The sequence below is a fragment of the Crassostrea angulata genome, chromosome 1 (assembly GCF_025612915.1).
Source record: "Crassostrea angulata isolate pt1a10 chromosome 1, ASM2561291v2, whole genome shotgun sequence".
Lineage (NCBI taxonomy): Eukaryota > Metazoa > Mollusca > Bivalvia > Ostreida > Ostreidae > Magallana > Magallana angulata.
Window position 1 is genome coordinate 17170757 of NC_069111.1, and position 63086 is coordinate 17233842.

At 33.2% G+C, this 63086-nt stretch overlaps 4 protein-coding genes, 2 long non-coding RNA genes and 1 pseudogene across 6 annotated transcripts; 2 read left to right on the forward strand and 5 right to left on the reverse strand.

Annotated features, from left to right (window-relative positions):
• The first annotated feature begins 770 nt into the window (after positions 1 to 770).
• LOC128189643 (uncharacterized) lies at positions 771 to 3436 on the forward strand. Its single transcript, XM_052861328.1, has 4 exons — positions 771 to 1033; positions 1599 to 1663; positions 1769 to 1915; positions 3150 to 3436. Exons 1-4 carry the CDS (start codon positions 771 to 773, stop codon positions 3434 to 3436), a joined length of 762 nt encoding a protein of 253 aa, XP_052717288.1.
• On the reverse strand, positions 3115 to 5648 carry LOC128177874 (putative nuclease HARBI1). The gene is made up of 4 exons (XM_052844776.1): positions 4865 to 5648; positions 3825 to 3983; positions 3488 to 3703; positions 3115 to 3266 (listed from the first exon to the last, which is right to left on the reverse strand). Exons 1-3 carry the CDS (start codon positions 5445 to 5447, stop codon positions 3495 to 3497), a joined length of 951 nt encoding a protein of 316 aa, XP_052700736.1. The 5' UTR covers positions 5448 to 5648; the 3' UTR covers positions 3115 to 3266; positions 3488 to 3494.
• A 15114-nt stretch (positions 5649 to 20762) lies between these two features.
• LOC128189636 (uncharacterized) lies at positions 20763 to 28714 on the forward strand. Its single transcript, XM_052861316.1, has 10 exons — positions 20763 to 20843; positions 23060 to 23113; positions 23229 to 23350; positions 23587 to 23711; positions 23958 to 24409; positions 24800 to 24853; positions 25200 to 25338; positions 25762 to 25877; positions 27170 to 27242; positions 27359 to 28714. Exons 2-10 carry the CDS (start codon positions 23066 to 23068, stop codon positions 27529 to 27531), a joined length of 1302 nt encoding a protein of 433 aa, XP_052717276.1. The 5' UTR covers positions 20763 to 20843; positions 23060 to 23065; the 3' UTR covers positions 27532 to 28714.
• A 674-nt stretch (positions 28715 to 29388) lies between these two features.
• On the reverse strand, positions 29389 to 30459 carry LOC128189651 (uncharacterized). Its single transcript, XR_008244261.1, has 3 exons — positions 29945 to 30459; positions 29600 to 29849; positions 29389 to 29506 (listed from the first exon to the last, which is right to left on the reverse strand). It is a non-coding gene; the product is annotated as an uncharacterized LOC128189651 (long non-coding RNA).
• A 3816-nt stretch (positions 30460 to 34275) lies between these two features.
• On the reverse strand, positions 34276 to 38830 carry LOC128189628 (uncharacterized; annotated as a pseudogene).
• A 762-nt stretch (positions 38831 to 39592) lies between these two features.
• LOC128189655 (uncharacterized) lies at positions 39593 to 40499 on the reverse strand. The gene is made up of 3 exons (XR_008244262.1): positions 40271 to 40499; positions 39883 to 40027; positions 39593 to 39782 (listed from the first exon to the last, which is right to left on the reverse strand). It is a non-coding gene; the product is annotated as an uncharacterized LOC128189655 (long non-coding RNA).
• Positions 40500 to 44539: 4040 nt separating this feature from the next.
• On the reverse strand, positions 44540 to 49885 carry LOC128193223 (epithelial membrane protein 3-like). Its single transcript, XM_052866562.1, has 4 exons — positions 49730 to 49885; positions 49309 to 49515; positions 48721 to 48864; positions 44540 to 45357 (listed from the first exon to the last, which is right to left on the reverse strand). Exons 2-4 carry the CDS (start codon positions 49502 to 49504, stop codon positions 45194 to 45196), a joined length of 504 nt encoding a protein of 167 aa, XP_052722522.1. The 5' UTR covers positions 49505 to 49515; positions 49730 to 49885; the 3' UTR covers positions 44540 to 45193.
• Between the last annotated feature and the right edge of the window lie 13201 nt (positions 49886 to 63086).

Consider the following 63086-nt stretch of genomic DNA (forward strand, 5'->3'; position numbering starts at 1 on the left):
GTTGACAAAGCTATACAAGTTCAAGTTTAGGCAAAGTATTGAAATGCTGTGAGTGTTGTTAATATATATTATGATATTGAAGGATTTTAATTGCACAAAAATTGCCCCATCTTGTTACTGTTATTCACTATATCACATATTAAAGTTTGATGGAGACTTGTATCTAGTCTATAAACTGCTATTTTCTGTCTCGATATATTTAAGCAGCACATTTGGACGATTTTTAAAATATACAAACCTGTGATAGATGAAGGAAAAATTTTCCAAGATAATCTCATTCACAGATTATCATATTTTACTCGATAAAATCCACAAAAACGAGAACTGATTTCTTACACAGATTAAATTTATAATGGGGTTTGTTGAAATTATATAGAATGATATATCGCTAAAATGACAGATGTCCTACAGACCCGGTTTGACCTGAGCGTAGCCTGGCCCCGGGGCCACGAACGTTGTATTTTACTCTACTCAAATCTGAGTAGAGTAAAATGTATTTTACTCTACTGAGTTTCGACTCAAAAAAGTGTGCCACGAACACGAAAGTAACTCAACTCAACTGAGTGACAAAACTCTGTATAGAACTCAGATAATTATTAATGACATAAGCGGTCATGCATGAAAAAAATATGTAACTGAATAATAAAATCATTCTATATCTTATTTGCTTTCATTTTTTGTTTCACTGTATGAAATATATCGATTGTGACGTCATTTTATGTTTTGATGACGTTTAAAAATCGTCTGTATGGGACGCCCGTATTGTCAAAATGGACGAAGTCGACATACTGTACGATATGCTTATGCCGAATGTTAGCACCGCAGATACAGAAGAAACTGTTTGTACGATATCGCCGCCGCTCGTCTCTAGTACCCCGAAAAGGAAACCAACATGGACAGATCTCGAACAGAGTGTTCTCTTGGAAGAAGTAACCAAAAAGGAGAAGTCTCTATTTGGAAAGTTTAAGAGGTGTGGTAGAGGGAAAAAAGAACGGGAGACAGCATGGGAAGATGTGGCAAAAGCGGTTTCCCAGTACGTATAATAATTTTTTCAGCATTTAATTATAAGAATCAATACATTGAATAACTTTCTATTTTGAAAAGGGGTAACCCTGTTTTACAAGCAAAATAAAATGACATGGAATTTTTAAACATAAAACGTGTTAACACGTTAACAATTAATTCAACACTTTAATGATGGTTAAAAAAAACCTAATATCAGAACAATAAAATGTTCTTTTTGGTGTTTAATGCGGGTGTAAAGGTACATGGAGATAACATGTACATGGCCCGCTAACGTTAACTTGTTTGAAATGCGTAGATTTCTGTTCGTCATTTTCAAATGCATTAAAAAACAATTTTCTTTTATAAGCAATTAAGGAATAAATAACTAGTGAATATTATACCATTATATATACTGTCGTAGAATAATATGCTACACGTATGTTTCTGTAGATCTCAAAGTATGCCATCCCGTTAAACGTTTTCTGAAGTCTATCATATCTTTTTTTTTTTCGTTATGCGTGATTTTTATTACAGTAAAAAAAAGCCAATGGTCAATCTTAAGTTTTAAATAAATATAAAAACTATAATTTCAGAGTTGGTGTTTATGCCCGAACAGGAAAAGAAGCTGGAAAACAGTATGCAAACTTGAAATGCAGAGGTAATTATATAGAATCATTTTATTACGTGTTAAGTTTGATTTATGTCATAAAAAATGAAAGAAAGTTTGGAGCGATAACCTAATTGATACTTTTTTAATGTACAGCTAAGGATAAAATTTCACAGATGAAGAGGCCTAAAACCGGTGGAGGACCGAAACCCCAGTCCCCCACCCCCATAGAACGAGCCGTCATCGACTCAATGGACGGTCGGCCCTCACTTCAGGGTCTCGACTCCGGCATTGATACTGGAGGTATACATAGGCGCAATATTAAAGCTGAAATAAATGTATAAATACTCATTATATCCGTTTTATCTTCACTACCGCCATAATAATAGTTTTCTACATGTATTTCTATAGTTACGCGTATGTATGTTTACTTTTATTTTACCACAAAAAACCAACTCTAAGTGAAACTGTCATGTCGTACGAAGCAAGTACATGTAGTTTCTTTTTTAATTTACACCATCGTCGGAACCCACGGGTTTTCTATCCGTTACACTGCTTTGAAAGCAGTGTAACGGATAGAAAACCCGTTGGTTCCGACGACGAATTTACACATAAACTCGGAGATCAGGTAACACCTGCAGCTGGCTAACCTGTCAATCAAACTCTGTGTATTTTTTTCATTGGATGGTCACAAATCTTTTTTGGTCAACAGCCAATAAAAATTTAATGATTTTAAAGCAGTCAGATTCATTGTTTGATAAGGACACGACCCAGCTTAACAAAATTAAAGAAGAATAAAGCGCAAAATTTACTGTTCACAATATATATGTCTACTTCAATTATGTATGATACTATAATTTTAAACAGTTTGTGGTAAATACGCCCTGTAGTAAATAAGCTGCGTATATTGATTTATTTTGTTCTTTTCACGCGTACAATCTTTTTAATTATATTTAGAAACAAAAAGAAAACGTTATACAATACTGGTTTAATGTACTTAACATATTTTTTATGCGGTTGATACGATAGAAATATTTGTTTAATTGCATTGCATGTTTTAAATTCTGTGAATAATTCACTTTAAGTTGTTGATAATCATTAAGATCATTTTAGCGATGAATAACGCAACATCTATCTACTGTTGTAATGATACGGAAATTAAATTTTAATGCTGATTAATAATTTACGCCATTACATATTTCAACCTTTACAGGTATTAATTTTGCGCGACAATTTCAATTTGCCTACGACAAAGATACGAATAACGAATATATTTGAGCGATAAATACTTGTACGTGAATGTTCAGCACAAACCCCTTCTGTATCATTTAAAAAAAATATAATTGTGAGTTATTTCTAAATAAAGGTTAATATTGCTACAGTTCTCTAGTACGTGGCAGCTGAGGAGCGATAGGAACTAATATGGCGATTTACCAAGTGCTTTAAGAATTCATGTCAACTGTAAAAAAAAAACCAACAACACAAAAAGTGACATTAAACGCTAGTGTTCTATTGCATAAGATTGCTTTTTATTCAGATGTAATGGACTTCGAGTCGAGCGTGGAGTGCCACCAGTCAACGTCATCATCTCTGAGCACCACCAGTTCAACCGTTCCGGCTCCCAAAACCCCGACTGTGAGTCATTGTGGTCAATCTACATCCAACAAAAAGCAAAGTTTGATGGATCTACAAAAACAGCTACTGATGAAGGAAATGGAAAAGATGGAGATGGAAATGGAAGTCATGGAATTAAAGAAGGAGAAACTGAAAGAGGAAATTCATCTTTTGAAGTTAAAGACGGAGAAATTAATCAGTGAACAATAAATTATCTAATTTCTGAATTTCTAGGTGTGTGTTTTCTATTAAGATAATTACCAGTTTATCAATTTGCAAAAAAGGTCTGTGCAATATGGTCCCGCACTGCCTTTCCTTCATTCCGAACTCCGTTCACAGCTGGCAATGCGACCTCGTCCACTATCTGTCTGTTGACCGGTGGGATGTCAACGATGTCCTGTCGCTCAATGCCCAGATTGTGCAGCACAACACAGGCCACCACAATAGAACAAGCTTGTTCTGGCTGAACTCGTAATCCTTTACATACAAATAAAACAAAGTCAAAAAGTAAGAGACTTGTACTTGAAAAAGTATTATGAGTACATATACATGTTCATGTAAATTACATTCTAATATTCTAAGCATTTGAGCATATTACCTATTTGAAGGCAAGGAAATCGCCTCTTGAGGATACCGAACGCTTGCTCAATCGTTACACCTGTACGACACAATGCATTATTGAAGTTTTCTTCGGCTCTGTTTGATGGAGTCAGGTAGGGTAACATCAAATATCTTTTCAAGGCATAACCAGAATCACCTACATGTAAGATCAAACCTGTACGTGCATCTAAGTATGAAAAATATATATGCATGTATATTTTATTTGTCATCCTTTTAAATTCTTGTTTTATTGAAAGAAATTGATTTTTGAATTTATATACTTACTAGTCTCAAATATCCTGGCTAGTGAGGATTCCTTAAATACACGGGAATCGTGTACACTTCCGGGCCATTTTGCAACGCAATTTACAGAACGATATGTAGCATCGCAAGCCAACTACAATTTATACTCATTTAATGAGGATAGTTATAAAATAGTTAAGATGGCTTCAGGATTGGATATTAGAATAATTATAAATTCATTTTCATAACGATATGTCAAATCTGTAAGAGAGAGAGAGAGAGAGAGAGAGAGAGAGAGATTCAGATATGTGTTGGAAATTATTGCATGTATGACCTGGACATTTAGAGCATAATATCCTTTCCTGCAAACAAACTCTGCCTCGTTTTGCACAGGACATCGAATACGAATTAAAGTCCCATCGACACAGCATACCACATTTGGAAACCCTTTAATAATATGAATTTATAACTTTAAATTTACATTCACACATTCGGATTTTCTTTTTTACAAATATGAAAACATTCCCAGTAAAATTGAAAATACGCAGACTTGGTTTCTTCTGTGCTCAAGTTTTCTAAAACGTTTATATTCGATAAAACCACACTTTATTCATTATTTTCTCTTAAGAATTATCTGATATTTATTTTGACAAAATATGCTAATAAGGCTAAAGGTGAAAGACTATAATATAATACCAATGGGTAGATGTTTTCCCGCAGCCCTCTCTGCATATATAAGGTCGTTTAAAATATAGTGTTGTATAATATTTATCAAATTCATAGCCTAAAAAAATTTAATCATTGTCCTATGGCCTTTCCATACTTTACGTATTTTATTTAGAGTGACCTCCCTTGGAAAAAAAACAAAACAAGACGCTCGCTCTAGGAACGGCCCTAAACGATGGTAAGATATGATTTTCTGTATTGATGGAATGAGTTTAATTCTATTAATGTAATTAATCTTACCAGTCAATTGATAGAATTTGGTTCTTATAGATGAAATGTCGTTTTGTGAAGGGAACTTTATAAATCTTGCAGATAAAGCAGATAAAAGGGAGGTAACTGCTCGAACTGCACGTCCAACAGCTGATTTGGATACACAGAGGGAATCTCCGATCAGCTGGTAGAAAGACCCAGTAGCATAAAACCGCAGAGCTGCCAACACTTGTAGAAGGGCTGGTATGGGACAGCTTCGTTGCGTCTGGTGGCTGATGGTGTCCGAAATCAAGCTACACATGAAGAAGATCGTGGCGGATCTAAAGCGATATCTCATGAAAATTTCATCCTCGGACAAAAGCTCTAAGGGATTGCTACGGTCTCGCACTGTTCGCCTCGGAACTCGCATCATATTCCACAGAAGGATACGTCTGGCAGCCATTTTGAATGCTGAGTGAAACGCTTGAGACAGGTGCTAAGCAATCTCAGATATTTTGCGAAAAACTCAAGACTTTTCTCAGCTTGAGCGAGACTCTATTTTCGTGGCACACTTTCTTGAGTGAAACTCAAGAGATTTGAGAAAATTCTCAGATTTGAGTAAAAAAAGACCGTTGAGTTCGACTCAAGACGTTCGTGGCCCCGGGGCCAGGTCACGGTAAGATTATTCTTTCTATGTTGAAATCATTCGGAATTCACTAGGAATGCCTCGTGCAATTTTTCATCGTTATCATCGGAGTCTGTTGCAAAAGACATCACATTTCTGTACGTGTATATTTCACTGTTCATCTATAAACCACCATGCAGATGTTAAGTTTAGACTCCTAAAAGCATTAATTTTGACTTTTGAACTTTTGACTTAAGCAAACAAATGATTGTAAAAGTGAGTAATTGCACACCTTTTCAATGTGATTCGCATTTAAATTTTAAAATCATAATCAAATCACTTTTATCAATTATAACTATTCAGTCTTCCCATAAACTAGAGTTATCGTTACTGAAAGAGTTATCTGCCCCTTACAGCAGGTATGCTTTACTTCCGGGTATTCAAAGATGAGTAAACAGTGCGGGAGTTAACAAATACATGTACGACTTTTCTTCCGACCAAAAAGTTTGATAATGTTTGAAAACAGAAAACACCAACAGTTAATTAAAATAAAAAAATTTAAAATCAGCATATCATAAGAATACGTTTGATTACAATCAATAACATTTATAATGTGATGTACATATTTTTGATCAATCGGAAAACATTGCGAATGAAAGCCAATTTGATTTTTAGTTATCGAACAATTACTTATTTTCTCGGTTTTAGAGCTAACAGCTAATAGAGCTAACGGATGGATGGAGGTAATAGTGATATCTCTGTAAAACAACTTCACCTGATACGCAGAAATGAAAGATGTTATGAATATTAGAAAGGGCTGGAATTGAAAATCGAGTTTTTTCTAGAAATCAAATATAGAAATATAAATTCCTAATAAACTGTCCTTATTTTTTTCTCTGAGGACAACGCTGATATATAGGGAAATTACGCATAGATGTAATTCTGATTAAATTCAGATAAACATGTACGAGACCCCAACTTAAGTAAAAACGGGCTTGGATTTTGGGAATTTGTGAACTGATTGATTTTTATTTTTTAAATGTTTTTCGTCATGATTTTAGGTCGGTCTGCTCCCCCTCTCACGCACACACTTTTTCAATATACAAAGTTTGCGCAAGCCTGTTGAGATGTATTTGTTCAAAATGCCATACATTCATGAAACATATATAGATGCAGTAAGTATTGGTATCTAACCAGGCACCGACGGTCATCAATTCAGGCAGCTGTATCTGCCACGTACGATGTTTAATCAATGACAACCATATGAATTTCTGAACAAAACAAATTCATTGTATTAAATAGATATTACAGGGTTAAGAGGAATGACAGTGTTGAAATTATAGCGCAATGCTATATTATTGTATAGATTTCATCGACATGAGAATTTGTTTTCGGTTAAAAATAAGACGTACTTGTTTCCTTCAAGCCTTTGATGAAACTGCTTAAACACACCTTTTGAAGTTTGTTTGCTTGTTTGTTTGTTTGTTTTACATTTAGTACCTTTATTACTTTGATCATTTACCACAGTGCCCTTTATATATAGTATTGAGTTGTACTTTATATATGTGCCATCTGTAGCAAACAAATGATGGTAAAGTGCGAGAAAATATTAAAGCTGATTTTAAAAAGAAATGCACAAGAGCAAAATTAATATTAATTAGCCATACATATGAAAACCATGTTTTGGAATGAACTATTAATATGAATATAAACGTGAATGTTGTCGATCAAAATCGTAACGCAACTTTAAATGAAAACATGATCGCAATTTACATGTATATGCGAAAAATTACGCAAAAGCTAGGTTGCGAATGTTTTAATCCATTATCTCGTAAATTCACATGATGAAATATAAATTAGTCAATAATTAATCTACATGAAATCGATCAAGTGGAAGTATATAGTAACGACCGCTAATGATCAGTGCAGATATGTGGGTATAATGCCTATCTTTGTACTTCGACCTACTGATAGAATAAAAAAATTCTCTTTTTAAAGGTGGACAGACGTGTCTTTATGATTGTTTTACATGTCCACTTCACTGGAAAATATAATGCACAAGTATCAGCTGAAACCACATGTACGCACTTCATTGCAAGCAAATAGCATTAATTATTGGTTGGTTGTCGGTGCGTAGCATAAAGGGGGGGGGGGGGGGAGGGAGCCTCCATCCACCACTTCTTCTTGCAGCAGATAGTTTTCATAAGTTAACATATTAAAAAATGAATAAACATAAAGTCCCCCAACCACTTTTTGGGGAGCACCATCCATGTAAAAAAAAAAATTGAAATGAATCAGTGAAAAGAAGGAAATGAATAGTGAAATCGAAGTTATGATTAAAGGTACGCAGTACAGTTCGCTATCCCCCCTCCCCCAACACACAAGGATCAGAATTTTCATGGTTTGTCAAGATTTTTTGGATGACCCCCCCCCCCCCGCACTTTCAAAAACGATGCTACAATTAAACGCGTTATTCAAATCTCCGAACTGTTTTGCATTATTATATCATCCTTTAATTGCACAATTGTCTTTTTACATTGACAATTTACACCAATAACCGATTAAACAAGACAAAAAACGTTTATTATAACCATTTGTTTATACTGGTAAAATAGCGCATACCTGCTCTAATGGAGAGATAACTCGTGTTACGAACGATAACTCCAGGTTATGAAAATCCCGAATACTTGTACGCAGTATCATTGCAAGTTTTGTACCGCCCGATGGAAGAATTTATAATGTAAGCTATATTTCATTTCTTCGATCCTTCTTTTTACATATTGTTTTATGAATCAGACTTTTTTCTAAGTTATAATATTCATGGAGTCTTGAAATAACGGGGAGGGGGCCAGGTTTTTTTTAAGTTCTTGAGAAATTAAAACAGTAAGTACATCTAAAAGAAATAAAGAGCTCTACTCTCTATCTCTCTATTATCTCCTCTTTGAAAAAATTAAAGTTTGTACCTTTTCTTAAAATCAAAATATAGTTGTAAAGGAAAAAAGGCGGTGTCAGGTTATCCTTTCCCCCGGGGATCTCAACCTGCGAAAACCGCATATAAATATAAACAAACTATAAAACGATTTGCACTACTTTGTTAACTATGCAGTGACAGCTTTGTGAAAATTAAAAATTTTACATTTTGATGCATTTGTCTTGAGATTTAAACTTTTATAGTGACATAATTATTCAATCATACTTAAATGCTTAAAAAAATTTAATCGGGAAGTTCTCTAGCCTTGCCTACTATAAATGTAAAGTTACATGTGTATTCGGAAAACAACAAAACATTGCAAATTATGCTATTTGATGCATGTTGTAGTTTCGGCATAACATTAACTTATTTCATAATACTGATAGTTCATATCACATGCCAATTATTTCTTTAAAAGGATTACTTTGTTTCTGTACTGTTTACCGACCACTTTACAATTACAGCGCCTTTGAACTTATGTGTGCATATGGCACGGAATCCCGATCCCGATTCGGATAAACGTGTGCTAGCCTGGTTCCCTGGGCTACCCATTACGCACAGGAACCAGGCTAGCTCATGCGCAGGCTGAATTTTCCCCATAGCATCCGGTTTAACCTCGCTTATATTTTTTCTGCGTTGACCTCAGACTTCACGCAACAAAGCTGTTGTACGACATTACAGTTTTTGAGAATGATGACCATTACAAAAACACTCTCAAGCAAGCAGATAATGACCGTATCACAATTTATATACAGAAAATCGTAATCTTAGTACAAAATCATGTTCAAAACTTAAATGTATTAATCTTATTGAAAATCGACTCTTCATGTTCATAAAGGTTTTATTTGCTTCTTTGGGAGTAATTATTATAAAAAAGAATCCTTTTAAGTACGATCGAGTCACTTTTGTTTTGTACTTTCACTTTTAACCTACCACGTTATTGAAAAAAAAAACCCAGAGATTAGGCCAAAAAAAAATCTGTGTTTCCTATTTCATGAAATTTTAAAATAGGTTAGGTAGGTCGATTGTTTTTATCCCCTCGCTCTACTTGTTGCGAAGGGGATATAGCATCACTACCGTGCGTGTGTCTGTTCATATGTGTGTGTGTATGTTTGTATCACTATGTGTGTGTGCACTCCATTTCAATTTTCTAGTAAATTAAACAAAAACCTTCCAATAGAATTTCCTCAACCTTTGCACAAATATGTCTCATTGTAAAATATTAAAACAAATGCAATGTCATATTAATTGGTCAATTTTTTATGCAAAAACTTAGATAAAATTACACCATTGTAAAAAAGGGGGGCATATATTATGACAAAATTCATTCAAAACTAAAAAAAATTATCATAGATTGCACACTTCTCTAAATTAACAAATAACTAATGAATGTGCCTTTCTCAAACTAAATTGTACTATTACAAATTATTATTTCACGAAATCAATGCCATAATCAACTTTGTATACGAGTTATCAATCGAAATTTCTGAGTAAGAGTTATCAATCACCCAGAGCAAAAGTAGCGTGACAGAACAACGTTACCGTGAGTTGATAGCGTAATGTGTGTTTGAATGTTTGTTATTATCCCCTCGCGCAACTTGTTGCGAAGGGGATAATAACATCCACCAGGACTAAAACGAATGATATGAACAGGACATTTCAACTGAAGATCTTGAAGTTACTTTCAAAAGGCTTATCCAAATGTTTGTAATCGTCAAAAACCACTGGTGCCATAATTCCAGCAATGGTTACAGCTTCATTTGTTTCCACATACTTCTCTTTAATCTGAGCTGTCAACTTACCATATCGGTGTTCAACAGGTGCCGCTTTGTCTATGGTCTGCACAAGGTACAACTTACTCTGATTTTCCTGGGCAGTTTTATTCTGAACAACTAGATATTCTTTGTAAGCAGTTAAACATTCTGCTAACTGCTTAATATCTTCTGCACCTTGTTTCCAAGAGACTGAACTATTGACCACAGGCTTCATCAGTAAAGAATATACAATGTAGAGCCTGGGCATGGCTATCAAGAAGTGATGCAGACAATGGACAGGACTTGAGTTTTTTCCTTTTTACTTCATTATATCCATCATAGTCATTAAAGATTTTTGGAACTGGCAGTACAGTTTGTTTCCTAAGTGAGGCATCATTTATTGTTTGATGATGATTAGTGACGTATCACAATGCATTGCAGAGAACCTGAAATAAGTAGAACACATGAATAATTTTATATACTAGGGCCTTAAATATAAATTTTTATTGAGTCTGATACTGGTATATCAAACAGGGTACAAATCTTATTATAAACAAATCACAGAATCTTATCGGTGCTGCTTGATATAAATATTAAAGTTTGTGCAAGGTATAAATTAAGGCAACTCTAATGTTTTTACAAAATGATGTACTATATTCTATACTAGAGGAGAACATTAAGTATAAATTGAATTGAAAGTGGATATCACCTGAACGCCATGTTAAATAAAAGGTGTGTAAGCTGGTTACAGTATCAAGACAAGACCACAGAACTCAAGTGTTATAAATTATGCTAGTTTGTAGGTTAATATTAAGCAAGCATCTATTATTTGTACATGTTATAGTTTTGACGTGCTGCAGTGCATAGCATACTAGTGTAAGTAAGAGCTATATATCATGTATACCTTTTTTCCTGCTCTAATATTAAAAGTAAAAGTAAAATATAACTTATATGGTATGGGAAAAACATTTAAAAAACTTTTTGGCATTGGAATACTGAGTAACACATTTATTTTATACAGAAAGACAATTAAAAACACAGTGAATTTGTCATGTTAAAACTTGCCACATTAAAATCGGTTTTGTTTTCTAAAATTTGATAGTTAATAACATATTAAGCATAAAGACCTGTACAAAGTATGATCCATCTTGTTCACATGAAGCTCTTGGAAAATCTAGGTTTCTTGAATTGCAAAAGTTTTCAACCACCTAATTATAAATTTCATCCTTTCTACTGATGCCATCTTTAATGCCGCAACTGAAAAAATCTGATACATAAACATTCTTTAAGCCTTGTAAATCTTGAGTACATACCATTGAGACATTGATTATTGTTATTAATGATATTAAAGCATTACAGAGACAGTTTAAAACCAGCTAAAAAAAAGGACGGACAGACTGACATATATCTGTCAGGCCTTAGACACACACACTTTATTCAAACTTCGATTTCTAAATAAAACACCATTTGTTCAGTATAAATAATAAAAATGTTTAAAATCAACTGTACCATTCATATTCAATTACTTAATTTGGAAGTGTAAATTTTCAAAATTTAGATGCAAGATATGAAAACTAAAGACTATAGAATGAAAATAATAAAGGCATATGCTTTCTAAAATTGTAAATATTCTAGTAGATTAACAAAATTATATGTCCAATGACCTTATGTTAGTCAGTGTACATTGACAATCATAATTTAACACTTCCCTGCCTGAATAAAGGAGCTGGTCAAATTCATTTATACATGCCATGAATTATACAACTAGCTCTCTATTAATACAAACCTTGATGTCTTTAATGAAACATTCTTTCTGCCTCCCGCCATGAGGACTTGAAATGCATTGACTGTTTTACTGGTGGCCGCCTCAGCTGCATTATTTATGATTTCACCCAATGCTACTGTTTGCTCTTCCGTTGAACAGGAATATTCAATTCTTTTAATGGCAAAAGTCCCAACAATATCGCCTACCAGCATACTGGGGTATACATCGAACGATGTTCCTTTCGATGGATCTGTCGAGTTGTTACAAACGAATGAAAGTCTCGAGTCTTTTGGCAAATCACCGTGTAAATCAATAAAAATATCAAGAAGAGTTCTACGGTTTTCCAGGCACAAAATTGCATTCTTCTCTGAAATGCGCTTGCATTTTTTAACTCTTATCGCTAACAGACTCGTTGCAGCTACAGTCGCCGCCATTTTGATCTTGAAAATGTTGAAACCGGAGACGCAGAAGACAAATTTTTCCGGTAAATCCGAAAAAAAAGTTTAGGGTTGGTAATTTGGCCGGGGAAAAAGGGGTCGGTCGGGAAACCGGAAACAGACAAAATTTTTTTTTGGCCTTACGGTCATCCTAATATTTTTGATACGGACATCATTCTAAAAATGATGATGTACAACATTATTTTCTTTCATTCAAATAATACACAATAGCTTATGAAAAGTTTTCATCAGCGTACATTTAATTATTAGTGGAATTTGTATAAATATGCTAACAAATAATAGAAATATTGAATGAAAAACTCCAACCGATCAGCTCGATCGACATGTTTTAATGACCGAAATATATCCTACAGTGCTTCTTGGTCTTCCAGGGCATCGGTGGATTTCTAAATCTTTATATTTCTTCAACGATGTCGTCGTCAGTAAGTTCGGAAACGGTTTCAAGATCATAATCAATTGTTGTGAACTTTTCAGGGATGTCTGGATTCAGTCCAATATTCTCTACGTCTAGCCAGGGGGATGCTGTTTTCGATTTCAAAGTCGTCGTCTTCCTGTGGGGCTGGGGTGCAGGGTTGGACTGCGTGAATCCAGCAGGTCTGTAGCAGTTGAAGACTATAGACGATGTCACGCAGTTCCAGGCTTAGTTGAATTTAAAGTTTTATATAATCCCTGATCCATGGGTTGTGTTTTTGATGTAGTTTTTTTGTGGCAGGATTACAAGTTCTACTGCTTTGACGCCCGCCATCTTCGGATGGTTGTCGACGATCAGCGCAGTCTTACTTTTCTTCTTCAGCTTCCTCTTCTCTGGTTAACAAAATAATTTCAACAGCATATAGGGTTTAAAAAAGATTTTGAAAAACAAATTAAATATTAACTTATTTTCAAACATTTTATGTAAACTAGATAGTTAACGTTAAATACATGTATCAGATATATTTAACAAAGGGCCTTAACGGTCACCCGAGAAGCATATAACCCATACACAAACTTGTACAGGAATCTCATATATTCATTTCAATTGGGTTTCATTCTGGAGTAAAAAAATAATCTCCCTGCCTGAAATCTTTCAAAAAAAAACTATGAAACCTATTATTTTTGCCAAAAACCTGAATATCTGGTCTACAAATTCATGAATTCAGTTTTCCTTTCCTATGTGTGGGAGTAAAGAAGATAATTTTTAACCGGGTTTTCCAACGGAAAAAAAATAGGTAAAGTTAGCTACTAGTAACTGGCTACGAGAAGTAAGAAAACCTAGCTACTAGTAACTGGCTACGAGATAAAATCAAAGTTGGCTACTCGTAACTGGCTACTAGTAACTGGCTTCGAGAAGTAAGAGAAGCTAGCTACTAGTAACTGGCTACGAGATGAAAGAAACTTGGCTTCTAGTTACTTCTTACTGTCCATGTGAGAACACATACCTAGGATTTTTATTTGTGTTCTTAAGATGTACATTGCACTATATCACTGTCAATTGTCAATATATCTCAAGTAGCTGTATATATAAATTGAAGATATATGCCAGACTTGCTAATATCAACATTATGTCGAGTCATCCAAATAATATTACGACACAATTACTCGGATATCCCTCTGTATGTAGTCAGCTACTTCTGAATTTCGTTACAAATATCTTTATTTTTTGTCTGTTTTTTAGCGGTTTTGTCAATATATCTCAAGTAGCTGTATATTTAAATTGAAGATATATGCCAGACATGCTAATATCAACATTCTATCAAGTCATTCACATAATATTACGACACAATTACTCAGACATCTCTATTTATGTAGTCAGCTACTTGTGCATTTTGTTACAAATATCCGTATATTTTGGCGGTTTTGTCAATATATCTTAAGTAGCTGTATATTTAAATTGAAAAAAATTGCCAGATATGCTATAATCAACATTCCTTCAAGCCATCTACATAATATTACGACATAATTACTCAGATATCTCTCTTTATGTAGTCAGCTATTTGTGCATTTTGTTACAAATATCTTTATTTTGTGGCGGGGTTGTCAATATATCTCAAGTAGCTGTATATTTAAATTAAAGAAATATGCCAGACATGCTATTATCAACATTTATTCAAGTCATCCACTTAATATTACGACACAATTACTCAGATATCTCTCTTTATGTAGACAGCTACTTGTGCATTTTGTTACAAATATCTTTATTTTTTGGCGGGGTTGTCAATATATTGCAAGTAGCTGTATATTTAAACTGAAGATATATGCCAGACATGCTAATATCAACATTCCTTCAAGTCATCTACATAATATAACGACACAATTACTCAGATATCTCTCTTTATGTAGTCAGCTACTTGTGCATTTTGTTACAAATATCATTATTTTTTTACGGTTTTGTCAATATATTGCAAGTAGCTGTATATTTAGATTGAAGATATGTGCCAGATATGCTATTATCAACATTCCTTCAAGTCATCCACATAATATTACGACATAATTACTCAGATATCGCTCTTTATGTGGTCAGCTACTTGCGCATTTTGTGACAAATATCCTCATATTTTGGCGGTTTTGTCAATATATCTCAAGTAGCTGTATATTTAAACTGAAGATATATGCCAGACATGCTATTATCAACATTCCTTCAAGTCATCTACATAATATTACGACACAATTAGTCAGATATTTCCCTTTATGTAGACAGCTACTTGTGCATTTTGTTACAAATATCTTTATTTTTTGGCGGTTTTGTCAATATATCTCAAGTAGCTGTATATAGAATGCTGATATATACAAGTCATGTTCATTTTAATATTATATTAGGACATTCACATGATATTACGACATAATTACTTATATATCTTTCTCAATCTCATCAGCTACAAGTGCATTTTGTTATAAAAACTTCCATTTTCAACAGTTTAGTTGATAAACCTCAAGTAGCTGTGTAAAAAAAAATGAAGATATCTACTAGTGTGGTTGATTTAAACATTCTATAAGGTCACCAACATGATATTATGACACAATTACTTAGATATCCCTTTAAATCTCATCAGCTTCTAAAACATTTTGTTAAAAATATTTCTTTTTTTTATGTCAACATTTTTTAAGTAGCTTTATGTATAGACTGCTCATATTAACCAGTCTTGCTTATTTCAACATTCTATTAGGTCATCCACGTGATATTACGGCACAACTACTCAGATATCACTCATAATCTCGTCAGCTACTACTGCATTTCTTTACAAATATCTTCATTTTTAACACTTTCCATGTTACTCAAGTTTCTGTACATAAAGATTAAAGATATCAGATATCTAGTTTTTAATTTGAATATTGAAGAACAAACAAAAAAAATTAAAATCATAAAGATTGTAAAAATCTTATCTGTAAGGGGATGGGGGAAGGGGGGGGGGGGAAATTTACTTATAATTTAAATTTCACTGGTTATTTTCTTTCATTCACTTCATCTTTTTACGTGCACACGAAAAACGTATCGGGAGAAATAAAGATATTTGTAACAAAATGCACAAGTAGCTGACTACATAAAAAGAGATATCTGAGTACCTGTGTCGTAATATTATGTGGATGACTTGAAGGAATGTAAATTTAGCAATTATGGCATATATCTTCAATTTAAATATACAACTACTTGAGATATATTGACAAAACCGCCAAAAAATGAGGATATACGGACTACATCAAGAGAGATATCTGAGATATTATGTCGTAATATTATGTGGATGACTTGAAGAAATGTTGATAATAGCACGTCTGGCATATATCGTCCATTTAAATATACAGCTACTTGAGATATTTTGACAAAACCGCCAAAAAATAAAGATATTTGTAACAAAATGCACAAGTAGCTGACTACATAAAGAGAGATATCTGAGTAACTGTGTCGTGATATTATGTGGATGACTTGAAGGAATGATGATATTAGCATTCCGGCATATATCTTCAATCTATATGTACAGCTACTTGAGATATATAGACAAAACAGACAAAAAATCAAGATATTTATAACGAAATGCACAAGTAGCTGACTACATAAAGAGAGATATCTGAGTAATTGTGCCGTAATATTATGAGAATGACTTGACAGAATGTTGATATTAGAATGTCTGGCATATATCTTCAATCTATATATTCAGCTACTAAAGGTATATTCATAAAACCGCCAAAAAATAATGATATTTATAACAAAATGCACAAGTAGCTTACTATATAAAGAGAGATATCTGAGTAATTGTATCGTAATATTATGTGGATGACTTGACAGAATGTTGGTATTAGCATGTCTGGCATATACCTTCAATATATATGTACAGCTACTTGAGATATATAGACAAAACAGCAAAAAGATAAAGATATTTGTAACAAAATGCACAAGTAGCTGACTACATAAAGAGAGATATCTGAGTAATTGTGTTGTAATATTATGTGGATGACTTGACAGAATGTTGATATTAGCATTCCGGCATGTATCTTCAATCTATATATTCAGCTACTAAAGATATATTCATAAAACAGACAAAAAATAAAAATATTTGTAACAAAATGCACAAGTAGCTTACTATATAAAGAGAGATATCTGAGTAATTGTATCGTAATATTATGTGGATGACTTGACAGAATGTTGGTATTAGCATGTCTGGCATATACCTTCAATATATATGTACAGCTACTTGAGATATATAGACAAAACAGCAAAAAGATAAAGATATTTGTAACAAAATGCACAAGTAGCTGACTACATAAAGAGAGATATCTGAGTAATTGTGTTGTAATATTATGTGGATGACTTGACAGAATGTTGATATTAGCATTCCGGCATGTATCTTCAATCTATATATTCAGCTACTTGAGATATATAGACAAAACAGACAAAAAATAAAAATATTTGTAACAAAATGCACAAGTAGCTTACTATATAAAGAGAGATATCTGAGTAATTGTATCGTAATATTTTGTGGATGACTTGACAGAATGCTGGTATTAGCATGTCTGGCATATGTCTTCAATATATATGTACAGCTACTTGAGATATATAGACAAAACAGCAAAAAGATAAAGATATTTGTAACAAAATGCACAAGTAGCTGACTACATAAAGAGAGATATCTGAGTAATTGTGTTGTAATTTTATGTGGATGACTTGACAGAATGTTGATATTAGCATTCCGGCATATATCTTCAATCTATATATTCAGCTACTTGAGATATATAGACAAACAGACAAAAAATAAAGATATTTGTAACGAAATGCACAAGTAGCTGACTATATAAAGAGAGATATCTGAGTAATTGTGTTGTAATATTATGTGGATGACTTGAAGAAATGTTGATATTAGCATGTCTGGCATATATCTTCAGTCTATATATACAGCTACTTGGGATATATTTACAAAACAGACAAAAAATAAAGATATTTGTAACGAAATGCACAAGTAGCTGACTACATAAAGAGAGATATCTGAGTAATTGTATCGTAGTGTAATGTGGATGACTTGACAGAATGTTGATATTAGCATGTCTGACATATATCTTCAATCTATATATACATTGTACAATCTATATTATTGACAATTGGCAGTGATATAGTGCAATGTACATCTTAAGAACACAAACAGAAATCCTTGGTATGTGTTCTTACATGGACAGTAAGAAGTAACTAGAAGCCAAGTTTCTTTCATCTCGTAGCCAGTTACTAGTAGCTAGCTTTACTTACTTCTCTTAGCCAGTTACTAGTAGCCAGTTACTAGTAGCCAACTTTTATTTAATCTCGTAGCCAGTAACTAGTAACTAGCTTTTCTTAGTTCTCGTAGCCAGTTACTAGTAGCCAGTTACTAGTAGCTAACTTTACCTATCTACGGAAAAATCCGGTTATTAAAATGGTGAAATGGCGGGCGGGCGGGCGGCTGCCTATAGGGTACACTCATTGTACGGATAACTCCTCCTACAGTTCTTAAGATAGGAAGTTGTTCTTTTGCAGATCAATTGTACATATATCAGAGGTGTGCATATTGCTAGGATTTTGATTTCCGATAATTTATGAAAAAAAAAACAGCTTTCGTAATTAGTCATTTAATTGGCAAAAATATTGAATATAGGGTACTCCATTTCACTGGATACGGGTTGACATGGATTATGGATACACTTTACATAAATGAAAACCCGGTTTGCTGTCACATTGACAGCTTTTCACTTGTTATACATTAAATGCATTAAAATCTATACATTCATTCTGGCCTAGAGTCAAAATCCATACTCCAGGGGACATGAAATTTACAAGTTTAGTAGAGGAGTTCCTGGTAAACATAAATATGAAGTCAGTTTTTCATACAGATGCGTGAGAATAGAGACGAAGATTTTAAAACATTATATGCATTAGCACTATATCCCCCCCATGTCCTGAACCCCTGACCCAGGGGCCATGAATTTCACTAGTTAGGTAGAGGAGTTAATGGACATCATAACCATGTATTCAGTTTTTTTGCCCACATGTTTGGAAATAAAGAAGGAGATTTTTTAAGATTTAATACATTTTTACTATATGGCCATATTGGCCCCACCCTAGAGCCAGAACCCCTGACCCAGGGGCCATGAATTTCACAATTTTTGTAAAGGGCTTCATGGGCATCATAATCATGCATCCAGTTTTTTCCTCACATGTGTGGGAGTAGAGAAGAAGATTTATGAAAAGGACTATGTGCGGTATGGTCAAATATCTGCACCCGATTTCAACCAATTTTTAAATAGTATCGTATAAAAATCAAATCTTCACTAATCATTGTATAGAGGATGCCTATAACTTAAATCTTGATTTTAGTCATCATTGCTCAGTCATTCGCTGTTCATCTATGACGTCAGCTAAATGACCTAATTCCCGCATATTTGCAAACAAATGAAAATTTTTGCTTTATATTTTGCAATCGGAAATAAAGAGCGCAGGTCTGCTCAAGTACAATTTTATATATGTTTTTCTTCAGATAGTTAAACACATTATACTAAAAAATGGTACTTGAGCAAGCCTGCGCTCGATGTTTCCCAGTCGAAAAACCGACGGAAAACAAACATATTTTGCTACTAAACATCAATTTATCAAAATAATGCAATCTTCATGACGTCATTTCTACATAATGACGTCACTGTGATGATAACCTTATACACCTTTATTTCCAATATGATTTTAACTCTCTTTCACCTTATTTTTAAAGCTCTTTCTAAAACTTTGATTTTGGGGGCAAAAAATGCATAATACCGCTCATAGTCCTTTGGCTTTCTTGCATATTTGGCCCCACTTGTGGTGCGCTGGGGATGGTAGAGCCACGAGTTTCACAATTTAGATTCCTCTGACCATAGAGATGCCTCACACCATAACTAGTAACAGTTAGCCTTGTAGTTTTAAGAAGTTAAAAATGTAAAATTGTTAACGCACGACGACGGACGAAAACGGATAGCAATAGGTCACCTGAGTTTTCTGAGGTGACCTAAAAAGGTATATCATCATGTAGGTCACCGGAGTTTTCTGAGGTGACCTAAAAAGGTATATCATCATGATAATATGCAAATTGTTTTTGCCAAAATGTGACAACGACGGGTAAATGATCATTTCAAAAATAAAATAAAACATCATAAACCTATTTTAAAGGAACATACGGCATCGATATTACAGGAGTGTAATGGGAGAGACTAGTGATGAAGCATTGGAAACCAAAATTGTGCTTTGAAATCAATATAAATGTTTATTAAATCCATGCAGATTGATTTTCATCAATTCTGAGTTGTACATAGTCGTCTTAATCAGAGTTTCATTCCCTGTACTCTGTAGCAATTACTTCATACTTCGAGCCGTCTTCTTAAGCTTCTGTCCTAAATCAATACCAAAATCTACTAAACGTTTGAATGCATTCGTTTTGTAGAGGAATTGTTTTGTGTGTCAAAGACAAAAGTTTTTATGTTACGTTACAATCTTTTGTATTTTTGAAGTTAAACATATGCACACGAAACACAGCTTTATTATAATCCGAGAAAATGCATTGCAATGATTAATATACTTTAGGAAAATAACGATTGCTAGTAAAATTTCATGATTCATTTAAGAGAGAGAGCAAAATAGAAATAAACGAACGCATTTTGTCTTCATGGGTGAAACACCATTATATAGCCGGGTTTATTTCTCCTTATTTTGTCAAAATTTCTGTCTTTTCCATTACTTTGTTTGCTTGAGTGAATTTATAGCTTTCATCGCACATCAGTTGTTGGAGGCTTGCTTGAATACTCGTGTCTCCTTAAGACATCACAGAGGTAAGAAATAATTTCATTTAGAAAATTTTCTGTTGATAAAGAAGTTTGCTGTGGAGCGAATGATGTCTAAATGTGTGCATTGTTTTAACATATATAGCTTATGCTATAAAAGTTTTATTTAGTCAACTTATATATGTGCAATTTTGAAGAAAAAAATTGGTCCCAAAATAAACACGATCTCTTTTAATATTTTTTTTCTGTAACAATTCTCAGAATATACATAAACAAAAATCACAGAAAACTGAACCTTTTCAAAAACATTGTTTTAAAACCATTATCTGAAAAATTGAAAATAACTTGCCTTTTTTTCCCACAGGCCATCATATTGAAAAATGTTTGAAAGGAAAGAATTTATATAATTTTTTTTTTTCTAATCGAGTAATTAAACAAGCGTATTTAATATGTCAGCCAATTAAAAAGTTCTCCAAAGATATATATGATATGTAACAAAATCCTGGTATCATGTGTAAAATAGCTCTTCGATGATTTTTCCTATCATTATATTTGAATCGTCACACCTTTAATAAAAAAAACCCCTGAATCATTGAATGCAGCAAGATGATACAACATGTAATAATTAAAATAATATTTGTATTTAAATATATGTAATATTACGACAGGTTTTCGTGATTACAACATTTATTGTTCCATAAAGCGACTAGAGATATGTATCGCGCAATGAAACACCAAAAGGTATATCAACAGGTTTTCTGTGCTTTACATTAATGGATATACCGGTATATTTTTGTTATCTTGATGTGTGAATATTGCTTGAACTGTGGGTAAACCTGATCATGAGCTTGTTTTTTTTATTAATTTAAAATGGCGACAAGAGAACGCAATAATCTACTGTAACATTTATTTTAACCAATTTCTTTTTTAACATTTAGTATCATTTGCTTTCAAATGCACTAAAATGTTAATCAAAGTACTGACGGGAGTTGATTTTATCGATTATCATTAATTTTAAAATCAGCGATATGTGATTTTGCATGGTAAGTAGTATCAGTAATCGAAATATTTCTGAGAAATTGTATGGATCCAGGCAAGATTGAACTCTAGTTTTGTTCAACCAAACGCTCGACTGTCTCCGTTTATCTCCGACAAGCAAGAGACTCTCTGTTTTGTCGGATATTAACAGAGACATCCGAGCGTCTGGTTGAACGAGACTAGTACATTGAAGTCTAGCGTTTGAATACATACGACTTCAAAAAATATCTAAACTGTTTGTACCATTTAAAATCTAACTATTTTCATGGTATTAATAAATAGGTTTTCTTGAAAAACAATGCTTCACAATACATTGCATCTGAATTTATCGATTATTTTCAGGAACTAAGTATCGTCAGCGGTATTGATTTGTGCTTAGGTCCAAACACTGTTTCACTTTCGGTTTGCGCGAGTAAGTGCATAGGAGAGTTGATTAAAATCAACTCCCAAAAATGCAATGTATAAGCACCATGAGAGTATTGCATCACCAAAACACGTTGTTTTCTACTGGCACCCCCCCTCCCCCGGAATTTACAATTCGGGTATATAAACGCACCGGCATAACTCGAAGCTTATCAGAAATAACTTAAAAAGTGGATATAAAGTATCGCAAATCAAACTATTAATAATTGCTGTTTTGGATGGAATGGAAGTCCCGTCTTCTCATAGTTGGAGCACTTATCTAACCATATCGTAAATAAGATTCAAATTTCAAAAAGCTACATATACTTATTTGTAGGGCATTATAAAACCGCAAAAAGACTAAAACCCTCACCCCCCCCCCCCCCCTCTTCACCGTTACATGTAGGGGACTAATAATTTGATTTATAAATGTAAAATTTAATTACTTTAATCCAAGCCCTGTCACGCCTCTCCGTTTCCCTAATTATAACAAAAACATTTCTTTTCCTCTTTCCTTAGGCAACATTATATATGTTAACCTTTCAAAACAACATTCCATGTTCGATTAGAATATTTCACTAAAAGGTGTTTGTTTTTATTCGCTATAAAATGGTCAGCTTTCAAAGATCGCCAGTTATACATTGCCCCAGGCTTGATGTTTCAAGTTAGTCGACACATAATGAGCCGTTCAAAAATTTACTGATGTTATTCAAGGGACAGGCTTTGGTCTATGTGTATTTGTTTATGAAAATCCCGGTGTAGAGAAAAATGTATAATTATAAATGTATTAATAATTATTCAGTGAATTTAAAATTATTTTGTAGATCACAATGGGACTTCTAGGAGAAAGAAAGAAAAAAACCGCAAAAGGGCTGCATGTAAATATTGTTTTTTTCCACTTACACGGGTTGTGTACTGTGATTCTAATTTAAGTTTGTTTTGTCCCTGTCGTTTATGGATACATGTACATATATAATATATTGCCCGTTTAAGGCTCTCGCGGAAGGATCCCTTTCCCTGGCTAGGGCACACGCAGTCCTTGATGAAACTGAAAAGAGTCTCGAGCACGAGATAGAACGAGAGAGCAGAAAACCTCCAAAATCCGAAATCGGAAAGTATGTTTTATGAGAAAATTTATAAAAAATTATTAACAATAACTTAAATGTTGCTGTATGATTTAAGTAAATCGGAAGTTTATGATTTGTTTTATTTTGATTGACCTACAGCAAATAATTCTTCATTCAAACTTCGCTGAGAGTATTTTTTTTTTTAGATAAAGGGTTTAATTGTTTCCAGTTAATCTTGAACTGTTCAAGGTTTTTGAAAATATATACATGTAATGTTGTTTTAGACTTCGATACAAAGGAGAAAAATTCATGCACACAAAATGGGTTCTCCTGGCGATTGTTCTGCTTAATATTGTGGACTGCGTCCTTGTGATGGGGGAGCTTATCCTGGATATCTATTACCTCAAAGGTTCATTTAAACACTTTTATATTAAATGTATTTTCAGCAACTTAATAATAATTTTTCTTGTTTCATAGAAATTTGCATTGGATTGATTTTTTTTTGGTGGGCTTGGATTTCAAATACCGATGGTAAATATAATGAGTTTCAAATGTACATAATTTCGTTTAACGTATGAATTTACTATTGTGACTGCTACTCAATGGTAAAAGGGTTTTCGTTGGCTTTGTATCATTATTTTATGCCTGTTACCAGGGGTTGTCGATCATGACGAAGCAGAAGCCCTCAGTTTCGTCACCCAGATGAAAAACCAATACCCAGAAGCCCTGTCCGATTTCTACTACGATTATGCAGAACTAGACAATCTCCATAAAATGATTTTGTCTGCGCATGTTGATTTCAGTACCGCCTATCATTCTCAAATTGGAACCCAATCCAGCACAGCAGCGTCAACCACCCCCTTATCAGTCCTTACAACATTGCTTACAACAGATTTATCCTCAATGCAAACATCAGAATCTTCGAATACGACGAGCTCTGGCCGAATCAAAAGGTCGGCAACTTCTCCTTCAAATGATGTCACTAACACCGGAAGTATAGGTGATGGCCTGCAGCATTCTGCAGAGCATGATCATCCGATTGAAGTGGATTTGGCGCATTATTTTCATTACTGTAGCATCACCATTTTAGCGATACTTGTAGTTGAGGTAAACTTAGGTATTTTGTGAGATATATAGTCTTTTAATTTACGATAAATTGGACTAATGGAGATCATTGTCATTTATATCATTGTATTTTCTATCATTTTTTCTATCGATTGCGAGTAAAATGCAAATTATTCTCTTTTACTAAATTGATATTGATTTTCTTTGGAATGAATGAATGTTTATTTCTCTCAAACCATATCAATGGTACATGCGGTACAAATTAAAAAACAAAAAATATTTACAAATGTACAAATGCAGAGTCAAGTAAGGAAGAGTACAGAAATTAAATAAATCGAGCTAATATTTTTTTTTTTATCAAATATGTACAATTTTTTAATGAATCAATTTTTCAATCTGAGAGATTTTTGAAATTCATCTGTGTTTTTGCAGAATATGTTGAAGCTTTTTAGCAGTGGTAAAGAGTACTTTGAGAACAAACTTGAGGTAAGCCAGCATGCCGAGAATAGAACAATGTTCTCTCGAATCACACACAGTGCTATCGCCCAATTATTTGAATTTCATTGCTCTTATCTACGTGATAAACTCCATTAACTCCTTTAACTCCGCAGTTTGCTTTGCTCCAATAGATTTTATGACACACTATCTACCGGCTTTAAATAGATGAAATTGCTCGTTTTAAATAACATACCCATAATTTCTTCTTTTTTTTAACAGAAAGAAAAGTTAGAATTTTTCAAGGTTCTTCTAGTTTTACAAGGTTTTAAAGTCAGCTTATGTATATGGAGATTTTAAACAACGACATTAAAATGCTGTGATAAAATTTTACCAGGTATTTGATGGTTTCGTGGTAGTGGCCTCTTTTATTGTTGACCTGGTCTTCATCAAAGGCCTGAGTGCCTACAAAGTTCAGAAGTTTGTAGTCATTTTAGCGTTCTTAGTGCCATGGCGTGTGGTCCGAGTGGTGAACAGTAAGTGATTTATTCTGCTCAGATCATTAACTGTGAGCAACACATGTAATTAGATGATAATCGCAAGATTTAATCAAAATGCTTGTCAGAATATATAAATTAATTAAATGATTTACTCCTTATGTATTAAATTTTAAATTCATAGAGATATATGTTAAACACAAATTTCTTTCAGTTGGATATTGATTAATTTTAAGTAATTATTCAGAATCGATTTAACAAATACAGGCTCCCTCTCTTACCTATGAAAATGGAAAGGGAAAACGATTTTGATAGTAATAATATTGAAGGACAATTTACTCCATGTGGCATGCCAGTATACAAAGTTAAATTTAAACCTGAAAAAGCTCGCATACGACAGGTATGTTAAAGAATTCCGGAGAAAAATTTCACCCGATTTGTTTTCTCTTCTCTTCATTTTAGGTCTTGTGGTTGCTGTTATCGACCATGAACACTTTAGGATGAAACTGATGTACAAACAAAAGAAACAGATCTCTGCCGATCTCAAAACAGCCAAAAACAACTTCAAAGACCTACAGGTAAACATAAAAAAAGCCCATTTATCACAAAAAAAATCATATTATACTATGAAAGGGTTTTTATCCCCCAAAAGTTTTTATTTTGTAAAGAAAGTGAGCGCACAAGATTGTAAGTTTGCAGGAATCCTCGACACGAATCAATTGGGATTTAAATGTCTATAACCTCGAAAGGCTATGTACAGGTTTCAGCAAAAATATATTATGTTGAGAGTCGAAGTACATGGCTATTCCGGTTATTAAAAAACTCACAAAGCTTTCAAAAATTGGCAATGAGAGGTAAACCGATAACTAGTTGGAAATGTTAATGCAGACATTTTTTAATGAAGTTATATTGTGTATATCCTAAAAAACTAGTAATAAGAAAAGAATTTTTTATAGTGTTCATACAGCAGAACTAGAAATCAATAACAACAAATTAATATATACCGGTATATTATAATTCAACATCATGTTATAATAACAAACATTTAAAACAAAGAAGTTTAATTATAAAAAAAACACCACCAGTTGGATTTGAACCCAAAACACTGAATGTATGTATTCACTAATCCAGGACGAAACCACTGAGCCATGCGAGACTTGTCAATATATGCTCTATAAAGTACCGTTTGAAACAACACTGTCATATCAATGGACTTTGTTTTTTATCCTTCAAAAATAATTTGAAAAAGTACATAATTAGTCATTTCTGGGTCATCTCTCCATCTTTTTTTAAAAAGCGACATTTTTAATGTTGAAATATGTTATCTTTACACGTTTCAAATTTGTGGAGAGAAGACCCAGAGACAACAAAATCATTTAAAAACAGTTGTAAATAAGTAGGATTTTGCATGAATTGCATCGTGTTGCTATATTTAGACCCATATTCTAATAAAACCTTTTGCATTTCAAATATTTTTCCACTCATTCCACATCCAACAGAAACTAAATAACGGTTATGATTCAAAAAATATTCAAAATTAATTGATGAAATTTTCACTCTCCTTGTGCGCCCAGATTCCTGCCGAATCTACATCTTATGCGCCCACATTCTTTATTATGATGGAAATACTTTTCCAAGAAAAATCATAACTTAAAGGTGATAAAATTTGTAAAAGTGGAATTTCAATAATAAAGTAGCGCTCTGATAATTCATTTTCATTGGAAGACCAATGTCATCCGTACTTGTGTACTAGTATATAAATATGATAGAACTGCTATTTTAGAGGAAGATGACTGCATTCAGAGTAATTCGCTCGGCTATTTAAAGAGCGCTTAAAAAAAGATACTGAAATTTGTCATTTCATTTGTAGATTTGTTTTGAGGCTATGCGAAAAATCGCTGTTTCCAGTGGAGTGTCCGCAAAGGAAATCGAAGCTATTAATGGTAGGATAGTTCATTATGCAAATGTGATTTAAAATATTAGCTTTAATGCAATACATGCGTTTTTATCAGCATTTCCTTTAAAATGAAATACAAGCTTCACAATATTCCATTGTTAGCTCTACATCCTGATGCCAAGTCAAAGAAGAAAGGATTGGCCGGGTTCGCATCCTCCTTTGCCAAGCAGAGCATCCAGAGACAGATATCTAGCACGGACTTCGGAAGCTCTTTGTCATCGATATCTAACAACACTATGGATTCCGTCAAGACAAGCTCAGAATATCTGTCATAGCGTGAAGGCATGCCATACAGTGTTTATCTGAATACATGTACATTTGGCTTGTGTTAAAAAAAAAAGAAGGTAGAAATATGTAGACAGAAGTATAATTGCCTGTTTTTACGAAATCATAATATGAATTTTCACCTTTTCTTTTTTTTGTAAAAATATATACTTGTAGATAGAAATGTAACGTTAACTCATACCCGTAACCTTAACGTTGTAGAACGTTCGTTTACATCGTGACATAGGGTTAAAAGTTCAGTATCCTGAATAGAACTGCGTAATTATGGAAATGTTAAAATTCAAATAAAATGTAAAATTGTTCTGCATAAATACCCAGCTATCATATTTCAAACACGTTTAGGTTATACAACAGTTCTACAAGGTCAAACTAACTCCTTAAAATGCTTACGATGTGATTGTTTTGTTATCGAGAAACATGTACATCTGTACCCGAACACATGTATAACCTTACATGTAAAATTGTTATAAGTGCAAGTTAATACCTGGAGATTATTATCTTCAGGTATCTGTTGTTTAGATAATTCTTGTTCATAAGTTTTAGAAATAAATGCATTTCCTTAAATTTTTGTACATGATTTCAGAAATAATTTTTCCTCTCCAGTTACATTTACTTTTTTTCAATGTGCGATTAATAAATTTTTCCTCGACATAATCAAAGGTTTTATAATTTTTGTCAGTATGTGAATCGATTGTAAGCAGATTTTAACAAAATTTATCAAAAAGAAAGCATGCAATAAGTCCAGGTATTTGTTATTTTATAGATCTGATAAACCATGTGATAAATTTGAAAGAATAAGCTTTTATAATTTTATTCAGTTTTGTTTTTGTGTTTTGCTTTTAACTATATATTTTAAAAAAAATGAAAAAATGCAATTCTTAACTGTATAATAAAACCTCGTCTGTGACAAAAATGTTTTCTGTTTATGAGTTTCTCAAGGTTATGATGGTAGTTAAAGATAGAGGTTACGGGTTTCTTGACACGAGATGCACTCGTGTAAATACCTAAAGGATAGGAAACGAACGATATTCCAAAATTTATTCATTTTGCATACAAATATTAGCCTGTATTGTAATTTAATTATTCTTTTGTATGAGATAATGAATAAAAATATCTTATCATAAAGTTATATTTAATATCTATCTTTTTATAAATTAAAACGAAATTCAACAAATCGTTCGGTGCAAAAATTCTAGCCAAGGCATACTATTGACAAAAGGGTTAAATCACAGCAAAAGAAAGAGTCGAATATACTTTTTGCTCGTCCAGTAAATAGGCGGACAATGTGATTTACACCATTCTGATAATATTTTAAAGGATTATATGATTATTATAAAGGTTTCTAGTTTATATGTTTAATGATAAGTGATTAATCTGGAGAATAATCATGAGTAATGATCATGTTTAATACTTTTCACAAAATGAATGCTTCATATGTACATGTAATGTGATACCAGAGTGGCTCTGTTAATTGATTTGTAAAACTTCATTTCCAGAGAACCAGAGTGGATAATAGCTAATGATGTTAAACAACCCCCCCCCCCCCCTCCACACACACACACATTTATGGGACCGTGTAAAAAAATTGGATTGAAAATAAAGAAATAAACAGTTGAATTGAAGTTAAAAGGACTTTCTTTTTCTGATATACCAGGTGTCCCAGTAACTGGGATTTCATTGACCTGTGTGCTGCAAAAGAACAAACTGCCTGTAGTCCGCATGCCGATTGCTTTTGTTAAAATGCTGGTCCTCCCCAGCAGATATAGGATATCCTATGATAAAAACAAACTACTTGTCACAATACAATTTAAAATATATATGTAAAATATTTTTTTTTGCTGTATTCCTATTACCATGACAGGCCCACATTTTTCAAGACCAGGCAGTGTAGCAACGAATTATTACTTGCCTGTGCCTACGAGCCAGCAATAAAACCAAAGGATCAAGCACTATGTAGTCAAAATCCTGAATGATAACATATTTGGTAGATTCAAACTGCAGCTGAGTACATACTCAATCATATTTTTTATGGACATGATAATCTGAAAAAAAAATTACCGGTTGTGAACAGATGCAGTTCACAGGAGTTTGTCTACAGCACTCTCCCTTCTCTTCTGAGGACATCTCGCGACATCGACCACAAACGCACCAGTCTGGACAGTCACTGCCTGGCAATGGGTAGTAGTCACCATGACTCCGCTCCTCCTGTATCGTGTGGTGAACAACGTCAAGAATTAGTGATAGGTCTCTCTCACAGACCTGCATCACTAATCTCATGTCCCTCCGCAGACATCTGTTCGACCTGAGACTGGAAATAAAAGTGATCTCATTTGTAAAATTAATCATTGATGAATTACCCCATTTAAATATATACATGTATTATATACCTGTCAGAATATATACCTTTAACTGGGTTAACCTCTCGTCTCTCCGCTGTCGGATAAGGTCATGTCTGGTTGAACTGGATGGCCCTCTAGACCTGTTTCTTCGCATACTCCTTCCACGTGATTGATCCCCCTTGCCCTGCCTCTAGTGCTTCCCCTGCCTCTTCCCTTGCCTGTAATCTCGGGACTTGAAGATCTTTAGGACGCCTCAGCAAGTGGCGATCTTGATCTATGGCTAGAGTAGCCAGATATCTTCCGAAAATGATAAATACGTATATATGTAAAGTCAAAGTGAAAATGTATGCATGAAAAACATAACATGCATGGTGTGTACAGTGTCTTTTTTTATGATTTATGAAAATATCAAAATGTTGTGCTTTTCTAACGCAGTCAAATCATTTGAAACACTCGCAAAAAAATTGTAGTATTGCAGTAAATTATTAGATTCAACGTTATGCAGTACACGCAAGCTCTAAACACGTACAAGTATTTATGTAGTTAAAACGTTATATTAGTAATTCAATAAACATCTTATAATTATGTTAACCATTTAAGAAATAACAAGATGAAAAGGCAAACAAATATATATATATATATATAATGTATTAAAAATCGAAGTTTTTGGTTGCTTCCCCAATTCACGAAAAACCCCTTTGGAGCCCCTTTCCGATATATTTTATTCAAATCATGGAAAAACTCACGTTTGTGACTGTGCTTGACTAAAAACTACACAAGATCAATTTTATAGAAAGAGATGTATCTTTATAATTTATAATATAAAATGCATTAAAAATAGTATGACAAACTGATGAGAAATGTTTTACAACTGTTATGTGCTATTACCTCGTCGTCCATTGCGTTGAAATCCGGGACTCAAGAATAGCGCTCGACATCATCGGAAATGCTAACGATGCATAAGTAATGAGATCGATTGATAGTCTGAACGGCAAGTTTACGGACGAACTGTGATTAGAGTGTGTATTGAACACATTGTGAATTGTCTTTTTCATGTTTTTATACATGCTTATGGGTTTCCTTGCATTTTAACTCTTTAAAAAATAATATCACAACCGTAGACACTATCACTTTAGATACAGTGAACCTATTCTTACGGAATGGTAAATGGGTTTTCTTTTATCTATTTACGAAGGCAAAATGACTGAGTTTTATGATTTAACAGTCTGTAAAATTACAGTTACTAGGATGTAATTCTTAATTGATTTGTTTTTTATAAGATGAGAAGTAAAATATACAACAGCTTAATTTCTGAACATGACATAATTCTCTAAACCATATACTCCAGCTATTTAAAAGTTTTAAATTTTAAAAGGTCCACTTAGTACTGGTGTACATTAAAAACACAACAACAAAGAATGACGATGATATTGTGAATACTCTATTTTATAGTACCGCGGCGCGTGCGCGGCTTTCTTAGAGATGACGCGAGAGATTACGATATTTTGTTTACTGGGTGCAAAATGTTCGGCAACCTATAAGGTCATTATCATTATGGGTGCAAATGACCATTGTTGTGTGGTTCACTGCAGTAACAGGAGATCGACTTTGCCAAAAGGGTACGCTTTTCATCAGATACCGGCAGCACCGATTTCCCGTCGCAATGCGTGGATCAGAGCGACAGGCAGGAAGCTTGGGAAGAAACGAGGAGAATTGACGATTACACAGAATACGAAGGTGTGTGGTTTACATTTCGTGTCGGGAAGAAAAAGTAACGATCCCACTAATGTTGATTATATTCCCACTCAACACTTACCTCTTCAACATAGCACACCTACTTTAAAACGGCGAACAATAAATAGTGAACGTGCTGAAAATTACTCCATGGCACTATCGAAAGCGACTTCTAACAAAAGAAAAACAATACAAAGATCAGGAAACCTTCTATTTCCACTCGACTTAAATGATATCCAACATGAAATTGTAGTATCTGATGATAGTGAAAGTGAAAGTACAGGTAATTCAGACATGCCTCTGTATTCTGGTTCTACACCTGATCATACCTACCATAAATTCTGGGTGACACCAACCAATCTCATTGGAGACAACGCAAGCTCTTGTACCGATAATTCATCGCAAACAGTGTGTGATACCAAAAACACCTCAGTACAAACAGATACTACAAGTGTGTATAGTTCAATTTTTACTGGTGTTCAAGTGGACACTTTTGAGGGACATACCACAAATCTTACCAATATTCAGCTTAAACAGCATCAAAAGCTTATTAGTGAATTAAACTCAAAAGTTAAAGTTCTTGCTAAGGAAACTGCATGTTTGAATCGAAGACTGTTTTGTGTTGAAAACCTTATGACTTGTGACGAAAAAGCTCAGTTTTACACAGGTTTACCAAATATAGCAACTTTTAAAGCCCTATTTTCCTATTTTGAACCAAAAGCATCAGAAATGACATATTGGCAGGGAAATGAAACTACTGTTAGAACTCACAAAAACAAAGGCCCTTCTAGGAAACTGAGTCTTGAAAATGAATTCTTTGCAGTGTTAGTTCGCTTAAAACTGGGGCTTTTGGTTGAAGACATTGCCAACCGCTTTGACATCTCTGTATCACTATTTTCTAAAATATTTAACACATGGATTCGTTTTCTGTGTCTTGAGTTAGAGTTGCTTTTTCCATATCCTTGTAGAGAAAAAGTGCAAAGTTTAATGCCAGATTCTTTTAGCAAATTTCCAAACACTCGAATAATATTGGACTGTACTGAAATTCCTATCCAGAAACCTTCAGCTCTAAAAGCTCAACGAGAAACATGGAGTTCTTATAAACATCGGAACACCTACAAAGCACTGGTTGGAATTACTCCTGATGGCACTGTGTCCTACGTATCATCTTTGTATGGAGGAGCTGCATCAGATAAATTCATTGTTCAAAACTCGGGTGTTCTTAACCTTATTGAAGCTGGTGACAATATCATGGCTGACAGGGGCTTTGACATTGATGTAGAATTAAACAAAAGGGGTGCCAGTTTGAACATTCCACCTTTTCGCAACCAAAATTTTCAGTTGTCAAGCGAACAGGTTGAAACTACCCGCCGTATTGCTGAAGTCAGAATCCACGTCGAGCGTGCAATTCAAAGAATAAAAACTTTTCATATTTTGGACAAAACTATGCCACTTAGTTTGCATATTGTTGCAGACGATATTTTCAAAACTTGTGCACTGTTAACCAACTTTCAAACACCTATAATAAAAATGATTCAATGAAATGTGTAGTTCTTGAGGTGATGTTACCGGTAAGTTAAGATCCTGAGTAGTACATCCTTGACTGCAGTTTGGAGAGAGTCTGAATTTAGTACATGTACATGTATCTACTTTATTGAGAGTGTGCTTTCTTTAAAGGCAAAACAAAATTATGTGTTTCTAGTACCGGGTAACCTGACTGGCTCTTCTTTTTTTTCTGATTAATTAATATTGCAAATGAAACTTTTAGGTTTGTTGTTTACCAATATCAAAATTGTTGAAATGCAGAACAATACATTTTTAGAGTTGCTTGACCTAAAAGAAAAAAACTTTGAATTCATACAACTACAAAATTTAGGTTATAAAAAGTAATTTGTCATGGTTATCTGTTTTGAAAAAGCTAATTTAAAATTTAAAAAAAAAATGGCTATAATATTTGGCATGGCATGATACAGGAAACATGTAATTTTGTGTGACCATACAATAAACAATTTTATCTGGAATTCCTTTTTGATTATGCATATTTGGAATAAAGACCTACAAAATACATGTACTACACATAAATTTGTTTGATGTACCCAGTCAATGTCATCAAAATCATCACATGAAATCAATTTTGGGGGATTTTTTTCTTAACCTTGAATGAGAATCACTGAGAATGAAAGATAATTTGGGGGGTTGGGGATGCTAATATCCATTTTAAAATTTTCAGGCTTAGCTGGAGTACATCAAACAATTTTTTTTTAAAGACGAGACAACCATTGGACTCTATCCATACTTGACCTCAGTTCATAGTATCAGCGGTTAAAAATGCCACATGTATATCATTAATAAGTAAAAGTCAAGTTTAAACCACAGAAATGCTGGTGCCCGTTTGCGATTGTGATAATTGATAACCTATTTGTGGTACATGTATTGGTACATGTACTTATGAGTGCATGTGCTTAAATTAGAACATTGTTTTCCTTTGAAACATCATCCATAATATTTAAAATGCCAATATAGACATTTTATATGTTTTTTCCAAGTCTGCAGAAAAAAATGTTTTTAAAGATGCATGAACTATTTCATAATTTAACTGGACATGATTAAATTGTCCATTTTCTGAAAATACTTCAGTTTTGGCTACAAAATTTTTTCTGTGAAAGAAAAGGTAATGATGGACAAAGAATAAACAAAAAGAATTTGGTTTAATTTAGTAGCAATACTTGCATGTAAACAATGCTAGGAAAGAAAAACACCAAAAATGAAACGATGCCACTTTTTAATGTACATGTAATCACCTTTAAATAAAGATGTATCATTACATAATTATCCATTAAAATTTAGATATGTCAATGGCCGGCAAACCAAACTTTACTGAAGGGTAAACAATTTCTGGCAACATAAAATTATCATAAAACTGAGTAAGTTTACATAAAACTTTCCCCCAGAAATGCTTATCAAATGTAACTTTTTCAATGTGAATGTCATTTTTAGTGCATAAAACAAAGTAGCATTTTGAAATATTCAAGATTCCCATTTGTCCCTGAATCTGGGTATAATAAGAATGCTTTATATTTAAGCAGAGTTCATTATTTTCATTAACTTTTAAACATGTCAACTTCTTTGCCGCAGATGAAATGTCCATGTCCCATGTTGAAGCAGGATTTTTCAGCTCCAGAACAAATTTTTCACCATTTATTAATGCTATACCATCAACTGAAGCTCCTAGAAATGTATAGTGCGAATCAACAGTCAGGCCTTTCTGTTCCACAATCACTTCACATACACCCTCTGCCTCCAACTTTGATTTAAATTTCTCAATCGCATGTTTTTCCTGCCTAAGTCCAAACAGCATTGCATTTGTTGGTTTTATTTTATTGTACAAAAAAATATTTCAAAAGTTTTGATGGTTCAGTTGTACTTCTGCGCACGAACACTTTGTGAAAGTCAGATGCAGTAAGTCTGTATTTTCTAGCATTGTGCCATTCTTGCGAGCTTGACTGACCCCTTGTTCTCATTTCAAGTTCAGCTATTCCATTTGGATCCAAATTTAAAGAGTCCTTAAAGAACATGCATGCACTTTTGATGTCAAAAATACTAGCAGGTAAATCAAAATCTAAAAAATGTTTCGCAGTATACACAATTTCTTGTGTATGTAAAGAAGATGCTGTATCAACGGGAATGTTGGGAACTGGTTTGTTATATTTCATGAATCCACATGTTGGATTTGCACCACCAAGAACTTCTATCAACTGCCGTGCAGATTCCTCATCCTTGACTTGATGTACCTGTTGCCGGGGATCATATTTCAATGAAGCCAAAGTCTCCCTCCCCTTTAGCACTTTCCCTGGCTCCTGTCTATAATATAAAAAACCAAAATTATAAATAATATCACCATGATCACAATGAAATAAATTCTTTGCCTTTATATCTACACAAGTGCACAACCGCAGTCCAAACATTTTAATATTGAAATGTAAATAATGCAGGCTTTGTAAATTTAAACATTAATTTACATTTTGTTTCAAATTTTAAAGTATAGTAAACATCAAAGCTTGCTTACAGTGCAGTTCAAGGGACATTCCAATTTGCTTTGTTATAAGCATGATTCACTACTAGTATCATGAGTATGCTCTAGCAATAATTAGTTATTATCAAGACAAAAATTAATTTGGAATAAAAAAAAAATGAATTCATTTTAATTAAGTGTGTTTGCTATGGCTGTTTTTTTACAGTACTGTATGTTTGAAAGTAATATTCTACTACATTACTTTCACATTTTTCTATAAGTGAATGTAAGCACCACTCTGAGGCGAGTGCTCAATAAATTCCTGTATTTACCTTTCTATGAATTCTGACAATTTCACAGTACATGTATTTATTCATTAAAGTCTACACTATTCAATAGTATTACCCACAGTGACTAATATACATACTTGACTATCCTGATACTGTGAATGGTTTTAGGCTCTGTCTTTCTTTTTGCTGGTTTGTTCCACTGGCACAATTTATCGGTAGAAGACCTGTCTTCTGGTAGATCTTTCAGTCCCTTAGCAATAAAGTCGTCCAATGCAAACAGTAATGCTGCTATGTGACTGCATGCCTCACCCTTTCTACAAAATATATTTTAAAATATTTCAAATATTGGTGAACTTAGTTTAGAGCAATTTTTATATTTGATGAAGGATTGTACTGACATTAAGATATTAAGAGACCATAGGCGACCTAGAGGTGGGGGGGGGGGATCAGAGGCCAGACCTCCCTGCAAAATTCTTTGAATATTTACATTATAAAATTACCAAAAATATGCCTCAGACCCCCCACCCCCCACCCTCTGGCTAACTCAAATAATCGTGAGACCCATATAAAAAATGTTCTTGGTCCGCACATAGGCGACATCACTCCCTATAGATTCTTGCTCCTATGAAGGGTGGAGCCAGGACTGACTAGAGGGGTCTATCTCATAAGCACCATTTTATTTTCTTATATACACATAACACATACACCATCTTATAGCATTCGGATTGGATGTTTCCTTGGAATAGTTATATGATAATATTTGTCTCTCAGTCTGTATGTCAAAGTGGGTTAAGGTTTCAATATTGAATTATAGAATATGGCATATGTATATAATGACTATTGTTAATGTATTTGCTTTGGTCATACACACGATGTTCAACAAATCCTGGATTTATGTATCATATATGCATGCAATGTGTATATTTAATATATTTATTACCTATACCAGGGACGTATATACTAGTATATAGGTCCCTGCCTATACGAGTATTAATGTCAATTTCAATCTTATAAAACGGTTTTTAAAACATTTCATATCGTATGTTTATGTTGAAAACTCATAATTAAATTATCCTTACCCCGCGACACAATCACATGAGCCACCTCGGACATCGCCTTTTAGACTAAGGCAAACGTAGGGTTTGTAGACTCTCTGCGCCATCGAAGCCATCACTTCAGCTCGAACGAGGAAAGAGTTGTCAATCTGTAGTGACGAAATCTTCTGCACATACCCCTCCTCAAAAAACTTGTACGCTTTAAGTGATTTGTAGGCTCTCATGCCCTCTTTGTCAAACGTCTTGTTTCTGTTTTCTGTCAAATAATATTTTAATTTCCCGATATCAAACTCGGGTATGTTAGACAAATTACGCACCCAATCACCCTTTTGGTGTAGGAACCATTCACGCGTAAATCTGTCGGTCTTCTCCATCACTTATATAACGGAAAGATACTCGATAACGTGTGTGGTGTACTGTTACGCCATCTTTGCACCGGTTACCCTTTGCACCCAGTTTGTTTAAGTCACGTCCAATCGCGCGTGACTTCGGGTAAAACGCATCAGTGATGCTGCAATCGCATTCGATATAATGTTTACCCTAAAGTAGAGTATTCATTATTCTCTGAAACACATGTACAAGTTAGAAATCTCATTCCTTGTAAGGAACTGTTTCCGGCAGGTGTGAAAGTGACTGGTTCTAAAGATAAAGCACTTCAATCACTGATATCGCAGGTAAAACATTAAGAAATACAAATTTAATTTAACACAAATCATATATAAAATATTCGAACCTGCAGAATATTCCTCACGAATGAAAGGAGATATACGCCACAGTCTTAACTGTTTTTCTGTTGTGGAACCTACTATTGAAAACAATAAAAAGTTATGTAAGAATGAGTTGTTATAATGCAATGTTCCTATCCTAAAGCTTTGGCGAGTTAATAGATAACACATACCATCACAGATCATGTGAGATTCTTTAAATTACCTAGTTGAAACAACTTTTAAAGAAAATCTACAAATCCATTTCATGACGCATTTTTACACATCATATCCATGGAAATATGTACAAATCGACCTCACCGCAGTGTAATATCAAACATTAAATTGAATGGTAATTTCCTCTACAAATTGTTGCAAACAAAGAATAAATGCTAGTTAATCGTTGCTTGTTGTTTTTTTCTTTCCCCCTTTTTCAGAAAAGTATTATATAAGCAAGACATCTTTTTTATTGCTCTCCCTGGGCATTAACGATAAACAAACCCTTTATAAACAGTTTACCTCAGTGTGCTGAACAACAACAGTGTTTGCAGCCCGTCCGCCTTCTCCAATTCCTTTTTAAAGAGCCTAAAACATATACTTGGATATTGGATATATTTGTCAGACTCACTTTCTTTAAAACAAAAAAAGGGAAACAGTTCACAAGTGTTAAACATATACTCTCCATGTGAACACCTCATCAACAAAACGCCCAATCATGAAACAGATGACCGAGATAAAACCAAAATCTCCCGCCATGACACCCAGGGCACAAAGATACCAGTGTAACCTGCCATTCAAGAGTGAAAAAGAGATTGTTTCTGTATGAACGTCTGATAAAAATTCTCTCTTCTCTTTTATTACCATAAATAAAAGCTGTTACATGTTGCTGATGGGAACAAGGATAATTGTTCCATCCTTGACCTTTTTGTTGGGATGGTCAAGGTGTCCTCAACTCCAACATAGCTACACCCACTCATGTCTAGTGGTCTCCTGTTCCTGTTTGAAGAAGACACTTAGCAAATTATAGAAAAATGTCTTGAATTATTGTACTGTGATGTGTGAAAGGGCAAAGTTTTTAAACCCTCTGAAGTACATGTATAAGATGCAACAATTCTTATCTGCGTGTCATTTATTTATAAGTGTGTTGTTCCATTTTGTACTGGTAATCATATGTAACAATCTTTAAAATGAATCAATACTTACAGCTTGCCTTTCACCAAAATTTTTGAGCAAATGATTTGTTGAGAATAAACACATTCCTGGTTGCTAAAAAAAAACCCAACACACCCAACATTTAATAATTGGGTGCATGTCACATCATCTCACGACGAACATGTCAGAAATTCTGAGGAAATAGTAAGAAGAATCTAGTGAAATTACCAACCTGCTGGCTTCAAAGGTCATACCACCTTGTGATAGCTTATGAAACATAATTTAAATGGGCAAGGATCATTTTTCACCTGTTATGGTTTTTACGGATGACCTGCCATAAGCAAAGCATACAGCGTATGCACTCCTGCCGTCTCTTTCGCCTAGTCCAACCTCCTGCCAATAGCATAAGATAGACTTGGGAACTCCGAAATGAACTACAAGTTCTACATTTGGAATTTGAACTCCCGTCCCAAAGACCACTATTGAAAACAAGCATTTGAATTCACTTTCACTGTTTTCAAAAGACTGTAATATTCTTTGACTGCTCTCCTCATCAATGTTGCGTTGAAACATGTCAATGATCCGAACAGATTTCTCCTGTAGGAGTAGACAGTCCTTAACATGATTGTAGAGGGTGGCAGTTGAAGTCACAGACCTGAATTAAATTTGTAAGGTAATATGTATATATGTATTAATAATGATATTTCAGTCATGTCAAAAGATTTAATAACTCATTAATTAATATACAGTGATGCTTGCCTGCAATATACAATTATTTTCTTCAAACAAATATCATCTCTCGATAAGCCATTGCAATTTTTTTTCATGATCCTGTTTGGATTCCCTAATGTCAAGAAATATATTTCATCGTATGTTGCTGTTGCTGCCAGAACAAGCACATCTACCAACATACTTCGCATGTGTAGCACCTCCTGCAGGTCTAAAATCTCCTCCCCTGAAAAATAAGGACAAGAGCTTGTTAAAAATATGCAGAGTTTTAACAACTTAATTCATTTGAATTTTGTAAAAATCATGATAGTTCCGTCAATATATACCACTCAGGTATACAATGTGCCTCATCACATGCTAGCAAACAAACCCTCTTCTGCATGCTACCACTAAGGAGTATTTCTCTTCACAACTTTAATCTGACTGACTCAGGGGGCATGAACAATACTGAGAACATTCCGATTTTAATACCTATAAATAAAAAATACACATTTACATATATACGCGGATCCAGAAAAATTTTTCGGGGGGGGGGGGGGGGGCTCTGATGGATAATTGAGTTTTCCAGGTGGGTGTGAGACAAATTTTCAGTACTTTCAGCATGTACATGGTCAGCTCATGTACATTGAATAAATAATTAAAATATTTTGAAATTATAATTGATCAATTATTTATTAAAGATTTGGCAAATGAACATAATGAAAAGAAATTTACCTGCAATAGCTTCTATGGACATATCTGGTTCTATCGAAACTGACCGTATATTTATTTCCTTTAGCTGGTCACCTGGTCAGCCATTAGATTTTCAGAGGTGGCACCACAACTGCTAGATGCTGAATATTCTAGTTAAGCTGTAAATTAAAATGTTTTCAGTAGTTTGTGCAGATCAACAAATTATGTGATACAATGTGCCAAAATGTTTCCCAATGAGTAGGATTGATGGATTCATATTTTCTTTAAAAATCAATTGTATAAAGATATAACCCCCCCCCCCCCCCCAAAAAAAAGTTTCATAGTTATAAAGATTACTTGGGGTGTGGGGTGGGAGGGCGAATCCCTTTTAGATGCATTATATTATCAAAAGCAGATAGAGCATCTAAAAGGGCTGTATTTAAAATATAGATTTGCAATTACAAAGTATACTGACTTACCTCATCAAGTAACAGTGGGGTAGAGTAAAGAACATAAATTTACCATAGCGTGTTGCTAACAAAGCAAAAACGTTTCACTTGTTCATTAAGCCATGTATGACTGCTATTTGTTCTATTTTGAGATGAAATCGAAAATTGTACACGTTTTTCAGATACTTGTACATCACTCTCGTCCATAACCCTAGTAATGGTGATGCTGACATTTGGCGCGAAAACGGTCGTCGGACGTACTGCATATAGAAAGATGAATTACTAACAAAGGTTTACGCATTTGAAGACATCGCGAAAAACCAGGATTTTTCGACCTGTTGGAAGTACTCCTTCAAAGTTCCAAGATGTTAAAGTAAGAAAACACGCACAAATCATTCAGTTACAATTACTTATAAAAAGAACATTGGACTCAAACTCCTAAATTCTTTCCATGGGCGAATTTTAACTTTCCTAACTGTTTCAGTCTTTTTGTTGACATCAACAAAATTAATGTATGTATTGTGCCCCACTTCAGAATCACAAAACAGCGTTTTGATGAAGAAAAAAAATGACAAAAACAAACTGTCAATCATCTCAAATATCCATAAAACGAATTACAAATTAAAACAGAGCCACACGGACCTCCAAAAAGATAGAGGTAGGATCAGGTGCCATGGAGGAATGAGCATCCTCTGCTGACCAGTCACACCCTTTATCTTAATAGGGGAAAACGGTAAAGTCCGTAGACAATTGGGTGATGAATTATGGTCTAACAATTAGAATGAAAAACGTCAGTCAGCATGCGACCCAGTAGGAGATACAAAAGTAAAAATGGCATGCTCCATGAATTTTTAGTGGGGGGGGGGGGGGGGTAGGTGTTCCGATATCTATTGTAGATAATTAAATTAACATGTTAATTTAATGTACATTTCTACTGCAGTTGGCATTAAAAAAAGACATGTATATTGTATATATATTTTAGGTTAAAAGTGTTGGATATGCCTGCAGGTGCATAGAGCATAGAGCAATACAAGACAGCCTTTACATTTTTATACAACAATTATGCTGGAGCCAGAAGAGCAGTTCAGCACCTAGTACAGAAATAAATAAGTAAAGGTGTAAAGAATCTTCTGGATGACAAAGAAGGAAGCCTTCTGAAGAAGGGCAACTGAGAAAACATCAAGAATGGACAGCTAATTTGGCTGATGTTCCAAAGTACATTCCCATCTTGTATGCAGCATTGATTGCCACTGTTACCAGTCCATCTAATGAGAAAGATCTTCGAGCAAGGTAAATATTTTGTTATAAACTACACAGATATTAATTATAAACATGTAATTTGAATGTAACATTGTACATGTATTTACTTGCATTAATTATATTAACAGTATATCTGAAATGAGTACATGTAAATGTGTTTCTTGCTGTAGTGGTATGTATCCATTTATTTTATAATATTTATTTCAGAATCCGCAAGAATGCATTGGCTTCAGGAATTGGACTTGCTGTTGCAATCCTTCATTTTTGTTCTTCAGTGAAGGTGAAATTTGTCCAGGGCTTGAATGCTATTGAATAAGGTAGATGAGGAGCACAGAGAGAGGTGTTTGAATTGTTGTCGATTATTTGTTATTAAGTAAATATTTTGTTAAAATTTTCAGTTATATAATATGAGATGTAATATATAATTCATAGGCATTTCTGCACATGAATCAATTGTGATTATGCACCAGCAAAAAACAGTCCTGAGATTAATATCCAAACTATTAAGAGTGCATTCATTAAAATTTGATGGCTTTGAAAAGGGTCATTGAGGTATTTCAATTAATCATTTTAATGTTATTGATTGTGATTTTTTATACAAAGATTGTCCTTTCTTCCTTTCAAAACCGTTCAATGCCTGCAATTTTATTGTGATTTATAGCACCAAATGGAAACGGGCACATTGGGATTACCTGTATGTGTGGAGAATACCATTGATACAGACATAAGTGAGTTATGTTCTGAAGAATTTGTTCAGTCGTCAGAAACTGATGCACCTCTTCTCTTCAAGAGCTTCCAACAATGGATAACTTTGACACGTCCGTTTTCAGAAGATGTAGAGCCTGACACAATTTAAAGTGTTTCAGATTCAGGTATCTAGTACATGTACTATAAATTGAGTATAATGATTGGAATGCAATTTAATATTTCTGTTAATGAAAGTTATTATAAGACAAATAAAAATGCAAGTTTCTGTATTCCAGTTTCCTTTTTGACTGGATATTGCATAACCTGGAACAATGTTGGGAAAATAATAAAAGCGTGCCATCAGAGTAGAGAGCGAAAAATACGATCCTCTGGGCGTTGGCATATGGAGCTGAAAACAGAATCCCAACCAATCACTTGTCAGACAGTTTTGTGAACGCTGCTGATACACTTCAGAATGCATCACAAAAATCAAAAAGCTCATGGAGATTAGTGTCATCAGGATTATACAAAAGAACATGCTGTGAAAAAGGATGTTGGGGAAAGTTTTAATTATGCAGCAGACTTTTAAAATGAAATGTAACTTATGGCTATGTCTTCCTGACAACTATGGATTTGTGTGAAATGGATAGTTTAGGATACCCTCCTAGCAATGCACCGCAAGATGGAGATGATGATACTTTCCTCAAATTTGTAGCCGGAATAGTTGTTCAGCTCTTATGGCACGGTCACAGGGTTGACAAAATCCTTGCCAGTGATGAAGAGAATGAAGCAATTACACTGAATGCCTATGCAAAACTGGTAAGTGTTCTCCATCTCCTCTCTCTCTCTCCTCTCTCTCTCTCTCTCTCTCTCTGTAGGTTTTATGTATGTTGGTTTGTATCATTTTAAATGTTTTGATATAAGAAGAATTATTATTCAATCATTATAGATCTTGGAGATGATGTTCCAATGATCTTCTGGTCAGGTATTCATTGCCCAGTAAATCATTGGTTTAATTTGCAATGCTTAAACATGGAAGATGATATTTTTCAAGATGAGGTCTACTGTTCAGATGACTGCAGGAAGCGCATTGTATATAAATAATGCAGCTGTCATGTAGATATGGGGGATATGAACCAATGGTGGGCTGCAGCAACAGCAATGCAAGACTGAATAGTTTCATCTAAAATGCGTAGGATTAAAAGATGTCCAAGGTTCATAAACTGTTAATAACTGTATATGTTTTCACTGAAACAGCTTTGTTTACTCGTGATCAGCTATTTAGTAAGCAGTTTCATAAACATAAGTCAAAAATCAACTCTCACTTTATATTACAATTAAAGCTGGAAAATGGTTCTGTAGTTAGGATTGTGTCATTTGCCCCTTGATCCCCCTCTCCCCGACGTCGAGGATGAGATGATTGTATTACGACTTAGACATTCATTGTAAACAAAGAAGATAGTTTTAACAAATCAAAGTCCTATCTACATTTTCAATAATTCTGAAGTTTGTTTTGTTTACAATCGATGCGTAATATGCGGGTTGAATAAGCAAATGGTTCCCTTTCCTAAGCATGCCTATGATACATTAAGGTTTATTTTTGGTGTTCCCATAAAGAACTTATTTTTGTTTGCTTTGAATACTAGTATTTCTTATATTGAAAGGCGGTTGATTCTGCTGGTGTAAATATGTGACACTTTACAACTTTATCAGATATTGGTTTGTATGGAAAAATTATTTTTGTCAACCAAATTTTTCCATAAATATAATACATAAGCATTTCCAAGAGAAACACTTTATTTATTTTGCCCAACTTTCAGCTTTGATGCTGCAAGTAATTTATCCAATACAAGTAACTGAATCCAAAATCTTCCAATGAGTCCAAGTTCCTTTGCAATGAAATAGAACAACAGATTGTGTTAAAGGTCGTTTATTCAATGAACCCAATTTGTATTGTTTAAATTGATAATGACAAATTAATTTGCAAAGGTGGGGTTAAAAACCGCCAACTCACAATAATTTAAATACTCAATGAAAGTTAAAACGAAATTTGACTATGATATAATGTGCGTTCATATGTAAAGGGTGTAGGTGGGTGGGTAATACAAAGTTCATGGAAAAATTTACATCCAGCAGCAAAATCAGAGAAATTAGGAATGAGAGAATTCACATGTGTCAGGTTCTGATAAGACAATAATTTATTACAAAAGATGATTGGATGCTGGACATGTTAATTGATTCAAGATGTTAAACAATCTTGAAACCTACCCCCAGTGACCCTGCTGTGCACAAATGCAAATTACCATCTGTAACATGACAAAGTATTTTGACCATGGTTGTTAATGAGCACCCCCTTACATGCACACAAACATTATTTTACAAGCTTGACTTACAAAGAGATGTTAAAAAAAACACACACAAGTATATTATTACAAAATTTGTTGCCAAAAATGATTTTATTTACAATAAAATTAGTTTTGATACTATAATACTGTAAAAATAACAAAAACAAAAACCAAAAAAACTGGACCTAGCAGCTTTTCTCTTTATTTTCAAATATTTAACAGTGTTAAGCTTTAATTGCATCCACCATCATGATTGCCCCTGCACCAAGCGCAGCTAACATCGCTATTATACAGAAAGCGAATGCAAAATGGTACTGGAGTGAGGTTCCTCTTATAATCTCATCTTGTTTTGAAGCATAGACAGCAATTGAGGTCAATACAAAAATGGCTGCAAAATTAAAGCAAAGCTTTACAAGTAATTAAATCATATATATCATTTAGTTTGTAAAAAAGAAAAATATTTTATAATGGCAAGACTTACCATTTTTTGGTACTATTGCCGAATTTTGTTTTGTTTTGTCTTTTTTGCGGGGGGGGGGTTGATGTAATATATTTCTCTTATTTTTTTATGGTTGTAACGCCTCAGTTGATTTAAGAAATGAAGATTATAATTTTTCTATAGATCGACGTATCAAAGAAAAACTTGACCGGAAAACTTTTTCATCAATGCGCTACGCATGATGCACTACGCGCATTGATGAAGTTCTTCGGTCAATTTTTTCTTTGATACGTCGATCAATAAAAAAATTATTATCTTCATTTCTTATCATTTAGTAAAACATTTTTGAATCATAAAATGTGAAGTGTCATTGATCAAAAATGTAAATTTTTTAAATGAAGCAGCGCGTATGAATACAAAACAACAGCAACAATATTCAAAAAGGATGCGCCTTCAGTTTATTCATTCAGTTATTGAGCTGAATTCAGTAGATTAAACACAACTAGTGAGTTAAATTCTGAACCGACTAAATTGAAAACGAAAGGAAAATACATATGATAGCTTGTGATGTTATTCAATTTGCAGAAAGATTTTCATGGTTTTCATGCGAGATCGCTGGATTATACAACTGGGCTTAACCATACAAGGAGAGGCGATCGTAAATTAAACGAAAATACTTGTCGACAAAGAATAATATGTCTAAGCGACTTTTGTAAACGTTGTAGTTACTGGATAGCCAGTGATGTACTTAAATTTATATCTGATGCGCCAAAGGTGGTGATACATTACTCATACAAATGTAGCTTTGCTTTACGATGCTTATATTGATGACCGATCATGTAATTGTGCAAAGAACTGCGAACGCTAACGCCCGTTTCCCGCCTACATTTTACATCCAAATATTTTTTTAATAATAATAATTTCTGTCAGATATTTAAAAACTAAGTTTTCTACTAAAAAGGATAATCAAATCCAAATCAATTTAAATCAAAATAAAATTTGTAAACAAATTATTTCATGTTAAACAAAAGTTTTGCTAACGTGAGGTCTTAAAAAAATTTCATTGAAATCGGTCTTTCAGTGAGGAAAATATTATTTAGCGGCCAATATGTGCATAAAAACTTATATAACATATAAAAAAATATAACATATTTACGATATATATTAAAGTAAAATTTAAATTTAATTCATATCTGTTATTTTTCGAAAATTTACAAAGCAAATTTCTTTTTTCGGATGTATTTCGGTCTGTAGATATATGCCCCCCCCCCCCCCCCCCCCCGTAAAACAACAAACCCTTTGGTAAAAAATTGCTTAATAACAATAACTAAATCCCCTCAAAAGGAATTTTTGTTTCACGGGGGGAGGGGGGGATATTTTGAAAAACATTTCCGTTTTCCGATATTTTCTATTATGAAATGAGCTATTTTAACCGAAAATACAAAGTTATCTCTCTTTGTTTGACCAAATCATTTATATTTAATGAAAATATACATAATTGTTTACATTATTATAAAAAATAAACTTTAATTTGACAACTTTCAAAAAATAACTTTTAGTTGGGCGGCTAGACAATGCTATCGTTCGCAGTCCTTTAAAACTCATCGTTGCCAAATTTCAACAGTAGTGTTACCGTCAAAGTGTATAGGCCTGTATACATATGTTCGTTATAATTATTCCCGAAAAAGGAACAGCCTTGCAGTAAATGTTAATTCATCTCAAGCAGACGAAATCGTAAGAAGACGCTTAATTTTCTATTCTGTGAATTAACTAATGTATTTTGTTTATTTTTGAAGGTTAAACTTTCATTTTTTTAATGTTTATAAAGTTGGATTTCGTTTGCTGACAATTAAACAGACACAACTTTACACTATGTTGACAGTGTTTATCTTGGAAGTCCCCGTTCTATGAAAAGAGTTAGATCAGAACAGTTGAGAAAAGTAGATCCGGCAAAAATTATATTGAAGCCGGTATCAAAGAAATTTTTTGATCAATCAGAATCGCGGATATTTCATCAAACGAATTAAGGGTGTTGTTTACTCAGGGTTTGATTTCTCAAATTTGGATTGTTATAAAGTTCAATTTGATGAGTAAAATTTGTTCTAAACACAAAAAGTATTTATGAAAGGAATCATTATTGCCAAAACTTCTGTTTTTTACTATATTATGGAATAAGGGTCAAACAAAAATAGACTTTTAGCTAAACAGAGGAAATTCGGACTAAATTTTGCATATTTTGTTTTCTGCTAAAATTTTTTGGTAGTACTCTAATATTGAAATTTACGATTTTATATTTAAGTATATATTTTGCACATTTTCTGTTGGTTTTACCTCACTTATTCATTAAAATAATCTTATGGTATATTGAAAAATGCTTAAAAACGACAAGACACCATATCTCAAAATGTCGATCATTCACTTCATGTAAACTTTATGCTAACAGAATAAGGTCAATATAAGTAGTTTAAAACTATAAATGTTTTTGAATTATCATCATTCAATTTTTTTGTAAAATTTGATCAATAATGGGTAGGGATTTGAAAACTAATAGAGGAAATTAGAACTGGAATATTTTTTTCAAAATTGTTGCTGAAATCTTCATGTATTGTGTCTATTTAGTGCCACTACCATTGATAAACTGTATTTTATTTTTTAAAGTGTTTTATTATTTGTAATATTTTAATAATTAAGAAAATCTCAATCGTAGTGTAAAATTTAACGGGATTTTTCTTGATTTTTCAAACAATATATAATGGCCATTAACTCAAAAGTTGGCCATTGACCCACTTTTTTGAAAGTGAAAAATAACATTCAATCAAAGGTCTATAACATACAATAGATGGTTTTCGATAATCATCAGTGGATTTTTTTTTCATCCTGAGTAAACGTCATCTTTAATGTTAAATGATTGGTGAAACAAATTCACGTGTATCGTATAACATAACTTGCCTAAGTCACAATAGGACGGGCGTGCGAAAAGTAGCAATCCGTTTGACTTTACGTTCAAATTTTGTACAAATAAATGTCATGTAACTATACAATGGGCCTTTTTCTGATTTTAGTGGTAGAAATTAAATTATAAGGAATAAGTTTCATTTCAACCTATGTTATACGAGTATAACATAACTTGGGACAGTTAACGCTTTTTTACAAACCGCTTCGCAGAATAATGAAAACACATGCGCCCTCTGCGCTCATTACAACAATTATCACACTTTTTAAAAAAAAAGTTTTATTTTGTTCCAATTGACCATTATGATATCAAAAAGAAGAATTATTTTTGCCAATATATGTAACTCATCTATTTCTTACCCCCAGCGAAAGCAGTTCCTATTGCCGCAAATAAGACTGGCTTCTTGTCTTTTGTGACAAACATTTTTAGAATTACCATTACAAGAGCAACTAAAAAGAGCAAGAATCCAATTATGCTTGTGGCCCTTACAGCTTTCATCCAATCTGTAAAAACAATGAAAATGAAATGGTGAAAAACGTGCAAAAATCATTAAACTGTACCGTCAGGTTCGAGCTCTATGCAAATTTGGGTTGAAATTAAATGCCGTAGAGATAGGTCCCTCGCATTTAAGAACAATTTGGCTAGTTAGTGACTGATTAACCTTTTTTTTAAACATAATCTGCCCGTCTAAAAATACATGTATGTTTGATATAAAAATCACTTCATTTATTTTACATATATTGTCACTGTACTGGCCTCTAAAATTCTTTTAATCATTGACGTAAAATATTGGGTTTGTTTACATGTAAAAATGGATATTATCGATATGCACGTAAATTTAATGTACTTCATTTTCTTTCCGATGTCGATTAGAGTGATCATGATTTTATTAAATATAGAGAGTTATACTGATGCATAGATGAAAAGTAATTAAAGTTGTTTTATACCCAGTACGAGGTAATCACTGCAGACAGTTTTATCAATCGCTTTATCATATAAGCACGATTTCCATAAGCCACCGTATGCTTTCGTTTCTCCATGATCGATGTATATCCAATACGGTGAAGCTAAACCAATAAGTTGACAAATAAAAGCACTGATGGTCAGCACTAAACCAATTAAAACAAATTTTGAAGCTTCCATTTTCCGGAACACTAAAAAAAAAACGAAGGATACTGAAGTTATTTAAAACTTGTATATGAAATGAAACCAATGCAAATCCAAGAATTAAATATGATTTATGGAAATACGATTTGATTTGATATGGGATCCATGTTTTAGATTAGGTTTATTAATTGTAAAATTATAGTACCAAAAAAAAACCCAAAGAAAAGAAAACGAATACAAAAAAGAAACTGCAATAAATACCTTTTGCTACTTTAACGCTATTTCACAACTGTGATCCTGTGTCTCTCGGTCTTTGAATTTCACAGGTAGGCTGAATGAATGGAAACGGAAAATACATATTTAAAAGAAGAGGTGTTTTAAAAACATGCGCACTAAACAAGTAAAACATGAACGATCTACACCCCTGCATGCTTGTTCACGAAAATGTTCTATGATATGACCTAGGTGTGTTTCTAAGATACTTAAGATAAAAGTTAGGATTACCATAAGATTAAGGACACATCTTAAGATGTAGTTCGGCGGTACATGTATCTTAGAAACATCTAAAGTTAGGATATCATGACCTGTTAAAATATATTTATTTTTCATATTAATTCACACATACTCTTTTTTTTGTAAAGAAAACAGGCTTACTTAAACGTTATATAAAATTCTTTTCTTGGTGATTCATGCGGTATATGAAGAAAGCTACATCTGTTAGCAGGTTATGTGTAATTTTTTTGCAATGATCGCTACTGTCATAACCTGCATGCATCATCAAAAAAAGCATAGTTATTCTTTTCTTTTTTTTTTATATATCTTTCCTTAACAAATTCAACAATTGATTGTAAAAAGTAAGCAAAATAAACTGAATTATTGTTAATGTACATCAGTACGTTAGCTAAAAGAGTTTTTTAGGTCAATGAAGGTTTCGACCATTCGATAAACGGGGCGTGTAGATTTTAGTCCTGTCAGTCCCTACATACACGTAGCTGTGAAATTCAATTAATTTTTATAAGAAATAGAGGGGATCATAATAATAATTTAACCTGACCCGGAGACTCAGAAAGATGTTTTACTTTATGATTATGACAACGGAAAGAAGAAATTGGTCATATGGGACTTCTAACGGTGTACAAGTCGTAAAAACTCATCCAGAATTCCACATGTAAACGAACAGAGTTTTTTGGTCTTTGATGTGAGTGTCACATGAATACGTTTGCTGTCCAAAAATAGTTACAATGGGATTGCGATGTTATGCGATGTTTGTAGTAACATATATACATTTATAGAGAGTTCATCTTAATAAATATATAAATAAAATTAGTTCTGGGAGATATCGGGTTTCATCGAAAGGGTGTTTGCTCATGATATACCCACGCCACATTATATTTATATACGTTCTTCGGTCTGCGCTTGCGTGGCTATGAGGCGGAAGGGAAACTATTTACGTAGCAGCCCAACGATAAATTCTATTTTTCTCTTTTTAATTGATTATAATTTCTTTTGGACACCGTAATTTTCAAAAAACTCATCTTTTTATATGACATATATGATATGTGGAAATCGTGTAAACATTCACTATAGGGTAAATTATGGGTTTGTGTGCATTCTTTGAGAGAGAAAAATTGTGTTTAAAATCATGTGATATTTATATCATTCAGACAAGTGTAACTTATGCACGCGCTTTACACTAAGGCATATCATAAGACGTACTTAGTCCTCTAATAGCTACACGTACGTGATCATACCTGTTTATACATATAACCGGAAATGATAAATACGTTGGGCAATAACTTTTTAAACCCCAGCGTATATTCAATTTGTCAAAAGTATGCTTCATATCGAGTGGTATCAAATGAATCTAGAGTAAATATTTATATATTTACACATATACATATTTATATTTACAATTATATCAATTTTATATTTACATATGTATATATTTCAACATAGAAAGTTATGAGGGGACGGCAATGAAAAAAAACCATTAGGAGACTCAGAAGACCAATAGAGACGTTTGCATTTAATTGAAAGTACATACATTTTGACTAGGCCGTTCCGAAATACATTTCAGTATACAGATGCAACGTAAGCATTATTTATCAGGCATGTAGCCTTTGGGGGATGTTAATCCCCCTTTTTTCGCAGTGAACATTTTTCTCTCCCCCCCCCCCCCAACAGCTTCCGAACTTTCACAGTCGTGGGTCTCAGGCAAAATACAGTCTTATTTTTTACATAGTGCATTGTTGTGCTAGTCTTTAATTATATAATTGACCTCCAATGAGAAAGTGGTTGAGGCTTTTTTGGGGGAGGGAGTGAAAATTGAAAAAAAAAATTCTCAGTACTAAAGAGTACTTATATTTACAAGAATGTCATATTCTTCAAAATGTAGTTTAAAATGTTGAAAAATTGCATATTTTTGCAAATAAGTTTATGAAGAGTATAATGTGTCCACATCGTCTTCCATGACAAAAATAACAATCTTAAGTTATGATGTACATTTGATTGCCAACACTGTTTCCTTTTCGCAAAAGTGCTTAAAAGTTGGTGTATTCAGTGAAGTTCTTAGAAATATATAGGGAATAAGGAAAAGTGCTTTTTTCATGACGTCACAATTACCTGGATAAATGTCACACAAGGGAGTTATTTATAAATTCTTAATTGTCGTGTGCTAATGTGTAAGTAGATACATTTTCATTCACTGTGATATTTCTAAAAAAAATCACTTTTAAACAGGACAAAATATGACTGAAACTGTACTTCTTAACTGTCAAGAACCCTGATTTTTAAGCTGCTTGTTAGCAAGGACAGGGAATTTTGTAAAAATATATGTTGAAAACGCAGTAAATTAAATTCTTTTTAAGTACGTTATCAATTGCGCAGTTGTCCTTAGAATGAGAAATTTATTGTTTTAATGTCAACACTTATGTTATCTTTTTAAAGGACACTTTCAGACTAAAATATTTGTAATACTAGACACGATCTCGTTGCGAGCAACGAGTGGTTCTTCCATTTGAATATGAATTATAGTCTGTCCCAAGTTATTGTTTCCTTCGCTTTTTGATAATTTTTAATAAAAATACACATAAATATGAAAGAAATACAGTTGAAATCGATAAAAGGGAATATATCCAAGATATCTCCATTGAACAATTATCTTTTTTCACTCATAAAAGTTCACAGGAACGAAAACAAATTTCTTACGAAGATTTATAATGGAAAATGTTTACATCTTTTCTCCATTCGGTAGTACTCGGGATACCTTGTGTAACTATACCCCTGCTCCGAAGGAAAGGGGGTATATTGTTTTACCCTTGTGTGTCTGTCTGTCTGTCTGTCCGTCCGTCCGTCCGTCCGTAACAAAAATTTCTGTCTCATTTATCTCAGCAACTATTTATCGCAGATGCTTGACATTTTTACACAGTGTTTGTTAAGGCATGCCATATCGTGGAATGTATTTTTGTACCAATCTGACGTCAACTTCCTGTTAAATGATGACTTTGCTTATTTTTTAACCAAAATTTTCAAACAAATTTTCCTCAAAGATTACTCAGCAACTATTTATCGCAGATGCTTGAAATTTTTACACAATATTTGTATAGGCATGCCATATCGTGGGATATATTTTTGTACCAATCAGACGTCAACTTCCTGTTAAATGACGACTTTGTTTATTTTTAGCAAAAATTTTCAAACATATTTTTGTCAAAGATTTCTCAGCAGCTATTTATCGCAGATGCTTGAAATTTTAACACACTACACAGGGCGAAAAACCATCTTTAAGCAAGTCCTTAATGGTAGCTTAAAGGTGACTTAAAGGAGCTTAAAGGCTATACAACCTTTAAGCCGCCTTTAAGTCACCTTTAAGCAAGTGCTTATAGGTCCTTAATGTCCAAACTTCTTTAAGCCACCTTTAAGCATCTTTAAGTGGCATCTACGCTCTCTTTACACTGCCTTTACACTGTCTTTAAGTGGCCTTTAAGTCAATATTGATCAAGCTGAACAATAAAAACATATATTAAATGCAAAAGCTCTTTTATAGAGATTGGAGGGGGTCATCCGAGTGATAATATAATTTCCAAGGAAGGAGGGGGGGGTGTTCCAGGCGGTTTTAATCGTCGCTCCATTAAACGCAGATCGCTATCATCAGCACCGCTCCGATGGACACAGATTGCCGTTATAAAATTCTTTATAATTTTTTGGGGGTTTCAAAATTATTGTAGGGATGAGCGCAGTCTTTGTATCTTAATATGTGCATAAAACTAATTAAAGTATGTTTGTTTTCTATTATAAATTAATCGGTGAAAAATCTCTCTCTCTCTCTCTCTCTCTCTCTCTCTCTCTCCTCTCTCTCTCTCTCTCTCAGTTCATCCGGTTATTAAACAAAATGAAGATAATGAACCAAAAATGCATGATTTAATTTGTTAATCGGTTTAAGGTTTGTAATTTTTTTTTTCAATTTTCATTATTTCTAACTCTAGATATGCTAGATATATGTTAAAGATGAAAAGACTCTCAACTGCCTTTGTTATATCGGGCAGAATATTTCTGCTTTGTTTGTCTAGACATAGTTTTGTTCGTTTGTGTATATCTAATTAGAGTCTATTGTTTGTCCAACTTACGAAAACCCCTGGAACTAACACAGAATATACAAGATATACACAACAGTTGTGTCGTGTGCCCAGGTGCATGTTTGTGTATATCTAATTAAAGTCTATTGTTTGTCCAACTTAAGAAAACCCCTGGAACTAACACAGAATATACAAGATATACACAACAGGTGTGTCGTGTGCCCAGGTGCACGTCAGGGTTTCTAAAGGCGTTGAATCTTAGTATGTACGAGTATACGATAAGACTAGTGAATAAAAGTTAATTTACATTTGTAATGCATTTTCAAAGTATTATTTCCTAGCTCTGGGTTTCAAAGATGTTACGTCTACAAATTAACGATACATGTATGTAAGAGTAAAATCTTGAGGCTCATTAATTAATGTACCGGTGATCATAAATAGGGGTTGATTATTTAAATATATGTACTAGTATAAGGGTAAATATGTCAAATATACCCGGCCTGGCACATCATACAATTGTATGTACAAGTCATTTGCAATTGCCACATGCAGTAAATACGTCACCGGTAATTGGTAATTTTGTTTGTTATAGAATTGATAGTTTATAAATCATGTACATACAATTACATGTAAATATTTAAACATATTGGAACGGCGCCACGATCATTGCGGGAAATTGAACAAATACCCTAATAGTATCAATGCATTTAATAAAAGAAATGATTTCATTTTCTTTCTTACATTTTTATAGCTATTAATAAGATGAACGTATATCTACTCGGTTTAAATTTATTAACTACATGTAAGAAAGCCTACTATAGTGAACCTAACGGTTTCCATTTAGGTATAATATATTTTTGTTCACTGAAGACCAAGTTCCGTATTTCATTCTAAATACATGCATGCATGTAATTTATAAATTAGATATAATTGATTGTTACAAACTGAATGGTTTGTCAAAATCTTTTCAAGTAAACACATTCAATACAGTGATTCAATATCCACTGATATATAGGATATAAAAACGCTGCTATATATGTAAGTTGCCGTGGCGCAGAGGATGTGTGGTGATGCTAGTAAACTATGGGTCCCCGGTTCAATTCTCGCCGTGGCCGTTTTTTTTTTGGTGTTTTTTTTTTCATTTTTCTTTCTAGAACAAAAACCGTTTTAATACCTTTTCTTTCATAAAGTTAATACATTTTGTTGGAAATTAAGCACAATATTGAATTATTTTTTTTTAATGGCTTAAAGGTGGCTTAAAGGTAGCTTAAAGGTGGCTTAAAGAAGTTTGGACATTAAGGACCTATAAGTTGTCCTTAAAGGTGGCTTAAAGATTGTCTTTAAGCTGCCTTTAAGCCATCTTTACGCTTTCTTTAAGCCACCTTTAAGCAATACATATAGCTTAAAGGTAGCTTAAAGGTGGCTTAAAGATCGTCTTTAAGCTACCTTTAAACACCTTTAAGCTATCTTTAAGGAGGACTTAAAGATGGTCATTCATCCTGTGCTATTTGTTAAGGCATGCCATATCGTGGGATGTATTTTTGTACCAATCGGACGTCAACTTCCTGTTTAATGTCGACTTTGCTTATTTTGCATATTCACATCAGAGCGGGGGTATCACTAGTGAACATTGGCTCACAAATATCTTGTTTTTCAACGTTATCATCCAGGCTTAATAATGGCTGATGCAATGCTAAATCTCCGTAGACTTTCAATTTAGGATGTGTATTGAAACCTGAAGCGGTAGAGGGGGCGTTTCAAAACAGATAATCTGGACATTTTTTCATATTAGTGGATGAACGTAGTTTGAGCTCAAAGGTATTTATGATTATCGAAATATCAAGCAAAAAGTGGTGGAAGCAAAAACTCGAGACAGAGTATAATAATAGGTTGAATTAAAATGTTGACATTTGGTACTAATTACTATTAATATTAACTCCCTTTTAAACTAATTTTTGGACCTACACTGCAAAATTAATATTCCCAGAAAAGGTCATTTTCAAACTTCATATCTCTGCAATGCATGGTCCGATTTTAAAACGGTTTTTAGTTTTGTATTCAGTGCTCATATTAAAATTTGATAGGTTTATAACATATTCTGACTGAAAAAAAATGTAAATTTGAAAAATGTTTAAAACACAATTTTCAAAAAAATGCTTTTTAGCGGACCGGAAGTGACGGACGATCGCTGTTTTACCTGATCGGCCCTAGGAATTCAAAAATATATCATTACTGAAACTTTCAGTTTTCTATCTTTAATCGTTTTTTGAGGAAAAGGGAGGACAAAACACTTTTTACAAAAAGAAAAACAAATTAAACGACCGACCGGAAGTTACGTCATCAACAAAAATGTACGTGATAAAAGACCTTGATATTTTGTATTACTTGTGAAAATTTCATAAAAATCCGTTGTAGCATATTTGAGATTTGAGTTTTAAGAAAAATGTTTAGAAAAAAGTAACTGAAATAATTTGCAATGTATGCTTAAACATAGTTTGTTCAATTAGTAACAGCAGCTAATTATAAACATGCACTGGTTCATTCTAATATTCACTACAGAGAGTTAACTAAGCCATGTTGTTGTTGACAATTCTTCATACGATGAGAAACATATTTCGTAGTTACTGGGTTATTTCTGCTCATTTAAGAGATTACAAATTTACTGTTACATTGTACATCAAACAATAAACAGAGATAAGACACTTTCGGTATTTAGATTTTTCTTTGAATTCTATTACATAAAATGAAAAAACAAGTGTTTTTGTGATTACGGGTGATATATAAGCGGTTTAAAAAATCTTTGATACTTTTAAATACTGTCAGTTCTCAATTTTATATCTTTAAGCTTTAGCCAATTTGAACATTTCTTAAAATGAATTGCAAAGAAATTTTCAATTTGCGACAACGCAGTTCTTCAGAATAATTACTGAATTTATAGATCATTTGTTCATGAAAGAGAAGAGCATCATAATTTTCTAGCGAGGCCTTCCTTCTTCATAAAGAAACAGGAACTAAATTTACCCTGTAAAAAAATCAGACGAAGACACTATCAATATTTTAAGAAAATTTATTTAGACAATTTCTTAGTCATTACTGAACACCCCCCCCCCCCCCCAAAAAAAAAAGAAAAAGAAAACCACACCATATACCCGCCCTGTATCATCAGAAATTCAGCTGATCTTTATCCAATCGGTAATTTAAAATATCTCAAATCAATATTAGACATATGAATTCAGAAATAATGCATGGTTGTTATATTTTAAATTTTTAATTTACCGTATGGTATTACATGTAAATAGAAATAGAAATAGTACTTGTCTCAATTCTAAGAAGATAAAAACTGGTAGTTTGTACCGTAGTTTAAAAAATCTGATTTACAAATCCTTTATTGTAGCTCTTTGAAAAAATTCAAATGAAATCGTTTTCAAAATTAAGTTCTTTTTTACCAATACACGCATGAAAATTTGCACTTAATAGACGAAAGTGTATTGAAAGGACACAGATCTCTGAATTAATAGCTAAAATTAACAATTAAGAATTATAATGCAATAGATATTGCGTTATAAAATTGTCAGTTAAACATTTTACCGCTGTGTGAATATTTTTCTTGGACATGAAACCTTTATTAGCACTAAGTTACTGATCTGGACATTCTACTTTTTTTTTACTAACCAGTCCTTTAATTGACTTATCTCTGTACATTTATAAGTTAATGTCTTAATCATTCTTTTGCTTTATTGTTAAAGAAGGAAAGGTTTAGCCAAAAGTATGATGTGATTCACTCAATTCCGGTCTCCATTTTCTAGTTTTATCGATTTGAAAAGCAGTAGACTGAATTTGGACTATGGTTTTCACTAAAAGGAACAGTTGTATCGTAATTCGTGATGCACGAGTTTACACAAAAAAGTAGTATATATGTGGCGAGCGGATTTATTTTTACATCTTAATTTTACTTGAATCGCTGCCAGAAAATCGTGTTAGACAAGCCAGTCTAAAAAATCAAAATGGCGACTGTGATAGACCTTGTTATTGTTATAGTACTTGGAATAATCTTATAGTAAAAAGAAATATTTCTAACGTCAGGTGTCTGTGTTTGTTATCAGTATACAAATGTTAACATTGTTCGGTATTTCAGCAGTTGGAGAGTTTTCGGCGTTTTCATAACCCTTGTATAACAGATACCGACTTGTGGATTTTCCGTTGGATCACAAAATTAAATAATCTTAATAATTTTAATTATCTACCTAAATATAGTTGTTTTGATTTTCCTGCTTAGTTGTAGTTTTTAAATTTTTTCTTTAGTAGTCTTATTTTACATAAAATATCGTTGTGTCAATTTTCTAAAATTATGAAGGACAGTCAAGGCCGGGATTTAGTAAACATTTTAGACAAAGTTTCAGGCAACTACAAAAAGCCGAATTTAAACATAAACTGAAACACCTAATTCAAACTCTTAAAATATTTGAAGCATATTCGAGGAAAACTTCCAAGAACCCGTCTTTCAGGATTCTCAGTACTTTGATTTCTACTTTATTTTCAGACTATAAATAATGAATTTTGCCTGACATGACATTTTGACGTTGCTATTTGTTGATCAACTTTCAGGTTTTCAATTTAAAACACGTTTGTATATCTCTAGAATATTTTTGCGGACAGTTTTATTGAATTGGGATTGCGACGAAAAATTCCCTACTTGTAAAATACCTGGCCACAAGGACACCATCTTCCCTCGGGTCAGTATTCAGCCTCAAGTCTGAGTATTGACCTAAAAATTATGCACTTTTCTTTAAAGGATCTGAGTTGAGGAATGAATTTTGGTGACGATGAAGCCACGCTTGGAAGACGCAAATGGAAGAGTCTTATGCGACCTTTTTTCCATCTTAAGTAATTTTTTTTAATCAATTTGAGACACAACCTTTGTTTTACTTGTGTGAAATTTTTACAGCTGAGAAATTTTCAATTTAGCGACAATGAAGGTCTTCAAATTGATAACTGAATTCATGGATCAAATTTTCATGAAAGAAGGAAAAGCATACCGGTATTTAATGGTAAAACATGTGAATAATATCTTAATTACCCTACGTTGTATAACCTTTCCATATATTTAGGCTTTTTTTTGTTTGTTTGTTTCGTTTTTTGTTAGCCGTATCATACCTAAAAGAAAAACAAGTTAAAGGTATCAGTTCTGGAAACCGGCCAGATTCGTTATTGCAGAGGTATATATCATTATCAGCAGTGACTCACAATTTCCAAGAATTTACCAGGTTTTTACGAGCCCACTCTGAAAATATTTATAATACCAAGATAACATTAAAACCCATACATCAAAGACAAAAGTCCACACCTAAATCGAGTGCAATAAAAATTTCAAAGCAATACTATCAAAGCCTTTTCAAAATACACATTTCAACAAAACTAAAAAGAAGCAACAAAAAACCAAAAGGCTTAGAGACCTTGACGGTCAGCTAAGTACCATAGTCCGTTGTTGGACCAGTCCTATTAGGGAGTCTTATGTTGTCATTTTAAGATTCGGTATAGAAGTTAAACTTCAATTCTCCAATTCTTTTATGAACAAAGTTTAGGGAGTTATTGGAATCACCATTGTCTGTCTGTCTGTAAACACAATTTTGCCCCCCCCCCCTCCCCAACTCCCTAGACGTTTTGGTTACTGCATGGAATAGTCTGAAAAGTACACATGTTTAACACCATCTGAAAACTTGCAACAGCAATTTTTATTAAGATAAGACAATATCTAATGCTTTTATTGCAGTTTTCATTTTCATTATCTTATATTTTTTCACTGATACACTGAGGTTGAAAAGTAAGTTAGGTAATCTTTACAAACAATAGTAAATTCTCTAAAACATATTTATACAAGAAATCATATTGACGCAAGCGTCAAATGGGCCGCAAAAAATATAATTGTTGTATGAATCATTGGTTGTTTACATAAAAACACACCACAATGAAGAAAATAAGAGTTGGTTGTTCTAATTTTTATGGTAAATTTTAATATACTTTCAGCAACTTGTTTTGAAGTTTAACATTTTACTATTATCTTAAAGAATCGATTTCGTTACTGTAAGCATTTCTAACGGAAATTGTATGATCATTGCCATAGTATAAAGTAATGGAGAACACATTGATTTGTACATTACTCTAATACAAAGTGCAACTCATCATTTTTCTCTTGGAGATTATGTATTTCAAACTATTTTGGATTATTTTGGTTGCATTGTATTGAATGAAAACTTAATGTATTAGCATGATTTCAAGGGACCTCATAATAAAATAAAAATTTATTAGTTGAAATTTTCCAGTCAATTCAAATTTTCATTTTTGTCATATTCTTGCGTAAATAATTGATATAATGTCATTTCATGAAATTTTCTTCCACATTTTACATGGAAATATAATAAATACACACACAAACTCTTTTTATTTGACACGGCACATAGAAATTCAAAAATATCATTCATATAAAATTTAATGACATTCAGGTCTTTAATATTTTACATGTAGGTCTTTAGTATGTCCCGCATACCGATCCTGATGCATTGTTTTGAAAAGAATGAAGAACTCCGATATTTTCCGAATAGTTTATAGTCTCGATAAAAAACGCGCCAAATATGACAATTTACTAAGTTTGACCTACTTTTCATTTACGAGTAAAAGAAAAAATATGTGATATTTTCTAAAAGGCATAAAACATATTTCTACATGCAAATTGACTTTTAATTCATAAAAATAAGCATAGTATTAATTCTAATAAAAAAAGAACTATCCCGCAGAAACGCAGTAACAATATTTAAATGTGTATCAAATAACGGACCGCCTTCCGGCGGCCCGTAATAATTACACCCAGATGGATTTTTGTCCTTATTTCAAAACAGTTTTAATAAGGATATGATTTATAAATATTCTATGGACCCAGAATGCAAAATATGATGATACATTCTGAGGAGCTAATTGCCTGACGTAAGGCATATCTAAGGTTTGAAAGTTGCCTTCTCCGAAACAGTGCAGACAATGGGAGCAAGCAATATCAAGACTTTTCACAAAAAGGATAAAACGATGCATGTTTAATGTATCGGCAATTACATTCACGACTGATGAAAATTTTATATGGGATGTTATAATACAGTGAGCAAGAGTTTTCAGGTAAAAAGGATGTACACCATGCACGTGTGTAATCCTGATTTAAAAATAGATAAGCCATATTTGAACGGTGGACCGGGGGGTGGGGTGGGCATCGCAACCAGTTGTTTACTTACTTATTGTCTATTACGGTACAATGTAAGTATAGTAGTTGGTATTGGATTATCATCATTGCCGAAGAATCATCAGTTTGGATTAGAACAAATATATGTTCATATAGTTGGAATGTTTACTGGAGGAACTAAATCGCCGAAGCTGGGTGTGACCCAATTTTCGATCGATTTGGGCGATTTCATTCATCTTGAAAACGGTACATAACTTGCATGTTTAACTAATGTACATTACTAATTAAACAATTACTAGTCAAATGTGTATTAATTCTCTTCCAAAACATTCAATCCAAAGTATAATATATGTAGTTGTTACAAAACAAATGTCAAACAATTCATTGACCCCTCCCCGTTAATCTGTGCCAGTGGATGAGTTCATTCAAACCATCAGATCAAGATCCAAGTCGTTTTGTGAATGGTAAAGCAGGACTTCGCGCCATAATATTTCATTCAAAGTTTTTGAGCGCCGACTCCAGAACAAACCGTGTGAACACATCACAGGCACGTAATATCGGGGTAAGTGTGTTTGCGCTGCCTCCCCCTTCCCACTTCTTTTACAGCAGACACTTTTCTTAACTTAACATATATAATAAATGGAAACATCATGGATTTTCCACCCCTTCACTTTTGTCGGAGCATGTAATAAATTAAACTGAAAATATGGAATTCTAATTGAATTGAATTAAAGTTATAATTAGGGTTTTTCATGATTTTGGGAATTCACCCTTTTTTAATTTCTTTAATCTGCACGTTCCGTTTAATTATGAATTTATTATCTGCAGCGAAAATTAAAATTCATTTCTTATAAGATAGCCTAATTGATACATGCGTGCTTCCATTGAATAATTTTGTTTAGTCAGGCAAGCTTTTTGGAAAGCTTTTACTTGTAAGAACATTAAAATCAAGTGTGGCTAAATTGTCTTATGAGGGTCATTATCTGAGCCATGGTTAAGATGAGCATGTATTTAATAAAAATTTATAACCTGCAAAATGAGCAATGGTTTGTGGGCTATACTGCTTCATATAAACTAAGTTTTCTAACATTCTAAAGAAATAAATTTTATCATTAACTGAAATTAGACTATTCTGCAAAATGATATTTTAAGCTATTTAAACTTAGAAGTGAATTAAATTGATGAAGTTTTTCTAATAATAAATTCTCATTTTTACATTCAATTTTACATAGTGCAAATTATGATAATACTTTGCGATTAGAAAAATATTCAAGGTTTTATCCACAGAAGAGCTTTGCACGACTATCTTCATTTACGGCAAAGTGGGGAGTCATTGTCTCTTGTTTTTCTCTGTAACAAATGAAAAATTAAAATACTATCGGATAGAGAATTTTATAATTATTATATATGTATCTCAAATTTTTGGGTTTTTTTTTATCTTTTTTAACAATTAATGAATGAATTATTGAATTTCAATTTTTTTTTCAATTATATGTCACAAACCCTTATGATTCAAATAGTTTAGCTACTTTAATTAATTTCACATTTGTCCCATTTAAAATTACCCTTGCGATGGGTATTAGTCCCATTAGGACAGTTCTAGTTTAATGTTTGCAAACATCAATTTATAAAGGGGGGGGGGGGCAAAGGTAAAAAGAGACCTACAGGCCTGTGTATATTCAAAGTTTCATTTATAATGCACACAACCTGCAAAGAGTTTATTGCCACAAGCATACCATGCACATGAAATTTCCAAAAATAGAACACATACTTAATTTAATGTAGCCAAGTGGCAATTTACCTTGTAGTTTTCCTGATGAAG

Bases quoted from the DNA above. Each gene is read 5' to 3' on its own strand.
- LOC128193223 (XM_052866562.1), bottom strand. From the start codon at position 49,504: ATGGAAGCTTCAAAATTTGTTTTAATTGGTTTAGTGCTGACCATCAGT. The intron at 48,865-49,308 runs GTATAAAACAAC...TTGTTTTTACAG, and splicing joins CAGTGATTACCTCGTACTGG to ATTGGATGAAAGCTGTAAGG. The intron at 45,358-48,720 runs GTAAGAAATAGA...TTAATTTTGCAG, and splicing joins AGGAACTGCTTTCGCTGGGG to CCATTTTTGTATTGACCTCA.
- LOC128177874 (XM_052844776.1), bottom strand. From the start codon at position 5,447: ATGGCTGCCAGACGTATCCTTCTGTGGAATATGATGCGAGTTCCGAGG. The intron at 3,984-4,864 runs AATTTTTTTAGG...TCTTACATGTAG, and splicing joins AGGCCATAGGACAATGATTA to GTGATTCTGGTTATGCCTTG. The intron at 3,704-3,824 runs GTAATATGCTCA...TTGTATGTAAAG, and splicing joins ATTTCCTTGCCTTCAAATAG to GATTACGAGTTCAGCCAGAA.
- LOC128189643 (XM_052861328.1), top strand. From the start codon at position 771: ATGGACGAAGTCGACATACTGTACGATATGCTTATGCCGAATGTTAGC. The intron at 1,034-1,598 runs GTACGTATAATA...CTATAATTTCAG, and splicing joins GTGGCAAAAGCGGTTTCCCA to AGTTGGTGTTTATGCCCGAA. The intron at 1,664-1,768 runs GTAATTATATAG...TTTAATGTACAG, and splicing joins TGCAAACTTGAAATGCAGAG to CTAAGGATAAAATTTCACAG.
- LOC128189636 (XM_052861316.1), top strand. From the start codon at position 23,066: ATGGGACTTCTAGGAGAAAGAAAGAAAAAAACCGCAAAAGGGCTGCAT. The intron at 23,114-23,228 runs GTAAATATTGTT...TGCCCGTTTAAG, and splicing joins AAACCGCAAAAGGGCTGCAT to GCTCTCGCGGAAGGATCCCT. The intron at 23,712-23,957 runs GTTCATTTAAAC...GCCTGTTACCAG, and splicing joins GGATATCTATTACCTCAAAG to GGGTTGTCGATCATGACGAA.